Genomic DNA, 72,089 nt, shown 5'->3' with positions numbered 1-72,089 from the left:
CCCCTCGTCTCCGTCTTGACTCCAGTATCTCGTGGACTGTATAGGTGGTGTCCTGTTCATCCTCCAAAGGTGGTGTAGTAGGTTGTTGAGCGATTGGTGGATACATCGGGCTATAATGGACAGGTTTCAACAGGGAGACGTGGAACGTAGGGTTTATCCTGTAGTGTCGAGGGAGTAACAGACGGTAGGTGACAGGGTTAATACGTCTCTGAACTTTGAAAGGACCAATGTACCTGGGTTGGAGCTTCTTGCAGCTCCGTCGGAACCGCAGGTCTCGGGTAGACAGCCACACTCGTTGCCCGGGTTGATAAGTGGGAGTAGGTCTCCGGCGTCGGTCGGCGTAGGTCTTTTGCTGTTGTGAGGCTTGACTGAGATGTTGATGGGCCGTCTCCCAGACCTGCGCACTCCGACGGAACCACTCGTCCACCGCCGGTACCATCCCTGATGCGGTATCCCACGGGAACAGGGGGGGTTGATACCCTAGAACACACTGGAAGGGCGTTAAGCGTAGGGAGGTGTGAATGAGTGAGTTCTGAGCATACTCTACCCAAGGAAGGAATCGACTCCACTCTTGCAGCTGCCGCGAACATTGTTGCCGTAGATATTTCCCAATTTCCTGGTTGAGCCGTTCTGTCTGCCCATTGGCCTGGGGATGATATCCGGAGGTTAGGCTAACCGAGATGCCCAAGCGTTCGCAGAAGGCCTTCCATACCCGGGATACAAACTGGGGTCCCCGGTCGGAAACAATATCCTCCGGGACACCAAACTGCCGGAACACCTGGGTAAACATAGTCTCAGCCATCTGAGTGGCGTTAGGCAAACGGGTCATGGGTACTAACCGGCACATCTTGGAGAAACGATCGATGACCACGAGAATTACAGTATGGCCCTCTGATTCTGGTAGGTCGGTAACAAAGTCCATAGCAATGTGCGACCATGGTCGTTGAGGAGTTGGCAATGGCATCAGCTTACCCTCCGGTAGTGCACGAGGTACCTTGGACTGAGCACATACTGGACAGGATAAGACATAGTCTCTGACGTCATCTGTGAGGGAATCCCACCAGTATTTTCGGCTGATGAGTCGTGTAGTTCGAGTGATTCCGGGATGACCAGATCCCAGCGACGTGTGGCACCATTCCATCAGTTGAGGTCGAAGAGGAGCTGGCACAAACACCTTAGACCCCGGGGTTTCTGGAGGGGCTGGTTCCGCTTGTAAGCTCTCCTGAATCGTGTCATCAATAGCCCACCTCACCGGACCAGCACGGTAACTCATGGGGAGAATAGGTTCTGGCTCCACGGGTCTTTCCGTGCGCTCGAACCGTCGGGAAAGCGCGTCCGCCTTACCATTCTTGGACCCGGGGATATAAGAGACAGTGAATCGGAAACGGTTGAAGAATAAAGACCACCTTGCCTGTCGGGAGTTCAGTCGTTTGGCACTGTGAAGATACTCCAGGTTGCGGTGGTCCGTGAGCACTTGGAACGGATGCTCTGCTCCCTCCAACCAATGTCTCCACTCCTCCAGTGCTAACTTCACCGCCAGTAATTCCCGATTACCCACGTCATAGTTCTGCTCGGCAGAATTCAGTTTCCTTGAAAAGAAAGCACAGGGTCGTGATTTAGGCGGCTCACCTTGGCGTTGGGATAACACGGCTCCAACTCCAAGCTGTGATATCGCCAGATTTCCAGGAGATGACCGGATCATGGAGGACGAGCCAGGGGTGGCCGAGAACTAGTGGCTCCCGTGGAGCGGAGATGACGAAAAAAAAGATGTTCTCCTGGTGTATGGAGCCCACTTGTAACTTGATTACCTCTGTACGGTGCGTAATGAACCCAGTGCCCATGGGCTCACCGTCTAGCGCGTTGACTCGCAGGGGAGGTTGAATTGGGATAAGTTGAACTCCCAACTCCTCAGCAAGACCCATATCCAGAAAGCTGGCAGCCGCTCCGGAATCAATAAGTCCTTCCAACCTGCGCACTTTCTCTCCGACAGATAAGGTAACTGGCACATACATTTGTTTCGATGTAATGTTCAAAACTTGATTCTCACTCACCGGTTTGGCAGTTCCGAAGCGATATCCTGATGTACGGTTAGGTCGTACCGGACATTGACGAACGAAATGACCCGACTGACCACAATACAGGTATAGTCCGTCTTGCCGACGTTGTTGTCTCACCGAACCTTGTAGAGGTGACCGTCCCAGTTGCATAGGTTCCTCCTCAGATTCTCTCCTCCGCTCTGTCGATTGCATAGGACCAGTGATCGAGGACTCCCGGACTGTGGATGCCTTGTGTTGCACTATAAGATTATCAATAGAGATGGCTATTTTGATAAACTCATGTAGCGCAGTGATATCTCCTTGACAAGCCAACTCAGTCTGTACGTCTTTGCGCAGCCCTCTTCGGAAAACTGTGAGCAAAGCAGTCTCGCTCCATCCGCTACCGGCTGCTATAGTACGGAACTCTAAAGCGTAGTCAGCTACTGTGCGACGGCCCTGCTGAAGTTCGCATAGTTGGTCTCCCACACTACGCCCAGATACTGGGTGGTCGAACACCTCTTGAAACAGTCTCTTGAACTGAACTTCCGCATTCAACTCAGGGACCTCAGCTGCCCAAAGCGCAGTAGCCCAATCCAGTGCTCTTCCCGTTAGCAGAGAAGTCATGAAATCCACCCTGCTACGGTCATCGGAAAACATAGTACGATTATACGACATATACAGGGACGTCTGGAGTAGAAACCCCTGACATTTGCCAGGTTCCCCGTCGTACCTTGTAGGTAGAGAAATCGGAGGTGCATGACGAGGACTGACCGTGCTCGGGGTGGTGCCTTCAGCCGCACCAGCGTTGAGTAGCTGTAGGAGTTCATCCATCCGTTTCTCCTGTATCTCCCATCGCCTCTGTAATTCCGCTGGATCCATGGTAATGGCGAGGTATTCTGTAATGAATACTCGGACAGAGTGGTAAGATCCAATCGCAGAATAGCGATGCTTTATTAGAGTACAGACAAGGGAATAGCTTAATCGTGGTCGGGCGGGCTGTGGTCAAAACCGGGCCAGGCATAGACAGGCAGAGGTACCAATGGAGCGGGCTTAGTCGTAGTCGAGGGCACAGGCACAGGATCAGAGGACGGTAATCACTGGGGTAGACAAGCAGAGGATTAAGCAATTCGGGGAGTCAAACAACAAGGCACAGGTCGGATACACGGGTAATCAAAAACAACAAACTCTCTCTCTCTCTCGGAACAAAACGCTTAGCAAGTCACAATGGAACAATACCTCGCGCCGACTGAGCTTCTGAGCACACCTTAAATCCTACACTAATTACTGACAGGTGTGCTCAGAACTCAGGTGAACCAGATCGAGTCTGATGACTCCCCCTCTCTGTAGATCGGGGAAGTGTCAGACTCTGTCTAGACCCTGCCAACCCCCGATCCCTTACAGTATCCCCCTCCCCAGGGCCGGCTCCTGACGGCCTTCTACCTCTACCGGGTGGTCTTCCTCTGGGTCAGGGTCCTGGATGATCTGGGTGCTCAGCGTGGAAAGTGGCCTTGAGAGCGGGATCCAGTATGTCCTTAGCCGGAACCCAGGACCGTTCCTCAGGTCCATATCCCTCCCAGTCCACGAGATATTCGATGCCCCCTCATCTCCGTCTTGACTCCAGTATCTCGTGGACTGTATAGGTGGTGTCCTGTTCATCCTCCAAAGGTGGTGTAGTAGGTTGTTGAGCGATTGGTGGATACATCGGGCTATAATGGACAGGTTTCAACAGGGAGACGTGGAACGTAGGGTTTATCCTGTAGTGTCGAGGGAGTAACAGACGGTAGGTGACAGGGTTAATACGTCTCTGAACTTTGAAAGGACCAATGTACCTGGGTTGGAGCTTCTTGCAGCTCCGTCGGAACCGCAGGTCTCGGGTAGACAGCCACACTCGTTGCCCGGGTTGATAAGTGGGAGTAGGTCTCCGGCGTCGGTCGGCGTAGGTCTTTTGCTGTTGTGAGGCTTGACTGAGATGTTGATGGGCCGTTAAATCCTACACTAATTACTGACAGGTGTGCTCAGAACTCAGGTGAACCAGATCGAGTCTGATGACTCCCCCTCTCTGTAGATCGGGGAAGTGTCAGACTCTGTCTAGACCCTGCCAACCCCCGATCCCTTACACAGGGATGTTCTCTTGATCTAACTGTAAGTCGCTCTGGATAAGAGCGTCTGCTAAATGACTGAAATGTAAATGATATAAGTGTGTGAATTAGACCATTTTCCTGTCCTGCTAAGCATTCAAAATGTAAGTGTTCTTTTGGGTGTCAAGGAAAATGTATGGAGTAAAAAGTACATCATTTTCTTTAGAAATGTATTGAAGTCAAAGTCAAAGTCGTAAAAAAATAGAAAGAGTAAAGTAAAGTACAGATACCCCCAAAAAGTATTTTTACTTAAGTATTTTACACCACTGAAATCACCTGTGCAAGATGCACGAGCGAAATGAATTAAATCCTTGCCAACAGCATGCCCGTCTGCCAGTGTTGCAGTACTCGAGACCGGTCTCGGTGTAGAGTCTGGTCTCGAGTCGAGACCACATATTGAGTGTCTCAGTCTTGACTCGGATACATTTGTACTCGGTCTTGACTCGGTCTCGGACAGTGAGGACTCGTAATTTCTTCCCGAGACCAGCCGAGACCAGCGGAGTAAAACACTAATAATGATCAGTTTCCATTCAGTCAGCGCATAAAACCACTTCGCCAGGCCAAATATATACATTCCTTTCTTGAAACATTAATATCTTAACAGCCTTATCTATTATAGACATGTTTGCGCAGTGGTGAACTTATAGTCATTCAGTGTGTGACAGGTTCGTGATTCTGAAAGGACAGCAACCGTAATACCAGCGCACTCATGTAGGAGAGTGCACTTTTTGTAAAACACAAAGGGCCAGTGGTGTAGTGGAGGGTGTACGCAAGTATAAACCGACTACGCCTAAGATAATGAATGGAAAATATCTACTAAATACAATATGTGTTGTATGGGGTAAAGAATAATTAATTACAACACCGACAGGAAATAACGGTGTAGGGAGCACTACTGTTGTCATTGCGGGGTTGGGGGTTCCCGCCCCTCCTAGAATTACCATTGGATGAATTTCCATGGATTGGACAGCATCACCTATCAATCAATGTCGGGCAGGGAGCGTTTATCACAGAAGACCCGATTGTTGGCTGATCGATTAACAACCCCCTAAGGCCAATTCCCGCTCCCCTCGGAAATCTAATTACAGTAATCGTTATTATATATTTTTTTATCCATTAGTTTAAGCTAGAGATATCTGTGGTTTTGCATTGGATGTGTCTCAATCCCCCGCATCCGGATGTCACAGAGTAATAATAATAATAATAATATGCCATTTAGCAGACGCTTTTATCCAAAGCGACTTACAGTCATGCGTGCATACATTTTTGTGTATGGGTGGTCCCGGGGATCGAACCCACTACCTTGGCGTTACAAGCGCCGTGCTCTACCAGCTGAGCTACAGAGGACCACGTAATAGAGTAATAGAGTTATCTTCTCACAAAATCTTCTGTAGTGTCCGAACAGTTTGGTCTACCGGTACAAATTATGACTCCTTTATGGAAAGATGAGACTCCTATGAACAGATGGTGTTCTCCATTGTGCTCTATGACATTTTTTTTTTACATTTTAGTCGTTTAGCAGACGCTCTTATCCAGAGCGACTTACAGTTAGTGAGTGCATACATTTTCATACTGCCCCCCCCCCGTGGGAATCGAACCCACAACTCTGGCGTTGCAAGTGACATGCTCTACCAACTGAGCTACAGGAGTGCCTTGGGACTCTGAAGTCCGTACAGCCGATCTGACAACTTCTGTCTGTAGGGCCCGAACCGTTGGGGCTACACACTAATATGACCCATCGGTAGGGCCCGAACCGTTGGGGCTACATACTAATATGACCCATCGGTAGGGCCCGAACCGTTGGGGCTACACACTAATATGACCCATCGGTAGGGCCCGAACCGTTGGGGCTACACACTAATATGACCCATCGGTGGAAAGGTGAGACTCATGAACACCTACATGTTGGTGGTTTTGCTCTAAGACTTGTCTGAAGGTCCCCCGGTACCAGTTGAAAAAATGAATGGAAGTATATATGGAGACTGTTTAGTGCCAAAAACGAGGGGCTAAATACATGTAAAAGGGGGGGGGGGGGGGGGGGGGAATTCAAAATCAAATAGCAAAATGATCCTTGGTATGACCTTCTTTAAACAATTCCATATACAGTAGTTTAGTAGTACATGGATATTTGGATCGCCTAATAAACAGAATCCAGGCTTCATTCGTTTTCACCATCTCTTTAATAAGATCACATTCAGCCATCAGATATTTGGTGCACTGATTCACCTTATGTTAAACAAGTCAAAATCAGAATATAAGCACATACATGAAACTTTAAAGTCAGACAGATACCACTCTTTCGAGAGTTTATTATACAAATGTTATTGAAAAAACAAAAAAGTAAATAAAATGTAAAATTGCAGATAAAGACTTGTGTTTTCTAGGAAGCTCCATCCTGCAGAGCTAAAACCCCCAGCTAGAAACCAACAGCTTCAAAACGACAAGCTCAAAGAGCAAAACCTGCCTCCTCTGCACCCACACTGAAAGAATGATTCCCAATAGTCTTAAGAGGAGCAATCCGCGATTCGAAAAGCGGTCACCCTGCTACTTGTTTAGGTCAACAGCTGAGGAATGGGGTTGGAGGAATGCACCCACTCTCAAATTCCTAGACAGAGGTAGGGATGCAGATCATGTACGAGGCATTTATAAGTTATATACTTCAAGAATCAGTGGCTATATATAATTAATTTAGAAGCCCCAAAATAGAAGTATCAATCCTGGATTGCCCCTTTAAAAGACTTAAGTCTCTACAGACTATGTGGAATCACCCAGAGGAACATCAGAGGCACTGTAAACTATAGCTCATTCTGATTCACTTAACTTATTATGACCTCATCTTTCAAACTGATAAAATTAAATGAAGACTAAAATAATAAAACACCTGAAGCACAGGAGGTTGGTGGCAGGTTAAATGGGGAGGACGGCCTTGTGGTAATGACTGGAGTGGAATAGGTAGAATGGTATCAAATACATCAAACATGTTTTCCAGGTGTTTAATGCCATTCCATTTGCTCCGTTCTGGCCATTATTATGAGCCGTTCTCCCCTCATCCCATCCAACCGTTCTCCATTCCATCCAACCATCTATCTCACCCTCTTTCTGTAGCATAGCAGAAGTATTGTAACAGCATTATTATGAAAAAGAGGAGACTGTTCACATTAGCTAAAGACTTGTGTGTGTGAGTTCACCCACTTACAGCTTACTCTCCCCCCCCATAGACATGTCCCAAATTGCACCCTACTCCCCATGTAGTGCACTACTTTTGATCAGCGCCCATATGGCACTAGTCAAAAGAAGTTTACTATGTAGGAAAAGGGTGCCATTTGGGATGCTCCCACTGTTTAGGAGTGAGAGAGGGACTGAAAATTAACTTATTATTATGAATCATTGATCCTAATTGTAAGAGCGTCTGCTAAATGATGTAAATGTAATTATTACATGGTTAGTTAGCATTAGCAGCAGAGTGATGCTAATATAATGGTGGTGTTTCTCAGGGTTGGGGGCAATTCCATTTCAATCTCAGTCAATTCAGAAAGTAAACCTAATTCCAAATCCACATTTTCCTAATTCAAAAGCATTGAAGAGAATTGGAATGTCAGTGTACTTCTTGAATTGACTGGAATTGAAATGGAATCGACCCCAACCCTGGTGTTTGTATAGGACATCCCCTCTCTTCCTCTATTTGGTGTAACAGAACAGCAGGGCTGGATTCTATTCAGTGATGAGAAACATTCCAGAATACTGGGCATAGAAATGGAATGAAGAGCTGACTCTGCATTCCTTATTCTACCTGAAAGACTATCGTATCTGTTCCCCACATTCCCTATTCTGCATGAGAGATGGCCATGTCTGTTCTATCTGAATGTTCTGTGGTGTTGTGTCCTCCTGAACAGTGCCCCAGGTGACTCAGTGTGTGTGTGTGTGTGTGTGTGTGTGTTTGAGGCGGTGTGTATGTGTGTGGCAGTGTGTGTGTGGTGTTACAAGGGGACGTGGCTAAAGAGGTAGGAGACAGATTCCCCGTTGTGGGTCCTGCGGATGGCCTCAGCCAGGATCATAGAGATGTCAATTACCTACAGGAGAAACAGATGGTTAATAACACATCATCCATAATAAACTATGTTCATGAAACATCCGGATACATGTCAGACTATTTACCATTTATAAACAGAAACATTGTGCTTTTTCTCATTTATAGAGTGAACTATTTTAATTATTTTTACCATTTAAACTGTTTAGGTAATAAGATTATTTAAACTACTTGTCGTTGTCTTAGTTGTTAAACATCATCACAGTAGCAACAACAGAATTTCAGCTTAAACTACCGTCACATTATCGGACAGTATGACAGTCTAATTATGTTAAGGTGAATGACCCTGTTATAACCTCTGACCTGTAACTTAGGACAGTAATACAACCTTTAACCCCTGAACTGTATCTTAGGACAGTAATATAGCCTTTGACCCCTATATCTAAGGACAGTGCTGTGACCCCTGACCTGTATCTTAGGATATTTATATACCACCTGACCTGTATATAAGGACATTGCTGTGACCCCTGACCTGCATCTTAGGATAGTAATATACCACCTGACCTGTATCAAAGGACAGTGCTGTGACCCCTGACCTGTATCAAAGGACAGTGCTGTGACCCCTGACCTGTATCTTAGGACAGGTCTTCATCTTCTCCTCCTGAGGGATAGTGTTGGTGACGACCACAGCCTCAAAGCAGGCGTTGTTGATGCGGGAGATGGCCGGGCCAGAGAAGATACCGTGGGTCAGGATGGCATACACCTTGGTAGCACCAGCTGAGATCAGCCTGAAGGTGAAGGGACAGTATCTCCTTAAAAAACTGTTTGGGATTATAGCGCCGCCACATTTACCTGTTTGGATACACTGACTTTTGCTGCAAGGACTCTCATTTAGATGAAGGAGAAGTGAAATGTGAAATAGTGGTGGGTATTTCCACAGCTCTGTAATACGAAGGTCTTGACTTCAAATCAGAGATCCAGTTTAATGTATAGGATCATAATTAATATTTGTTTTTGTATGGTTAAGATTCAGCCCAGACACCCATTGCCTGGGCATAGATACATGTGTCAAGGTTAGTCAAGGTCATAAGGTGAGACTTTACTTACTTGTCGGCCGCGTGACATATAGTACCACAGGTGTCTGCCATGTCATCCACCAAGATGGCTACCCGGTCCGTGACGTCCCCGACCAGCACCATGCGATCCACCTCGTTGGCCCTCTTTCTCTCTTTGTGGATCAGAGCAAAGTCCACGTTGAGCCTGTCCGCTATGGAGGTCACTCTGTCACACAGAATACAATACACAGTGTTAAGAGCCAGCCAAGTCACAGAGGCACAACAGTCACCAAGTCAGTCCATTGTTATCGCTTAAAGATGTGTTCGTGTGAAGGAGCAGTTAGACACACAAACGTGTGAATCTAAAGTCCATTTCTCCACAGATAAGGCAGAGTTAAAGAAAGACATGGCTCTAGGGTAAAACCACCTAAGGTAAGAAAGAGAGAAAGTTGAAGTCCTTGAAGCAGTAGCGGTGCTTTGAAGCAGTTGTCTAGCATGCACAATGGTTCCCATACTTACCAAGCACTCTCTATTTATTTTCTCCTGTCTCCTCCCCCTCTCTCTGATGTCAAATTTCTTCTTTTGGCCAAAAGCCCTCGGACCAAAAGCTTTTTGACTACTCTGTCCTGTCTCACCTCTTGGCACCCCCTGCGTCTGGAGAGACGATAGTGCAGGTCTTCCACTCTGCAATGTTCTCCTTGATCCACTTCAGTACAGCAGGCTCAGCATACAGGTTATCCACTGGGATGTCAAAGAAACCCTGGAGATACCAGAGACACACAGACAGGTGTCAGAGGCTGCCATTTAGCAGTTTCACATCCCAGGAACCATCCCCAGTTATTGTGCCCTTGAACAAGTCACTTAACCCCTATAGAACTCCATGTGTGGTGTGTGTTTGCTGATTGTGTCTGTTGGATTGGAGGGCGCAAGAGAAGAATTTACATCTGATGGACTCAGTTTCTCTCTATAGCCTGGCTGGTTGAACCTCTACTGCCAGACCCCAGTGCCCTCCCTGCTCCTGACCTCTACTGCCAGACCCCAGTGCCCTCCCTGCTCCTGACCTCTACTGCCAGACCCCAGTGCCCTCCCTGCTCCTGACCTCTACTGCCAGACCCCAGTGCCCTCCCTGCTCCTGACCTCTACTGCCAGACCCCAGTGCTCCTGACCTCTACTGCCAGACCCCAGTGCCCTCCCTGCTCCTGACCTCTACTGCCAGACCCCAGTGTCCTCCCTGCTCCTGACCTCTACTGCCAGACCCCAGTGCTCCTGACCTCTACTGCCAGACCCCAGTGCCCTCCCTGCTCCTGACCTCTACTGCCAGACCCCAGTGCCCTCCCTGCTCCTGACCTCTACTGCCAGACCCCAGTGTCCTCCCTACTCCTGACCTCTACTGCCAGACCCCAGTGCCCTCCCTGCTCCTGACCTCTACTGCCAGACCCCAGTGCCCTCCCTGCTCCTGACCTCTACTGCCAGACCCCAGTGCCCTCCCTGCTCCTGACCTCTACTGCCAGACCCCAGTGCCCTCCCTGCTCCTGACCTCTACTGCCAGACCCCAGTGCCCTCTCTGCTCCTGACCTGGATCTGTGAGGCGTGGAGGTCCATAGTGATGATGTGATCAGCCCCAGACACAGACAGCATGTTAGCCACCAGCTTGGCTGAGATGGGCGCCCGACTCTGCAAACAAACACACACACACACACACACACATCTCATTTGCTGTGCTCACATCACATGATATGAGCTGAGTCTTCCATCTACAAGGTTGGCTGTACTACATTTACTTCCTAAGCCACAAGGGGCAACAGACAGGCTATTCTAAACTACAGGCAACAGACAGGCTATTCTAAACTACAGGCAACAGACAGGCTATTCTAAACTACAGGCAACAGACAGGCTATTCTAAACTACAGGCAACAGACAGGCTATTCTAAACTACAGGCAACAGACAGGCTATTCTAAACTACAGGCAACAGACAGGCTATTCTAAACTACAAGCACCAGACAGGCTATTCAAATTACTCTGCTCCTTCAAGCCCAAGATAAGTAATACTGTACAAAAAGTTAACAGTATATTTTGGGCAGATACATACATCCAATACATTATATTGGAAGGACAATAACATGCACTGATATAAATAATCAGAGGAATGGAGGCAGGCAGGTGACTGCAACAATACAAACGGAACCCACAATGACTGCTCACTCGGTTCAGAGTTCACACATGGGCTGAACATAAATCAGTGGAGATGGCAAAAATGAAACGGTGAGAAATGAACTCTAAACAAAACCCAGGCATGCTCCCAGTCCCATCCATCTAATGTGGCTTCCTGCTGGAGTCCGTCCATGCAGTCAGTGGCAGCAACATGGGTGGTCGGGTCACTGGTCAGTGATGTGGTTTAATGGCAGGGTTGGGGTCAATTCCATTTAAAAATTCTAGTCAATTGTAATTATTTTGCACTATGGCCTATTTATTGCCTTACCTCCATAACATGCTACATTTGCACACACTGTATATATATTTTCTGTTGTATTTTTGACTTTATGTTTTGTTTTACGCCATATGTAACTCTGTGTTGTTGTTTTTATCGCAGTTGTTTTTTTCTTGGCCAGGTCGCAGTTGTAAATAAGAACGTGTTCTCAACTGGCTTACCTGGTTAAATAAAGGTGAAATAAAAATACAAAATAAAAATTCAGGAAGTACTTTTCAATGAAGAAAATGTGGAAATGGAATTTGGTTTCCTTTCTGAATTGACTGGAATTTAAATGGAATTGACCCCAACCCTGGTGATGTGGTCGGCGGTGTGACAGTAAAGTAACTAGGCATCTGTCCCTCACCCCCACCTTGTCCTTCTTGTCCTGCCGTGCGTAGGGGAAGCAGGGGATGACCGCTGTGACCCGGGAGGCAGAGGCGATCTTACACGCATTGATCATAATCAGCAGCTCCATCAGATTATCATTGATCTCCCCACAGCCGCTCTGTACGATGTAGACATCCTCTCCACGCACACTCTCCCCGATCTCAACACTGTTAGGGCCCAGGGAAGGGGAGGAGTGAAGGGGAGGACAGGTTAAACAACGCTCTCTGCTAACACAGCATTACATTTTTACATTTTAGTCATTTAGCAGACGCTCTTATCCAGAGAGACTAATAGTTAGTGAGTGCATACATTTTCATACTGGCCCCCGTGGCCCCCGTGGTGATGGATAATCACGAGACAGAGAAAACACAGCCTACAGGTGTTTAGCGCTAAGGGCCTTAGAAGTGCAGTGACAAGAGAAGAGTTTGGAGTTGGCTAAGTTCAGTGACAATACAACCATGGTATGAGAAAAGTACTGAACAGCACAGAATGAGAAGTACACCGCTTGTTGCATCAGTGTTGCAAGTAACAATTGTTTCACTTGTGTTTTTAACAAAACGTGTCATTCAATCGTGGTTATAGCCTGTATGGGTTGTCAGCTCTCACAATATCCAGAAATGTATGGGGAAGTGTAGCTAGCCCTAAAGACAACAAACTGAGCGCCAAAATGAACGCCAGTGATGCGTGACAAACTACAAGTTCCAAGCACCATTGCGAGGCAGCATCAGAAACAGCACGCTAACGTAACGTTTCTCACTCATCTTTCTGTAACATAAGATTTAAACAGATTAGCTTTCTATAGATTAAAAGTTTACACTTACCATGTTTCTTGATTGCTGAATTTCTTGGTCACAACCTTCCCGAGTTCCATCCCAAGACGGTCGGCGATTTTGTGAGACAGTTCCCGATGCGAGCTACCGCTAAATATCTTAATGTTCGGCATTTTTGTTTGTTCCAGGGTGTCGTTCTACGGGAACTAGCTACAGTGCTAGTAGTAGCAAATACCTTTGGGTGATGTACGATCTATTAGCTCTAGTGAACTGTTGGGAATCGATAGCTATCATCCAGCTTGATGCGTTGCCTTCCTATCCCACCATCATTCCCTTCTTCACGCGTGCGCCTGTCCTTCTTCCTGGTGGCGCGCATCACCAACAAAACACCTTATTCTTCGATGAGGTTTAACGGCGGTTGGCATCCAATAAATGTTGCATTACCGCCACCTACTAGACTGGAGTATAACTCCCTTATCATTTGCTTTAAAAAATACAACAAATACCCTACCATCTAATACTAAACTCACAAAAAAACAAAAAAACATTATAATAATTATAACTACCATACTCCACTATTTAAATATATTTATTCCTACTTCAGGCCAACAGCCTGAAGGGATGGGACACCACCAATTAACACACCCTGTAACTCTTCTGATGTCAAGTCTCGCACACCCAAATACAGTGGGGAAAAAAAGTATTTAGTCAGCCACCAATTGTGCATGTTCTCCCACTTCAAAAGATGAGAGAGGCCTGTAATTTTCATCATAGGTACACGTCAACTATGACAGACAAAATGAGAGAAAAAAAATCCAGAAAATCACATTGTAGGATTTTTTATGAATTTATTTGCAAATTATGGTGGAAAATAAGTATTTGGTCAATAACAAAAGTTTCTCAATACTTTGTTATATACCCTTTGTTGGCAATGACACAGGTCAAACGTTTTCTGTAAGTCTTCACAAGGTTTTCACACACTGTTGCTGGTATTTTGGCCCATTCCTCCATGCAGATCTCCTCTAGAGCAGTGATGTTTTGGGGCTGTCGCTGGGCAACACAGACTTTCAACTCCCTCCAAAGATTTTCTATGGGGTTGAGATCTGGAGACTGGCTAGGCCACTCCAGGACCTTGAAATGCTTCTTACGAAGCCACTCCTTCGTTGCCCGGGCGGTGTGTTTGGGATCCTTGTCATGCTGAAAGACCCAGCCACGTTTCATCTTCAATGCCCTTGCTGATGGAAGGAGGTTTTCACTCAAAATCTCACGATACATGGCCCCATTCATTCTTTCCTTTACACGGATCAGTCGTCCTGGTCCCTTTGCAGAAAAACAGCCCCAAAGCATGATGTTTCCACCCCCATGCTTCACAGTAGGTATGGTGTTCTTTGGATGCAACTCAGCATTCTTTGTCCTCCAAACACGACGAGTTGAGTTTTTACCAAAAAGTTATATTTTGGTTTCATCTGACCATATGATATTCTCCCAATCCTCTTCTGGATCATCCAAATGTACTCTAGCAAACTTCAGACGGGCCTGGACATGTACTGGCTTAAGCAGGAGGACACGTCTGCACTGCAGGATTTGAGTCCCTGGCGGCGTAGTGTGTTACTGATGGCAGGCTTTGTTACTTTGGTCCCAGCTCTCTGCAGGTCATTCACTAGGTCCCCCCGTATGGTTCTGGGATTTTTGCTCACCGTTCTTGTGATCATTTTGACCCCACGGGGTGAGATCTTGCGTGGAGCCCCAGATCGAGGGAGATTATCAGTGGTCTTGTATGTCTTCCATTTCCTAATAATTGCTCCCACAGTTGATTTCTTCAAACCAAGCTGCTTACCTATTGCAGATTCAGTCTTCCCAGCCTGGTGCAGGTCTACAATTTTGTTTCTGGTGTCCTTTGATAGCTCTTTGGTCTTGGCCATAGTGGAGTTTGGAGTGTGACTGTTTGAGGTTGTGGACAGGTGTCTTTTATACTGATAACAAGTTCAAACAGGTGCCATTAATACAGGTAACGAGTGGAGGACAGAGGAGCCTCTTAAAGAAGAAGTTAAAGGTCTGTGAGAGCCAGAAATCTTGCTTGTTTGTAGGTGACCAAATACTTATTTTCCACCATAATTTGCAAATAAATTCATAAAAAATCCTACAATGTGATTTTCTGGATTTTTTTTCTCATTTTGTCTGTCATAGTTGACGTGTACCTATGATGAAAATTACAGGCCTCTCTCATCTTTTGAAGTGGGAGAACTTGCACAATTGGTGGCTGACTAAATACTTTTTTCCCCCACTGTACCTCTTTGCAGCTGCCAACACAACCTCTATTTTCTGCGATTTACGTTCCACCCCTGCAGTATAGTTGATAACCATTGCTATAAATCTCTACTACTCACACCATTCCTCTCAGAATCCCACCCCCTTGACCCATCTTCCTCTACTTTCTTCACTGCCTCAGCATATGGCAACTTCTGCACTACTCTAACCCTGGAAACCTCAACCTGCCTCTTTCGCACCGGACATTTCGGATCCCCAGCCCCATGGGCACCACTACAATTAACACATACCACTACTTTCCCCAATGCTACACATTCCTTTGTCTCATGCCCTTCTGAACACTTCTCACACCTAGGAACCTCCCTCCTACACACTGCTGCCACATGTCCATAAGCTTGACACCTGTAACAACGTAATGTATTCGGCACAAAAGCTTGTACCGGATAACTTATATATCCTAACATCACTTTGTCGGGCAAAGACTCAACATCAGAACTCAAAAGAACAGACAATGACTCTTCTGTTTCTCCACTCACACCACCCTGTCTGCGTCGCACCAAATGACAAGCATCACAAACACCGGGAATCTTCCCCTTCAGTTGGTCAGCTTTCACATTTACTGCTACTCCAGTAATCACGCCTTTCAATGGCGCCCTTTTCTTGAGAGCGAAACAATTCCCTCTGACCAGCAGAAACACAAACAGTTATCACTAGACCACTTCTGGTTACCATCACGATTTCACAGCACCCAACTCTGTTTTCACCCACCCTGAAACCACAAATGGATCAGCCAAAAGGCAAGGGTCCACTTTTTCCCAAAACTTCACTCCTACTGTCACAGACTCATCTTTATCCTGACCCTCGGTGGAAACCTCGGGCTCCGAGAACATCACCACACCTACCACCTCCAATACTTCACCCTCATTCACTTCCATTTCTCCTCCTGTCTTCAACTCACTCTGTTTACACTTTCTACCATTCTTCTTTAACAAACCATCTCCCTTTTTCCCGCCATTTTTAACTGACTCAAGCTCACCCTCTTCCTCCTTCTCTCTCTTTGACCTCCTCTGCCTCTCTTTTTCCCTCCATTCCTCCTCCGTATTCCAAGTATAACTCTCCTTATGACAGTACTGCACTTCTCCTGACATACATCTAGTTCTTGCCTTGTCTAGGGACGACATTTCTCCTCCAACTCCCCCTACTCTTCGAATTTCCCCCACGTCCAATATGATAAATTGTACTGATTTCTTCGTTATGTAGACCCTCAAATGTTCGTTTTCATGTGACGCGCATCAATGTGGCCCAATCAATCCATCTTCTCCACGACCCCAACAAAACACTGTCCGCTTCATGTGATTTTGTTGAATCAAAGATAATGGATATACTGACAAGATACATGTCTCTCCGCTCTAACAATGGGAGTCATTGTCCACAAAGCGGCACGGTGGGCTGTCTAGCTCCCGCCTATCCTTTCTTTGGATTGGTGGATACATCGCATTATTTTAATCCTATTTTGAATATTCGATGAGGGTTGTTGACGTCAACCGCGTGTACTCAGTGGAGAGAGACGCTACGCTACTAGCCTCATACCATGAATATGCATAGCCATCTCGAGATAACTCCGATATAAAGTGTTTTTTCTCAAAGTTGCCGGGATGTCACGTGTCCTACTTATATTAGTACACTCATAACAACTAAAGCATTACGAAACTTCTATTAGATCAAATAAACCTCACGTAGCAAATAAGCCATACATTTTGACCTCCATACAAAAACTCTTCGCTTGGTGGGCGAAACAACGAAAAAACGCCACATGCTGGAGGGAGACAGATTTCCTGCCGGGATTGGCATCTCTCTTCCTCTTCCTCTCTGGTTGAATGCATGAACCCTGTGAAAATGAATGCTGATTGGCTGACAGCCATGGTATATCAGACCAGGTACCACGGGTATGACAAAACATTTATTTTTACTGCGCTAATTAAGTTGGTAACCAGTTTATAATAGCAATAAGGCACCTCAGGGGTTTGTGATATATGGACAATATACCACGGCTAAGGGCTGTGTCCAGGCACTCCACATTGCATCGTGCTAGTACAGCCCTTAGCCGTGGTATATTGGCCATATACCACAAACCTCCTCGGGCCTTATTGCTTAAGTATACTATTCCGTGTTCAAAACACCTGGCTACACGGAACTGGGAACTTGAAAATCTCCTCGGGCCTCTATAGCTCCAACTTTCCAACCTGAAGATCACCGACGTCATGATTTGACCTCGTATTTTTCTGAGTTCCCAGTTATTTTGAACGCGGTACTAGTGATGGGCATTCCGAGTCTTTCTGTGAGCCGGATCATTTGGCTCCATTCACCTAAAAGAGCTGCTAATTTGGCTCCCAAATGGCTCTTTGTTCAGTAAGGCTTAGAAATCGGGTGAAATTTGCCCACCAAAGGATATAAATCACCAGTAACACACATTATAACATTGTACATGATACACTAAGCATGAATTTCCCATGTAATATGCTACCAATTGGATTACGGAATCTTAACATTATCATTCTAGTATATATTATAGCTTCTGGCGCTTTCATTATACTGGTGTCATGACATTGATGATTATAGCTCACTTCCTGTAAATATATAGGCCTACTTGCACATGAATGGGTACTTTGGGTAAATTAAATTGTGGCTTTGACTTGCAAACATTGTTGTGCAAATGTCTCTTTACCCACAATCAACACTAACAGTTATGCAATCCTCCTCTATGCCATTGACCTTCTGATTCTGTCTCTGTATTCTACAATTATTCTCAGTAAATAAACGAGGTAGAATTACAACGCTCCCTCACACCATATTATTCTCATTTTTTATATTTTTAATTAGCCTACACATTGCCAACTCCTTATTTTCATTTAGAGTATTGTACCTAGAATACAAGGGTTGGATTTGCGCTAAACAATTTCATGTCAATTTCATGACAATCAAATAAAACCGATTGGAAAGCTCACAACTGGACAAAAAGTTAAAGCAACACAGAAACACAGACAAATTAGAGACAGATCCCCTTCACACCTTTTTATTGCAGAATTGTGATCTGTGATGAATGAACATTGACACTAGTTAATCTTGAATAATGTTTTTAAGTTAAGAATCAAGACAAGTTAAACACTTCAATGAATCAACATTGAATTAATCAAAAATATACAGATAATCTAACTTGTTTGTAAATGTTAGACATCTTAGTAAGTAGGCTATTATTACTAAAACTCATTAGGTTTGATAAGTTGAATAGAGTGTGTTAGTGCTGGGCTGGAACATAAGCCTGCACACCCAGCATACCTCTAGGAGGATTGGCTTGCTACAGTTGTAATACGTTTGTAGCCTACATTATGTGTGACTTTTAACTGTATTGTTGTGTACAACAGAAGTACACATGCAACCCATGGATATGCCAGTAGTCTCTTGGGACATTCACTGGGACCTCTTCATCTGCAGACAGGCTTTTGCAGCTCTCCAAATCTGAGGACAGACATCACAAAGAGACAAGCTTCATTTTTATTACAATTAGACAGCCCTGGCTATTATCTCTCTGTCTATCTTCATAGTTTTCCTCTCTAGGGACTAGAACTGGAGAATCTTGTCATAATGTCATCCCACAACCTGCCCTATGACACCCACTCACCCTCTTACATTGCTGTTATCTACAAATGCATTTGGAGCATGAGTTTTCAATTTACAATGATAAATAGGCCTACATCAAGATAACAAGATAATATGAAGTTAACTAGCTGATGATATTTCACTTAGCTATAGTATGTCAAGTTGACTAGCTAGCTAGATAACAAGTAGCCTACACACAGTGGCCTGCTAGCTAGCTAGCTAGCTAATAATACATTGTTTAAAAAAAAACATTTAAAAAATGTATTTACTTACTGTATACAGTACCAGTCAAATGTTTGGACACACCTACTCATTCCAATTGATTGGCTCAAACGCATTAAGAAGGAAAGAAATTCCACAAATTAACTTTTAAGAAGGCACACCTGTTAATTGAAATGCATTCCAGGTGACTATCTCATGAAGCTGGTTGAGAAAATGCCAAGAGTGTGCAAAGCTGTCATCAAGGATGGCTATTTGAAGAATCTCAAATCTCAAATATATTTTGATTTGTTTAACACTTTTTTAGTTACTACATGATTCCATATGTGTTATTTCATAGTTTTGATGTCTTCACTATTATTCTACAATGTAAAAAATAGTAAAAATAAAGAAAAACGCTTGAATGAGTAGGTGTGTCTAGACTTTTGACTGGTAGTGTAGGTTCATGCCTACGCCCACGAAGTGGAGGCACCGCTTCTGTCAAGCGGAGGCACCGCTTCTGGTCGAAACGTACCATAAGAGTAATTGGACGAAGGTGTCTTCTGTAGGGGGAGTTTTGTTAAATTCCACAAATTACCTTTTAAGAAGGCACACCTGTTAATTGAAATGCATTCAAGGTGACTACCTCATGAAGCTGGTTGAGAGAATGCCAAGAGTGTGCAAAGCTGTCATCAAGGCAAAGGGTGGCTATTTGAAGAATCTCAAATTTCTAATATATTTTGATTTGTTTAACACTTTGTCGGTTACTACATGATTCCATATGTGTTATTTCATAGTTTTGATGTCTTCACTATTATTCTACAATGTAGAAAATAGTAAAAATAAAGAAAACCCATGAGTAGGTGTGTCCAAACTTTTGACTGGTAGTGTATATATAAATTATTTCCTGAGCTTTCTTATATCTTCAAAAACCTTATTCATTATGCTTTTTTAAAACTGTATTTTCTGGCTGTTTATGAATGTGTTATTCAATGCATTTCTAAAGGCCAAATTCAATATTTTATCAAATATTTGTTTTTATATATATTTTTGGAATACCTAAATGGGTCCTAAAATTCAAAATCAAATAGCTAAATGATCCATGGTATGTCAGCTTAGAACACCCCCAGCAGACTTTTAAGAAATTAAATTGGTCTGAACATCAACACTCATCGCTTGCAATACTGTTTTGGAACCTTATCTTTCATATCAGCGAGAAATAATTTTCAAAAAACAAAAGGTTCAATTGATACACCTTTATAGGGTTAGGGTTAGAGTTCCCTAACAGCCATATCTCCATGTTACAGCGAGTGTTTGCGGAAGACAGAGGGACCACCTGTGCTAATTAGCTATCTAGCATACTATGAACACCTGTGTTCAATGGAAGAAGGCCGCCAGAAAGGTGCTGTCACTGAAAAATACTGTTGGCTGCAACTGTGATGAAGACATTTAAAACAGTGTGCAGCAGTGGAGGCTGCTGAGCGGAGGACGGCTCATAATAATGACTGGAATGGAGTCAAATGGATGGAATGGAGTGAATGGAATTAATCAAACACATGAAAACCATGTTTTTGATTCCATTCCATTTACTTAATTCCAGCCATTATTATGAGCCGTTCTCCCCTCAGCAGGCTCCACTGATGTACAAGTATTTCGCATTTGTGAAATTATTTTGATGTGATATGAAAGTAAAGGGCTTTATGTTTCTATAACTGTGTCGCAATTGAGAATTGATTGACGTTTAGTGTATTTGGCTGTTTTGGCTGCCAGAGCCAGTCTACCTCTGAAAATAACAGACAGTATTAGGCCCTTGGACCTTGAGGAGTAACGGTAGGCTCCTTAAGAGTACATCTTGGGCTAGGTACAGCTAGTGCCACCTTTACTATATTGGCGATACTTACTTCATCCTCGATTCAGAAGAAACTTGTGTCATAAATGTCTGTGTGCAGTTGCAGGTGGTACTCCAAAAACCAGAGAAAATACAGAAAATGTTGTATCTACTTTTTGCACCAGGCGAGGAGGTTCCTCGCCATCTTAGCTGTCACACATCTCGCATTTCCCAACATATTTGCAGGTTACTACTCGTTCCTATGCGACGCGGGCCACGCGTAGAAGTCGATGACAGCACATCACAAAGTGCGACCAAACCAAAGATCTACACATATGCAAGAGGCATTTCTCACTCGATACAAAATGTGTATTTAATATTTTTCAGAATATTCTCAGGTTTTTACAATACCACCTGCAAACTGCACATAAACGTTTATATACTATTTTATTCAGAGAACGAAGAAAGTGTGGCCAAGTAAAGGTTAGTCGAAAATATGGCTAAACAGCAGCCTATGCAGAGCTTTAGCTCTGCTGCGGAGGTTCACGTCTACACTGCTAATATTATGCCATGTTATCTGCAGTAATGTGTTGGCAACGAGTGATGTTTGTGTTGACATAAAATAGCCAAGGTTTTGGAGTGATATGCTTAGTGACTGAGCAACATTTTCTCTGATTGCAGACCGAGAATAGAGGCCACAGTAATCTAGGCCAGAAGTTTGGAGAAGGACAACATGGATTTGGAGAAAGATAGGCTACTTCTGCCCAATGCTCGGTAAGGAGAAAGACATCTCAAGTAAGTCTATTTCATATTAATTTGGAAGTGAATGTCAGATGAGGCCCAAATAACTTGAGTGTAACAAACAAACATTTCAATCTACACCAGATGTAAATGTGACGTTTCTAAATTGAGGATTATAACTTCAATACACTTTATTGTTCTTAAAACATGAGACACGTTGTACAGACAGAAGAACACAGTGAAGACAAGATTATTGACAAATAAAAAAATAAGTGTAAGACAAACACAATGGAATAGGCTGTGGAATATAGGTCCATTATGTTATGGAACATGGGTCCATTATGTTATGGAACATGGGTCCATTATGTTATGGAACATAGGGTCCATTATGTTATGGAACATGGGTCCATTATGTTATGGAACATAGGGTCCATTATGTTATGGAACATGGGTCCATTATGTTATGGAACATGGGTCCATTATGTTATGGAACATAGGGTCCATTATGTTATGGAACATGGGTCCATTATGTTATGGAACATAGGGTCCATTATGTTATGGAACATAGGTCCATTATGTTATGGAACATAGGGTCCATTATGTTATGGAACATGGGTCCATTATGTTATGGAACATAGGGTCCATTATGTTATGGAACATAGGTCCATTATGTTATGGAAAATAGGTCCATTATGTTATGGAAAATAGGTCCATTATGTTATGGAACATAGAGACACATTCACAATTTGGCAACAATGCAACTCAACAATGACAACCACACAAAATATTTGTATATTATCATTACGTCAAAAACTAAATGTTTGAAAACAATTCCAGGTGGTCATGATGAGAGAATGTCGCTTGATACTGTAAATATTTTCTTTTTATAAAAATAAACATGTCCCATGCTTTATACTCATTATATACTCTTAAAATATACGTTTTTGCTATTAGTTTTCTAAAGAACATAACTACTATAAATGATACGGTACAGACATGTTTTCTCTTTTTTTACAAAACGGTGAAGAATTCGGAACCAATCTTCACATTGTCAGTTAGTGTGATAATTAAAAAGTGTTTTCCAGGCTCACAAATATTGCAACTGTTTTACAATATTTACATCTCGAGTGTAGAATAACACAACTCCGCATAAAGAATTTCCATTGCAAAATATTATTGGCATAAGTAGCCTCCTCAAATCTTTGTGGGTGTATATTCTTTCTTTGTCACTTCATAAAACTAGTAGTAACACAGTATCTGGTAACTTTACAGTTTCTGCTTCTTGTAGCTCCAAGAATAAAGGTATAATTGGGGAAACATGCAAGACAGTAGTGCAGTGAAAGAAGCCACATGGCCTGGTATGAATCGTATCCTGTCAGAGTATAACAGTTGTGGTCTGAATAGTTTCTGTTTCTGTTGAGGTTAGCTATAGGCTGCTTCGATCTCCGTGGTTTGACAACAGGATGAGACAGAAAGACGTTTTCAGACAGAAAACACAGGTGTTAGTTTTATTAAAATACATAGAAAACTACTTTGTGTGTATGTTAGTGATTTTTTTTTTTATATTTCCTGTATTGCACAATGGATAACAGCACATAGAGAGAGCAAAAAGTATAACCCCATTGAATTGTTTGTGACACATAATCCTGAAAAATGATTGTAGAGGAGAATATAGCAACTTTAATCTTTTATAAGATGAAATAGTTTATAAAACTGAAGGTATATGTGGAGTTTGTTTTCTAGCGCAGTGTTCAGTAGAATGAATGTAAACAAAACATGAACTTAGATCATGTGTGAGCAGGAGTAAATGCTGTAGGTTGTGCAAAAGTCTAAGGCTAAGCTTGCTAAAGTGGATCTCCCATTTACCTCACCTCGTTTACAAGAGGTGGGGTGCCGGTTTAGTGTGGATTGTGATCGTTGTGTGTGAGAGTGTGTGTACTGTGTGTGTGTCTCTAACCAAGACAGAAATATGAGGTTGACTACACTTAATACTGCAGAGCGGGGCAGCCTTCCTTTCCTTCATGAAGAACATCCATCCTACCCAGCTGATTGGTTAGCGTTTCTGCTACATCTGCCCCAACTAGGTGTTCCATACCTGTGGTTCTATTCTACAGATGAGTAAATAGGCCCCATGTCTGTTTTATATCAACCCAATTCAAATGTGTGGATTTTACAATCACGCAGAGGTACAATTTCCAACATTGTGAATGTGATGTACACTACCGGTCAAAAGTTTTAGAACACCTACTCATTCAATGGTTTTTCTATTAAAAAAAAAACTATTTTCTACATTGTAGAATAATAGTGAAGACATCAAAACTATGAAATAACACATATGGAATCATGTAGTAACCAAAAAAGTGTTAAACAAATCCAAATATATTTTATATTTGAGATTCTTCAAATAGCCACCCTTTGCCTTGATGACAGCTTTGCACACTCTTGGCATTCTCTCAACCAGCTTCATGAGGTATTCAACTGGAATGCATTTCAATTAACAGGTGTGTCTTCTTAAAAGTTAATCTGTGGAATTTTAGCCAATCAGTTGTGTTGTGACAAGGGGGGGGGGGGGGGGGGGGTTATACAGAAGATAGCTCTATTTGGTAAAAGACCAAGTCCAATTTATGTCAAGAACAGCTCAAATAAGCAAAGAGAAAAGATAGTCCATCATTACTTGAAGACATGCAGGTCAGTCAATCTGGAAAATTTCAAGAACTTGCAGTCGCAAAAACCATCAAGCGCTATGATGAAACTGGCGCTCATGAGGACCGCGACAGGAATGGAAGACCCAGAGTTAACTCTGCTCCAGAGGATAAGTTCATTAGAGTTACCAGCCTCAGAACTGCAGCCAAAATAAACGCTTCACAAAGTTCAAGTAACAGACACATCTCAACATCAACTGTTCAGAGGAGACTGTGTGAATCAGGCTTTCATGGTCGAATTGCTGCAAAGAAACCACTACTAAAGGACACCAATAAGAAGAAGAGACTTGCTTGGGCCAAGAAACACGAGCAATGGACATTCGACCGGTGGAAATTTGTCCAAATTGTAGATTCTTGGTTCCATCCGCCGTGTCTTTGTGAGACGCGGTGTGGGTGAACGGATTATCTCCGCATGTGTATTTCCCCTCGTAAAGCATGGAGGAGGGGGTGTTATGGTGTGGGGGTGCTTTTGACACTGTCTGTGATTTATTTTAAATTCAAGGCACACTTAACCAGCATGGCTACCACAGCATTCTGCAGCGATACGCCATCCCATCTGGTTTGGGCTTAGTGGGACTATCATTTGTTTTTCAACAGGACAATGACCCAACACACCTCCAGGCTGTGTAAGGGCTATTTTACCAAGAGGGAGAGTGATGGAGTGCTGCATCAGATAACCTGGCCTCCACAGTCCCCCGACCTCAACCAAATTGAGATGGTGTGGGATGAGTCGGACCGCAGAGTGAAGGAAAAGCAGCCAAAAAGTGCTCAGCATATGTGGGAACTCCTTCAAGACTGTTGGAAAAGCATTCCAGGTGAAGCTGGTTGAGAGAATGCCAAGAGTGTGCAAAGATGTCATCAAGGCTATTTGAAGAATCTCAAATCTCTTTTTTGGTTACTACATGATTCCATATGTGTTATTTCATAGTTTTGATGTCTTCACTATTATTCTACAGTGTAGAAAATAGGAAAAATTAAGAAAAAACCTTGAATGAGTAGGTGTTCTAAAACTTTTGACCGGTAGTGTATGTGATATTGTTTAGGTGCAGGTCATGACATTGTCCGGATGACCAACAGAACGCATTGTGTGACAACAGTTAGAAAATGTAACAAACAAACACTACTAACCCAGGCTTTGGACTACCTAATTCACAGATTTCGCTACTTTGACGTTTTCTCTGCGGTATTTTTGCCCAGAGCACATTAAAATGTCTGAAGATTTATTGTAGATGTATTACTCTTTATATTTGTTATACTTAATTTTATATATTATTTTCATTAGTTTTCTTCTCCACAAAATGGTATACTTTGCTAAAAGATACAACTCAAATATACATAGAAAAGAATGAGAAGGAATTTTGAAATGTGAGAGTTGACAAGGAGGAGTGGTTAGCCCTGTTTTCACCCAGCATTTCAGAGGTGTAGGTCCTTGCACCTTTTGTACAGCGGTGCCCAAGTGTCTGTCTCTTATTCTAGAACACTACAGGGCCATTCTAGGCTGCAACTACCACAGCCCCTGTAAACGCATAATCGAGCAGTTGCATTGCGATTTTTGCTGAGGATGGATCATTGCATGTCCTGTAAACAATAAATAACTAATGGGCATTGAGAGCCACCCACACTCCCAACTGTCATATATGATTATTCACTAACTTCCCCCTGCTTTGTCTCTACTGGGTGGGCAGGGTTTTGATTGGGCGAGAGAGGGAGCCCATGTTAGTGGTGGGTGTAGTAACTTGGGGACTCACGCTCTTGTTAGGCAGACTACTGGAGTGGCCCATCGCCTCCTCGGCTGCACGCAACAGCAAAGTGTAATTGATAGCAACCTCTTCAACCTTTCGCAGCAGCTGCAGCCTTTGGGGCTCTGAACGCACCCCTCTAACCAGCTTGATGAAGGTCTGAGTCAGTTCGCAGAGGACCAGGAAGCTGGCCGTAACAACGCTCAGCATGCGCATGGGGCTCTTCTCAACGCTCGCCACCCTCCTGCACGCCGCCCTGAACTCCTTGAAGCGCACCGCCAGCTCCTGCTTGTACTCGGCGATCCGGGACGGCTGGAGGCGTGATTCGTTAGCCACCTGGGGAATGTTAGCGCATTGTCGCAGGATGGCTAGCAGCTCATTAGCATCCAGCTGGGCATTGAGGAAACCGTCCGGCAGGCTGAACGTCTTCCCTTGCAGGAACTGAACCCTCGCCAGGCTCCCCTCCAGAGTCCCGCAGGCCCGAAGGTCAATTTCCTGTGTATGCGGCTCCTCTTCTTCTTCTTGCTCTACTTCTTCCTCCTCCCCACTGCAGCCCTCAGCGTGGAGGACCTGGAGCGTTTTGCTGATGACGGGAAAGGTCTGAGAACCCAGCTGCATCCCGGGCAGGACCTGGAGAGGGATGGAGTAGGAGAGCTCTTCTTTCTCGCTGCTCTCGTCCGCCGCCTCACACTTCCTGTAGCAGAAACAGAAGGAGCAGCAGTTCTCCCTGTCTTCAGTGTCCTCACTAGGCAGCCCCAGCAGCACCTCTGTCGGTGCCCCCTCTTTGCTCTCCCGCAGCAGCTCTTCTCCCTGGATAAAGAACACTCCTTTCATCCCCTTCGCCTCTGCAGCAGCCGTTTGAGTTTGAGTTTGAGTTTGATTGTGAACGGGCTCCACGGTTGTTGGAAGCCTCAGTCCTGTGGCCCTCACTCGCTCCATCTCCTTCTCCAGGCTCTTGGCTTTGGGTTTGACCTCGGTGTACAGCTGGGTGCCTTCAGCGTTGTCCACCTCCCCGATGCTATACCGCCTCTGGAGCTTCTTGTACTGCGGGGCGCCCATGCAGTCTGATGTGCGGGAGGTGCAGGTGGGCAAGCAGGAAGCCTGCTCCCCCCTGGGTTCCCGCGACTCCAGACTGGTCGAGCGGATTCGGGTGGTCTTGATCTCTAAGGTCTGAGGTCTCCTCGGACCTCCCTGGGGGTGAGGGGTTTTGGAGGTCGCTGGAGGGATCTTGGAGAGGGGTCTCTCTCTGCCTCTATGCTGCTGTGTCTCTGCAGTTGAGCCGCCCGGTGTATCGGGCAGTCGGATGCCTCTACACATCCTCTTGCAGTCGCAGCTGCGGCGTTGCTCTCGGGAGATGCCGGGGGCTTTTAGCACAGGACTTGTAAGGAGCTGGCAAGCACATGGGGTGCATGAGGGGACTGGCGAGGACCCCTGGGGTAGGTACTCGCCCCCGGACGACTTGGGCTTCAGAAGTTCTTCCAGGAACTCTAACTCGTACTGCCGGACCTTCTGGAGCTGGGCTCGGCGCTCGTCAGTCTCCCGCCGAATCCGAGCTGGGAACGTGGCCGACAGGAGGTTCTTGATACTCAGGAAGGGGACGCTATGCTGGGCCTTCCCTTTACCGCCACCCTGCTTCTTGCTGTCGACAGATGGGAGAGTGGAGACCTTGTCCACAGAGCAGGTAGGGTGTGTGGGGTCTCCCAGGAGAGGTAATGACTTCGGGGGGCATTTCTGTGGCTCAGCTTGAGCTTTACCCTGGGACCTCTCTGCCTTGGCCTCTGCTGCTTCCTTCCTCTCAGCTTTCACAGGCATGTGTGGGGACTGGGAGTACTTGGTTGAGACCTGGGGGCTGGGCTTGGCCAAGACGGGGTCTGCTCCTCCTCCTCCTGCTGCTCTTGCTGTGCTCTCTTTGCTGCTGGCCAGTTGGAGGCCTTTGGCATGAAGACGCTCATCATCTGTTGGGGAAGAGGAGTGGAATACCACCACCTTCTGGGTATGTGGATCATTCAGTCTTAGCTGTGGCCCGGGTTCTCTAACTGGGCACGTGCAGAACAGGTCATCAACTGGCAAGAGTTCTTTAGCGCTTGAAGGCTTGATGGTCTTGCTAGAGGCAGTCTCGGCATCTTGGCACATATTCATGGGGCAAATCTTGGCGGAGGCAGTTCTGTCCACAGGCAAGAGAATGGGTAAGGCTTTGTTGGTAGGGTCCGGGCTCAGAGGCGCAGACTTCTTCCCCTTGACCCCCACAGAGAGATTCGGGCTTAGTTTGCCCACAGCAGAACAGGGCGACCTTTGATCCTTGCCGACCTTGGGTGCCTGCCCTGGATCTGAGACTTTCAGCTCCTCAGGTGACTTCACAGGGCGGTCTGGGGTGCACGCTTTGGTGGGCTCTGGTTTTTCCTTCTTGCATTCACTCGGCTCACTCTGCGTCGGGTCTTGGGTAACATTACTCCCCTGCTCCACTGGGCTGAGACCTGGACTGGCAGTGTCCTGTCCAGGGCTAAGCTTTAGGGGAACAGTCTTACTGAGGATCACTGGCTTCGAGGGGCAGCCGCCGCGGATCTGACCCATGGAGAACGCACCACCTCCTATAGTCTGGGTGGTGCAGCCTGGTATGGCCAAGGGGAAGTCCCTGCGACTGAAGATACGTTCCTTGTTGATATGGTGGGCCAGCAGGTAGGCCTGGTTCTGGTGCTGCTTCATGGCCGACACCATCTCTGAGACGTCTGTCAGCTCCGAGTTGGTCTCGTGCCCTGAGTCCAGCGATGACTCAGGCGTAATGGCCGCCAACACGATCAAGCCTATGGGAAGAAGGAAACACAAGACACTATCAGGGTCACAAGGAAGTCATGCAACATCACAGACAGATGGAAAACAGTCATTGATTTCTGAAAGATGGCACATCAAATACACAGTTTCTAAGTACTGACTGTTGTCAAAATCTCTTGATGTTTATTTTAAAGCTCTGCTAACCGTCTATGAGTAAAACCTTGTTTTGCATCAAACTGAATTTAAATCAAGACTGAGTGAACTCTTGTGTTTCTCTCGCTATCAAAAGATACAACACAAGAGACTATGTTCAGTGTCAAGCAGTGTGCTGTAGAACAACACGTCAAAACATAGTATTTTTGTCTCTGTTTTGGGATGTTAAAGCTTTGAACTTGAATTATGCTATCAAGCCAGCCTCAATTCGTCGGGGCATGGACTCAACATGGTGTCTAAAGCATTCCACAGGGATGCTGGCCCATGTAGACTCCAATGCTTCCCACAGTTGTACACACGGGAAACTGTTGAGCGTGAAAACCCCAGCAGTGTTGCAGTTCTTGACGCACTCAAACCTCAAACCGGTGCGCCTGGCACCTACTACCATACCCCGTTCAAAGGCACTTAAATCTTTTGTCTTGCCCATTCACCCTCTGAATGACACACATACACAATCCATGTCCCAATTGTCTCAAGGCTTAAAAATAATTATTGAACCTGTCTCCTCCCCTTCATCTACACTGAAGTGCACAAAACATTCAGAACACCTGCTCTTTATATTACACAGACTGACCAGGTGAAAGATATGATCCCTTATTGATGTCACTTGTTAAATCCACTTTAATCATTTTAGATGAAGGGGAGGAGGTTAAAGAATGATTTCTGAGCCTTGAGACAATTGAGACATGGATGGTGTATGTGCGTCGTTCAGAGGGTGAATGTGTATGAAAAACGTATGCACTCACTAACTGTAAGTCGCTCTGGATAAGAGCGTCTGCTAAATGACAAAAAATTGTGTTGTTTTTTAAATGGGCAAAACAAAAGATTGAAGTGCCTTTGAACGGGGTATGGTAGTAGGTGCCAGGCGCACCGGTTTGAGTGTGTCAAGAACTGCAACGCTGCTGGGGTTTTCACGCTCAACAGTTTCCTGTGTGTACAAATGTGGGAAGCATTGGAGTCAACATGGGCCAGCACCCCTAAGGGAAAGCTTTCGACACCTCCATGCCCTGACGAACTGTGGAGGGCAAAACGGTGTGCAACTCAGTACTAATGTTTTGTACACTCAGCGTGTAAAAATATTTCAAAGTGCCCTTAGCAGTCACTGTGCTCTAAAATGAACCATTAGCACTAAAAAGAGCCCTTGGTGGTTAGATTAGACTCTCTATATGAGATGAAGTCCATAAAGCATGACTCGGCATGTTGACCTGTGGTCTGAGCTGGCTGTTGGTGGTGATGGGGGAAGTCCTCTGATGCAGCTAGGGCCTCCAGTGCCTGCAGAGTGGACACCAGAGCATCATCCAGCTCCTGGGCATGGTCCCGGACTGTCCTGGTTGCCACGTTGTCTATCAACGTCACCGGGACATCCTCTGGAGCCGGTACCACTTCCTTGGAAGAAGCCTTGGCAGAGCTCTTGCTGACTGCAGCCCCAGTTGCAGTGCTTGGACGCGGGACGGGGTTGGGGTTGGGTCGAGATTTCCGTCCTCTCTTGGCGTCGTCTTCGTCTGAGCTGTTGTCCCTGAACCCAGGTGGAGGGGCAGCAATGGCCGGCGGGGGCGGCTGCAGCTTTCTTCCTATGTCCTCCACCTCTTCTTCCTCCTCCTCTTCATTCCCCGGGGGAGGCAGGGCCATGAGGTCTACTGCACCTCCGTTGCGGGAGGCACAGGCACTGGAGCAGTGCTTCGACGAGGCGCCGCTGCATCCACCGTTCAAGCCCACAGCCACTCCCTCTGCCCTCAACCGGGCCTTGCAGGAGTCACAGAAGAACCGTGTAGTTCGGTGGGACTGCCCCATTGTTTGGACTCTGCTCCTGAAGGCCACTGAGCTCTCCTGGACGGGGCTCTCTGGCCTCCCGGTGATCGTCTCCGTGCTCTGCAGCGTCGGGTCAGACTTGGTACGGGGCCGCCCTGGTGCCTCTTGGGAAATGAAGTTCTCATTGATGTCGAGCTCGGGTTCTGCCTGCATTTGGAGCTCCTGCAGCTGTTGTTGCTCCCGGAGATGGACGTGGCATAGACCCAGGTGTTGGGACTCTGCGGGCAGTGGGGTGGCCGCTGTCTTCTGAGACTGGGACCCTGGGTCCCTCGTATGGGGTCTTTCCCTCTCGTCCCCTCGCCGGTCCCCACTGGACACCGCTGTGGCGCCGGAGCGCGGGTGGGCGTGGTGGGAACCTCTGTAATCTGAGGACAGAATTGTCAGAGCAGTTGAGAGGCTGAGAGGTGAGGAATCGCATGGGAGGATGGAGTGGGTCCTTATGGGAAAATAGAGGCGAAGACTGGTGGATTTTTTCGGTGATGGATGCTGGAGATAAGAGTTGGAGGTTTGAGGTAAGTCTGGTGGGATGTTATGGGATGTAGCGGCCTTCCTCTCATGCAGGCACACCACCACAGTAGATGGAAACAGAGCTGTGCATCTTTGAATATTACATGTATATTTGATTACAGAGAGAAAATCAAGGCAAAACCCCGAAATGTACCCTATGCGAGGAAAAGGGAGAGAATAGTCCGATGAAGATGAGATCTCAGGATGGAGATGGGAGGAGAGACAGCAGAGGTGATTGGTAGCTGTTGATATGGTTTAGGTCCAGATGCACAGATGCATTATGGAGAAGCAGGTCTCAGTCCAGTTAGATTGAGTAGAGTTGGTTGCAGTATAATGGTTTACATGCAATGCCTCACACTTGCAGACACACACAAAAACCTGTAAATGGAATCCTTGAGATGCAAACTGATATGCAGTCAATGGGGCTTTGGATGCTGAGTTTGAATGCTGAGTTTTATTGTTACAAAATGTAGCCAAAGCAAACAGTATGGAAAGGATTTTAACTGTAAATGAAAAACATTTTCAGTTTGATCTAAAGATAATAATAATGGAATCTCTGTAACACCTCCCGAAACACTAGACTTACAGATACATTTCTTAAACATCAACAGATATTGTAAATATGCAGTTTCATTGCAAGTCCTAACTAGCAGTATAAATCAAGGAGGTGACTACTAACATACCTGCCTTGATCATATAAGACTGACCAGGTGTCCTGTAGTAGATGGTCCGTTTGGGATCCACGAACAGCTTGTAGTAGCCGGAGATGAGACAGGCGAAGTTACTGGCATCAGGCCACTCCATCAACAGGACCAGAGGCTGCAGGGGTGGGAGTGGATAATTAAGATTTAGATTAAGATTCCTTTATTGTCCAATTGTACACAAGGTCCAACGGAAATGTGTCTTCTGCTTTATCCAATGATGTATATATTGGCTTTATCCCAGCCCCTCCGAAACACACACATATTCATACACAGGTTGGAGAGGTTGGAGCTGGGATGGAGAGGAGTTAGGAGACTTCAACAAAGCATTTGACTGTATATTTAATATAATGACCATACCGGTACTTCAACTTGGTTTATGTCACAGGTTTGATTTAATTGAATTTGAAAGGAATTCTTCTGGGCAGCGAAAATCTATGTTAGGTAGCATAGCCTACTAGTATGGTGCAATGATTTCTGGCAAAACAAACAAAGCTCATTCTTTTGAGTTACACCCTGAGCTTCATAATGTCCTTCTAAATCTATAGTTGTATATGTGTTCAGTCTGCCATACCTTGGCCTCATGTATGGCCACCTCTACGCGGGCAACGCCCTGGTTCTCCCGGTGCAGCTGTATCTTAGCAACACGACTGAACTCTGTCAGAACCGTGGTCAGGTTGTTTTTTAGGTCGATCACATGACTGATGCCGTGCCGGGGACCCACCAGCAGCGTAGTGGCCGACTGCGTCTCATCCTGTTGATCAATCAGTCAGTCAATCAATCACTCAAACAAACATTCTATCAACACAGAGAGAGTTCTTAATTCAAGGAACAACATTATAAAACTTAACTCAGAAACATGCAATTCTTCAAAAGTGACCATTGAAGTGTGTTGATTACATGTAGTATATATATATATATATATATATATATATATATATATATATATATATATATATATATATGTACGTAGTAACAGTTTAGGGTTGACTATACTTATTATATCAGTTTGGATTTCTGGCCTGGGATACTACAAGGCTACAGCAAAACATCAACATGAGCTGTACCTTGACATAAGAGAAATTCCTATGGAAATCAAATTCATCATAAAGGAGTCGGACTCATATACAGTATAATGTGGGAATGTTTATAAGAGAATGTTGCCATTACTAGTCCGACGGTGTGGAACAGCAAGCCTCCAAAGGGCGGAAGGTCGTTGAGCACCCGCATGTACTGCAGCTTTCCTGGAGAGGAGGGACCTGTCAGTAGACACAACACAACACTCAAGGGCCCAGTCTCAATAGTCTCCAGTGGCTTCCTCTACTCGTCTCCTCTCCTTGATCTGCACTAACATTACAGGTGAAATTAAAATCCTAGTTGGCATCCTCCATGTTGTGATTTCAGATCAGTGATGAAGGAAAGGAGACGGGGAGGAAAAGCCACTTTATATGGGTTGAGATTCACCCAAGGATGACCAGTGGATTATTGACTGCAATACTGTACATGTCCTCTTGGGGGCACTGTATAGCCATGTATAGGGGCACCAGCACACTGTTAAACACGTTGAAACGCCACAGCCAATCAGAAACAAAGATAAACTGCTTAATGAGAGTGCAAGATAAAAGGTACAATTAATCTGAATTACTCAGTGTTATAGCTATGCTGTATCTAGAGAATATTACTGAATGGAAGGTCATTGGTGACAGAGAGGAGAGATCACCTTGTTGCCGGAGGGAGGCAGATGCTGATAGGTCTTGAGCAGCTGTGACAGGGTCTTGCACACATTCTTCTCCTTGATGGTGGGCAGCAGAGTGAGGGGTAGGAAGGGTTCCAGACCCCACTCTTTCCTGGGGAGGGAGAGAGAGAAAGAGAGAGAGATAGAGAGAGAGAGAGAGAGAGAGAGAGAGAGAGAGGAGAGAGAGAGAGAGAGAGAGAGAGAGAGAGAGAGAGAGAGAGAGAGAGAGAGAGAGAGAGAGAGAGAGAGAGAGAGAGAGAGAGAGAGAGAGAGAGAGAGAGAGAGAGAGAGAGAGAGAGAGAGAGAGAGAGAGAGAGAGAGAGAGAGAGAGAGAGAGAGAGAGAGAGAGGAGAGAGAGAGAGAGAGAGAGAGAGAGAGGGAGAGGAGAGAGAGAGAGAGAGAGAGAGAGGAGAGAGAGAGAGAGAGAGAGAGAGAGAGAGGGAGAGAAGAGAGAGAGAGAGAGAGGGGAGAGAGAGAGAGAGAGAGAGAGAGAGAGAGAGAGAGAGAGAGAGAGAGAGGGAGAGAGAGAGAGAGAGAGAGAAGGAGAGAGAAGAGAGAGAGAGAGAGGGAGAGAGAGAGAGAGAGAGAGAGAGAGAGAGAGAGAGAGAGAGAGAGAGAGAGAGAGAGAGAGAGAGAGAGAGAGAGAGAGAGAGAGAGAGAGAGAGAGAGAGAGAGAGAGAGAGAGAGAGAGAGAGAGAGAGAGAGAGAGAGAGAGAGAGAAGACCATGTCTATATCTCAGGGCGAGGCCCACAGGGAAGACTCGAGGGCTACGTCCCAAATGGCACCCTATTCCCTTTATAGCCCTGTGGGCCCTGGTCAAAGGTAGTGCACTATATAGGGAATAGGGTGCCAGTTGGGATGCAGCCAAAGACTCATGGAGCTACTCCTCTTATTCTCCGTCAAACTGACAGGGTTGACAAGGCCACCCTCAGAGTCAGACTCAGACAGGAGGGAGGACACTGGGTCTACTCTGTCTGTGTGACTGAATGCAATGCAGTGACTTGACTTGCAATTCATGTCATTTCCTTGTATTCACTCACATATTATGTGGTTGTTTTTTTCTAGTTGAATGCACTGATTGTAAGTCACTCTGGATAAGAGTATCTGCTAAATTAGTAAAATATCTGTCTGTCAGAGTGAGTTAGTTATCTGGTAATGTCTGTCAGTCAGAGTGAGTTAGTTATCTGGTAATGTCTGTCAGTCAGAGTGAGTTAGTTATCTGGTAATGTCTGTCTGTCATAGTGAGTTAGTTATCTGGTAATGTCTGTGTCAGAGTGAGTTAGTTATCTGGTAATGTCTGTCAGTCAGAGTGAGTTAGTTATCTGGTAATGTCTGTCAGTCAGAGTGAGTTAGTTATCTGGTAATGTCTGTCAGTCAGAGTGAGTTAGTTATCTGGTAATGTCTGTCAGTCAGAGTGAGTTAGTTATCTGGTAATGTCTGTCAGTCAGAGTGAGTTAGTTATCTGGTAATGTCTGTCAGTCAGAGTGAGTTAGTTATCTGGTAATGTCTGTCAGAGGGAGTTAGTTATCTGGTAATGTCTGTCAGAGGGAGTTAGTTATCTGGTAATGTCTGTCAGTCAAAGTGAGTTAGTTATCTGGTAATGTCTGTCAGTCAGAGTGAGTTAGTTATCTGGTAATGTCTGTCAGTCAGAGTGAGTTAGTTATCTGGTAATGTCTGTGTCAGAGTGAGTTAGGAATTGTGTACATATCCTTACGACACGAGGCTGTGCATTTTCATGCTGAAACATGAGGTGATGGCCGTGGATAAATGGCACGACAATGGGCCTCAGGATCTTGTCTCTGTTCATTCAAAATGCAATTGTGTTTGTTGTCCGTAGCTTATGCCTGCCCATACCATAACCCCACCACCACCATGGGGCACTCTGTTCACAACGTTGACATAAGCAAACCGCTCGCCCACACGATGCCATTTGCCCGGTACAGTTGAAACTGGGATTAATCCGTGAAGAGCACACTTCTCCAGCGTGCCAGTGGCCATCGAAGGTGAGCATTTGCCCACTGAAGTCGGTTACAGCGCCAAACTGCAATCAGGTCAAGACCCTGGTGAGGATGACGAGCAAGCAGATGAGCTTTCCTGAGACGGTTTCTGACAGTTTGTGCAGAAATTCTTCAGTTGTGCAAACCCACAATTTCATGAGCTGTCCGGGTGGCTGGTCTCAGTCGATCCTGCAGGTGAAGAAGCTGGATGTGGAGGTCCTGGGCTGGCGTGGTGTCACAGGGTCTGCGGTTATGAGGCCGATTGGATGTACTAACAAATTCTCTAAAACGACGTTGGAGGCGGCTTATGGTAGAGAAATTAACATTCAATTCTCTGGCAACAGCTCTGGTAGACATTTCTGCAGTCAGCATGCCAATTGCAAACTTGAGACATTTGTGGCATTGTGTTGTGTGACAAAACTGTACATTTTAGAGTGGCCTTTTATTTTATACCTGTGTAATGAGCATGCTGTTTAATCAGCTCCTTTATATCTCACACCTGTCAGGTGGATGGATTATCTTGGCAAAGGAGAAATGCTCACTAACAGGGATGTAAAGAAGTTTGTGCACAATTTGAGAGAAATAAGCTTTTTGTGCTTATGGAACATTTCTGGGATCTTTTATTTCAGCTCATGAAACATGGGACCAACACTTTACATGTTTAATTTATATTTTTGTTCTCTATAGTTATCTGGGAATGTCTGTCTGTCAGAGTTATCTAGTTATCTGGTAAGTTGGGGATATGACTAAATGTGTGGCCAAAGGGAATTTTAATTCTAAAAGGAATTTCTTGGTGTCAGAGTGACTTGAGCTTGTGGTTTGAGTGGTTTCTGCTTTTAATATTAGATGGATTAATTATGGATCATTTTGATATACTTTTAGAAGCTCAGCTGGATACCACACTTCAACATATTAGAGCTAAGACATTTTTTATGAAATATAATGGAATACGGAGACACGCATTTCGGTCTGTGAAGTGTCTGAGTAATGAGTCATGCAGCTGAGCGATCCATTTTGTCGTAAGACACACACATACACATACACACACACACACACTTACTCCACATTCTTGAGGGAGATCTTCTGATTAGGTCTGGCCGACGACACTGTGATGTAGATATGAAGCGCCGCCAGCCGCAGTGTGACGTCAGACTTCCAGTCCATGCCGAAGCGCTCTTTGATGACATCATTGCGACTCTGTGGTGGGGTGGGGGTAATGTCATGTTTTTCAGGTTATACAGTTTTAGGCACAGCTATAACAGAGATGGATGTCCTTGTCAGGAACCTCTTCCAGCAATCTTATGCAAAGGGGTGAGACAGAGAGATATTGAAGTTGCACTGATTACTTCTTTGATTTGTGTTGGACGTGACGTGAAACTGGTTTTGCTACGTCTATATACCATCTTGGTATGGCAGAATCTCTAGCATGTGAGATTTACTATAACTCCATTCTAGAATGAGATGGAGAAGGACATAAATCTGGAACTACTCATGGGTGCCAGAGGTTCTAAGCCTTCAGTTGGCTCAGTGGGCTGAGGGGCTCCGCTGCAGAAAGAACCCCTTGACAATCCAAACAGAATCATGAGGTTTGTATCCATGGTATCCCCACCTAGAGGTACCTGAAGGCTGTAGCCCCACCTGTATGTAGAGGTACTCGAAGGCTGCAGGGTCCCTCCTGAGCAGGTCTGCTGGATCCTTGGAGCCCCACCTGTATGTAGAGGTACTCGAAGGCTGCAGGGTCCCTCCTGAGCAGGTCTGCTGGATCCTTGGGGAAGAAGCAGATGCGGAAGAGACACTTCATCCCCTGGAAATACGTCCTGTGCACCACCTGAGGAGAGAGAGGGAGACGTCATGAATAACATCTATATCATAACAGCTTCCTTCACAACATAGTAGACAAACACAGCTAGTCAATGGAAGGTGATTACCATGCTATCTAATCTATAGATTCTATTTCTATGAGTGTAAACAATTTGCCATGGTCTGAAGAGCTTTGTCCTTGGTAATGATTCAGTCTGGTTTAACCAGGCTATATTACACCTACACTGCTCTTAGAATGACTGTAACATGATAATCAGGAGGAATAGAGTAACTGTTGGCTCCCTTACATGTGAGAGCGGCTGGTTCTCCTGCAGCATGTGTAGTCTCTGGTCCTGGTCCAGCCCACTTGACTCCAGCACCAGGGCAAAGTGCTCTATGTAACGCAGGGACAGGCGGTCCTGCAGGGACGAGATCACGTCCTAGAGAGGGAGAAGGAAAGAGAGAGAGATTTATTTGGAGTTTATGGATAGCATTTATCTCTTGCAATATTTATTAAATATTTAATGTCCTCCTGTGTTATGATTTTTATCTGTGCGACGTAGATTTCTCTACATGTGGCTGTCCGCACAAATAGACCAAACTATCCTGTTATCTTCTCCAATGAGGGTTTCAGAGGTCATTCCCTATCTACACTAGTCCCTGTAATAGTGCACTAACTGTCAAAAGTAGTGCACTATGTAGGGAAAGGGAATAGCGTGTTATTTGGGACGCATCCCGTCTGTACTTAATTGCCAGAGCTCTATTTGCTCTCTCACGGTGTTGCATTGGATCAATATTCTGTACTACTAGCTAGGTTTCCATGGCGACGGAATTTCATGTGAATTTTCTGAAATCCACATAAAGAAAATATGCACATTTTCCCACCAGTGGTGTGTTTCCACCAAACGGACTTGTTGAGGATAAAATTAGTGCGTGATGACATAGCGCACTCCATGTACTTTTTTGCTTAAGTTTTCATGTACCGAATACAAATCTAAAGTTCAATGTGTTTCCGCCGCATTTTCAACTCTGCCGATGGTTTTGTCACAAAAAGTGTTGCGTTAAATAGCAGATGTACCTACTCTGGTTTTGGCCTGTGCGGTCTAGACAACAGCTGGCAGATATAGTTCTGGTAGTCTAGTCTACATTATTATGGATATGAGCAAGAATATTTTTATTTGTCAAACGGCAGTCAAGCATTGATCATCATGTCACCAGAACTTCAGTATTTATTAGAAAGGAGCATCAAGATCACCGTGAACTTTCACCACCCTGTGAAGTTCATCATAACTATTTCATCTGTAGCCTAATAAACTATGCTTTCCCGAGACATAGTGAGAGGACTACACACCATATCATCACGTGACTCCAAGTTTACTTCGATATGATGGTTATTATATCAATATTTGTGCATGAAGGCATTTTTATCACAATTTCTCGCATAATTCATTTTACGTATATAAAACCATCCCACCATGTCGAACGAACATATTATCTGTCTGCATTCATAAAATTGCACTGAAACTTCCTGTTTCCGTCACAGTTGTCGTGATTAAAAAAAAAAAAAGGTATGACTTTACTCACATAAAAACTGTGGAGGGAAATGTGGTTATTGGTAGTCTTCTTTTGTGCTGTGCTTCTCTCTCACTCTCAATCTCTCTCTGTCTCTCTCTCTGTCTCTCTCTCTCTCTCTCTCTCTCTCTCTCTCTCTCTCTCTCTCTCTCTCTCTCTCTCTCTCTCTCTCTCTCTCTCTCTCTCTCTCTCTCTCTCTCTCTCTCTCTCTCTCTCTCTCTCTCTCTCTCTCTCTCTCTCTCTCTCTCTCTCTCTCTCTCTCTCTCTCTCTCTCTCTCTCTCTCTCTCTCTCTCTCCACACTGCAGAGGAAATGTAACCTAGGCCCGTACTGTCTGCATTCCAAATGGTGCTGTATAGTGCATTACTGTAGAGGCCTATGGGCGCTGGTCAAAAGTAGTGCACTATATACTTTTGTTAATAGGGTGCCATTTGGAACTCCGGTGTATTCTTCTCTTTGCTCCTTGTGACTGAGGGTAAGATTTCATAACATACTGTATTTCAACTCAGACAAATACAGTACTTGGATAGTGTTAGTGTGTGCATGTGTGTGTGTGTGTGTGTGTGTGCAGCCAATGACCTATCATAATGGTGGATGGAGAAAACCCTAGTCATTTTTGTCCCTCCCTCCCTTTCTCTCTCATTCTCTCTCGCTCCCTCCATCCATCCCTCGCTCCCTGAATGAGCAGGAAAAGAGATTTCTGAAATGTAATATTGTGCCTTTAATGAGTCTGGTGGGAGATGTCAGAGTCGTCTCATAGCCTGATAGTAGATGGTAATGACTTCTATCTGTCTCTTGACTGACTGCTGGATGTCATTACAATATTACAGCATGTGCCCCATATGGTACCCTATTCCCTTTTCAGCACACTAATGTTGACCAGAACCCATAAGGCTTGGGTCAAAAGTAGTGCACTATATAGGGAATAGGGTGCCATTTGAGATGCATCCACAGCCATTATAAAATACTGGGAATTGAAGGAAGTGGGCTTCTCATAACTAGGCCTGTTCCTCCAACACTGTGGGGGGGTCTTACCATCAGTGGCGTCATTAAATATTTGTATGATGGTTATACCCGCTGGGCACAGACGTCAGTACAACGTCTAGTTTTGATTTACATTTGGTTGAGTTGTCAACTAACGTGAATAAAATAATAATCCAAGATGGCGAAGTAGTGCAGTCCTGTTTCTGTCGTGTGTCTGTAAATAGCCTGTAAATACCCTGTTTTTTTGTATTTTTCGTACATATTTCCCTATCAGACTTTTCATCCTTCTACAAAATATACTTTCCTGCAACCCGCCTCACTCAATGTGGAACGGATTCTATTATTGACTTACCGTTTATCTAGAATCTAGAATCTCCAGTTGAAACTAGCTAGCCAGCTAACTAGCTACTTGCTATTAGCCACAGCTAGCGGTGTTTCACCCAGATCATTGGATTTTTTCCGCGGGATTAATTTTAATCACTGGACATTGATCACCGGATATTCGGCCAGTCTGCACAGCGCGTTATCGACCCAGAACATATCAGTTTTTCCGCCGGAATCACTGATTCACTGGACCTTTAACTCCGGATTCATCGCTACCAGCTGGCTACAACAAAACGGACGCTGTGGTCTGGCTAATCATCCCGAGCTAGGCCCATCTCCCGGCTATCTACCTCTCTATCAACCGGACGGGACCACCTAGTGTTGACACGGAGCCCCGCCGATCCTACACGACTGGTCTGCCGACGAAATCGTCTGATGTGGTTACGACGTTAACCACGAAGATTCCATCCATCTGCTAGCCCTGGCCCGTTAGCACACGTTATCCGTGGCCTCTTACTCACTAAACTGAACTAGCTACTGAACTAGCTACTTGCTATTAGCCACAGCTAGCGGTGTTTCACCCAGAATATTGGATTTTTTTCAGCGGGATTAATTTTTAATCACTGGACATTGATCACCGGATATTCGGCGAGTCTGCACAGCGCGTTATCGACCCAGAACATATCAGTTTTTCCGCCGGAATCACTGAATCACTGGACCTTTAACTCCGGATTCATCGCTACCAGCTGGCTACAACAAAACGGACGTAGCACACGCTAGCCGTGGCCTCTTACTCACTAGCGCTTCACCACCGGACCTTATGATAACTCAGCTATACAGCTGATATCTGCTGGACTGTTCCTTTTTACGGTACTACATCCTGTTTATGTTTAGCCTCAGCCCAAACATGGTTAGTTTATTGTTGTTTCGGTTATTTCTAATTGTACTATATCACTGTAGACCCCCCAGCCTAGCTAAACCTGCCTTAGTTAGCTCCTTTGTCCCTCCCCCCATACACTCAGAGACCGACTCAATTGATGCCTCTAGAGATACTATCTCTTTCATTGTTACCCAACGCTTAGGTTTACCTCCACTTTACTCATATCCTTCCATATCCTTGTCTGTACATAATGCCCTGAATCTTTTCTATAACACCCGGAAATCTGCCCCCTTTATTCTATGTACCCAACGCACTAGAAGACCAGTTCTTAAAGCCTTTAGCCGTATCCTTATTCTAGTCCTCCTCTGTTCCTCTGGTGATGTAGAGGCTAACCCAGGCCCTGTAGCCCCCAGTATCACTCCTACTCCCCAGGAGCTATCATTTGATGACTTCTGTAATCGCAAAAGTCTTGGTTTCTTGCACATAAATATCAGAAGTCTACTTCCTAAGTTTGAGTTATTCACTGCGTTAGCACACTCTGCCAACCCTGATGTTCTAGCAGTGTCTGAATCCTGGCTCAGGAAGGCCACCAAAAATTCTGAAATTTCCATTCCCAACTATAACATTTTCCGTCTAGATAGAACTGCCAAAGGGGGTGGAGTTGCAATCTACTAAAAATCCACCTTTCCAGAAATAAGTCTCTCACTGTTGCCGCTTGCTACAGACCCCCCTCAGCCCCCAGCTGTGCCCTGGACACCATATGTGAATTGATTGCCCCCCATTTATCCTCTGAGTTTGTACTGCTTGGTGACCTAAATTGGGATATGCTTAATACCCCAGCCATCCTACAATCCAAGCTAGATGCCCTCAACCTCACGCAAATTATCAACGAACCTACCAGGTACAACCCTAAATCCTTAAACATGGGTACCCTCATAGATATCATCCTGACTAACATACCCTCTAAATACACCTCAGCTGTCTTCAACCAGGATCTCAGCGATCACTGCCTTATTGCCTGCGTCCGTAACGGGTCCGCGGTCAAACGACCACCCCTCATCACAGTCAAACGCTCCCTAAAACACTTTAGCGAGGAGGCCTTCCTTATTGACCTGGCCCAGGTATCCTGGATGGATATAGATCTCATTCCGTCAGTAGAGGATGCCTGGTTGTTCCTTAAAAGGAATTTCCTCTCAATCTTAAATAAACATGCCCCATTCAAAAAATACAGAACTAAGAACCGATATAGCCCCTGGTTCTCCTCAGACTTGACTGCCCTTGACCAGCACAAAAACATCCTGTGGCGTACAGCATTAGCATCAAATAGCCCCCGCGATATGCAACTTTTCAGGGAAGTTAGGAACCAATATACACAAGCAGTCAGGAAAGCAAAGGCTAACTTTTTCAAACAGAAATTTGCATCCTGTAGCACTAACTCCAAAAAGTTTTGGGACACTGTAAAGTCCATGGAGAATAAGAGCACTTCCTCCCAGCTGCCCACTGCACTGAGGCTAGGAAACACTATCACCACCGATAAATCTACAATAATCGAGAATTTCAACAAGCATTTTGCTACAGCTGGCCATGCTTTCCATCTGGCTACCACTAACCCGGCCACCAACTCTGCACCCTCTGCTGCAACTTGCCCATGCCCCCCCCCCCGCTTCTCCTTCACACAAATTCAGACAGCTGATGTTTTGAAAGCGCTGCAAAATCTAGACCCCTACAAATCAGCTGGGCTAGACAATCTGGACCCTTTCTTTCTAAAACTAGCCGCCGAAATTGTCGCAACCCCTATTACTAGTCTGTTCAACCTCTCTTTCATAACGTCTGAGATCCCCAGAGATTGGAAAGCTGCCGCGGTCATCCCCCTCTTCAAAGGGGGTGACACTCTAGATCCAAACTGCTACAGACCTATATCCATCCTGCCCTGCCTTTCGAAAGTATTCGAAAGCCAAGTTAACAAACAGATCATCGACCATTTCGAATACCACCGTACCTTCTCCGCTATGCAATCCGGTTTCCGAGCTGGTCACGGGTGCACTTCAGCCACGCTCAAGGTCCTAAACGATATTATAACCACGATTGATAATAGACAGTACTGTGCAGCCGTCTTCATCGACCTGGCCAAGGCTTTCGACTCTGTCAACCACCGCATTCTTATTGGCAGACTAAATAGCCTTGGTTTCTCAAATGACTGCCTCGCCTGGTTCACCAACTACTTCTCAGATAGAGTTCAGTGTGTCAAATCGGAGGGCCTGTTGTCTGGACCTATGGCAGTCTCTATGGGGGTGCCACAGGGTTCAATTCTTGGGCCGACACTTTTCTCTGTGTATATCAATGATGTCGCTCTTGCTGCTGGTGACTCTCAGATCCACCTCTACGCAGACGACACCATTTTGTATACATCTGGCCCTTCATTGGACACTGTGTTAACAAACCTCCAAACGAGCTTCAATGCCATACAACAATCCTTCAGTAGCCTTCAACTGCTCTTAAACACTAGTAAAACTAAATGCATGCTTTTCAATCGAACGCTGCTAGCACCCGCCCACCCGACTAGAATCACCACTCTCGACGGGTCTGACCTAGAGTATGTGGACAACTACAAATATCTAGGTGTCTGGTTAGACTGTAAACTCAACTTCCAGACTCACATAAAGAATCTCCAATCCAAAGTTAAATCTAGAATCGGCTTCCTATTTCGCAACAAAGCCTCCTTCACTCATGCTGCCAAACATGCCCTCGTAAAACTGACTATCCTACCGATCCTTGACTTCGGCGATGTCATTTACAAAATAGCCTCCAACACTCTACTCAGCAAATTGGATGTAGTCTATCACAGTGCCATCCGTTTTGTCTCCAAAGCCCCATACACTACCCACCACTGTGACCTGTACGCTCTTGTTGGCTGGTCCTCACTACATGTCCGTCGTCAAACCCACTGGCTCCAGGCCATCTATAAATCACTGCTAGGCAAATCCCCGCCTTATCTTAGCTCATTGGTCACCATAGCAGCACCCACCCGTAGTCTGCGCTCCAGCAGGTATATCTCACTGGTCATTCCCAAAGCCAACACCTCCTTTGGCCGCCATTCCTTCCAGTTCTCTGCTGCCAATGACTGGAACGAATTGCAAAAATCTCTGAAGCTGGAGACTCTTATCTCCCTCAATAACTTTAAGCATCAGTTGTCAGAGCACCTTACCGATCACTGCACCTGTACACAGCCCATCTGAAATTAGCCCACCCAACTACCTCATCCCTATATTGTTATTTATTTTGCTCTTTTGCACCCCAGTATCTCTATTTGCACATCATCTCTTGCACATCTAGCATTCCAGTGTTAATACTATTGTAATTATTCTGCACTATAGCCTATTTATTGCCTTACCTCCATAACTTGCTACATTTGCACACACTGTATATATATTTTCTGTTGTATTTCTGACTTTGTTTTTTTTACCCCATATGTAACTCTGTGTTGTTTTTATTGCACTACTTTGCTTTATCTTGGCCAGGTCGCAGTTGTAAATGAGAACCTGTTCTCAACTGGCTTACCTGGTTAAATAAAGATGAAAAAAAAATAAAAAAATAATAATAATAATAATAATTGGATTCCCATCACATCGATAATGTTTCGTCTGTAGGTGCTACAAAGCAACATTTGGTGTTATATGAAGCTTCACCTCTTGCTCTGTAATATGAGTAGTATTTTACAATGTATCGTTGAACATGATATACTCTACGGGCGTATCAAAGTTCCAGATATCTACTACTTTTAGAGTTATGGCCCATTTAATACAGATACATGGGCACAGTAGGCAATGTAACCAATCGCAGCCCTCCTTTTACTTGTATCATTGCACATCCTGCAAATCACCAGCAGAGAGTGACCTTTTAAAATCAGTTTTCACATTCACTCTGTTGGTAATGTTTACAAATTGGACCCTAACTATATACGTACCCTGACAGTGGTGCGGCTGTCAAACGTGAAGGACTTGATCTGACCATTCTCCAGGAACACCTTCAGCACATTTGGTATGAGTAGCAAAGAGTCGTCCTTTAGCATTGTCTGTGAGAGAGAGAGATGGAGAGACAGAGAGAGGGAGAGGGAGAGGGTGGAGGGAGAGGGAGAGGCGCAGAGATAGAGGGAGGGAGAGAAAGAGAGAGGGAGGGAGAGAGAGAGAGGGAGAGAGAGAGAGGGAGGGAGAGAAAGAGAGAGAGAGAGAGAGAGAGAGAGAGAGAGAGAGAGAGAGCAAATGTAAAACCTTAGTGCCTCTTATAGCAGTAAGAGAGAGGCAAGATGAGGTATCTGAGAAAGTACTTAAAAGGTTAATATCCTACATCAACATGGTACAGTACATTTAATCAACCCCAGAGTAGGGGATCAGGGCTATAACTGAATGAAGTCAGAGCTCCAGAACTGTGGAATGTGCAGAGAGAAGTACATTCCATCTAAAAGCAGTTGAGAAGGGACCAGGCTGGAGCTTTTTTTTTTGGGGGGGGGGATACTTTGTGCTGTGATCAAAGAACAGCTTATTACATTTCCTCAATGCATCAATTTAATATGTATGTGCCGGTGCAATTGGAAGATAGCTGGCTGAATAGACTATAAAGTGTGGTGGTTGCGTAGCCCAGGGAGAGCTGCAGGAGGCCTGATAACTCAAGGTTATTCTGCTTTTATCAGCCACTCATCAGAAAAGTTTCCTCTGCTGGAGCTGAGTTCCGTCCAGGTAGGGAGATGGGCCGTGACACGTCTTCACTCTCTCCAGAGGTGGTGTCATCAGGAGGGTGAATGAGGGATGTAGAGTGAGTTATATACACACATCACAAGCATCCACTGCTGTTCTGAAAATCACTTGGTGAACAGAGAGAAGAGAGAAGAGAGGAAGATGGACAATGTAGCCTAGTGGTTAGGAGCTGAAAGTACAAGGCACAAGGCTGAAAGTGCAAGGCACAAGGCTGAAAGTGCAAGGCACAAGGCTGAAAGTGCAAGGCACAAGGCTGAAAGTGCAAGGCACAAGGCTGAAAGTCCAAGGCCCAAGGCTGAAAGTACAAGGCACAAGGCTGAAAGTGCAAGGCACAAGGCTGAAAGTGCAAGGCACAAGGCTGAAAGTGCAAGGCACAAGGCCGAAAGTGCAAGGCCCAAGGCTGAAAGTCCAAGGCCCAAGGCTGAAAGTACAAGGCACAAGGCTGAAAGTGCAAGGCACAAGGCTGAAAGTGCAAGGCACAAGGCTGAAAGTGCAAGGCACAAGGCTGAAAGTCCAAGGCCCAAGGCCAGTAACTAATTGCTTCTGTATGTCGCTCTGGATAAGAGTGTCTGCTAAATGACTAAAATGTGATAATATTCAACAACTACTGTATCTGATGAGAGGTAATGAAATGAACATCATTTAGAATAGACTGACTACACTACACTACAGATGTATCCACATAAGATGGCAGCTAGGCTACACTATCTAGAGGTGCTATCTAGAACCTAAAAGGGTATTTCGGCTGTCCCCATAGGAGAACCCTTTTAAGAACCCCTTTTGGTTCCAGGTAGAACTCTTTTGGGTTCCATATGAAACCCTTTCCAAAAGGGTTCCACCTGGAACCAAAAAGGGTGTAGTTTAGAATTCCACCCAGTCTACCATGGCTTCTCTCTAAGACCTGAGGTGGATAATGATGACAGAAGTAAAGGTTGAATTTAGCATAACGGCCTGTGTTAGCCGAGCGTGGAGCAGAGCAGTGCAGGCAGGCCTGCCTCCCAAATGACACCCTATTGTCTATATAGTGCACTACTTTTGACCAGAGCCCTATTGGCTCCTGTTAAAATTAGTGCACTATATAGAGAATAGGGTGCCATTTGGGACGCGTGCCTAGTAGATGTAGTTGTGGCTGAACATATAGCCGCCTCATCTCTCTTTCCTTCTATGTCGATTAACTTCAAACGCTCAGGTTAGGTGGTCTGCACTGATAAGCAAGTCCAAACCAATCAATCCCCACTCCCAGCCTCTGATCACAGGAGACGGATAGACATGATTAAATGCTCTGCCGAAGGGGGATGGTCTGATCTTTGCCAATCGCTAACCCTCCTCCTCCCCTCACCTCCCTCCCTCTGCCTCCAGCTCTGATCAACATACTTTTTTTATTTTGTATATATAAAACATACAGTCTACTTGCAGTGAAGCCACTCAACAACTACATCACATTAGTAATCTAACAGACTCCCATCCAGAGAGACCCACAGAAGCAACCAGGGTCAACGCCCTGCTCAAGGGCACGTCGACAGATCTCCCACAAGGTCAAAAACGGGGACCCGAACCAGCGACCTATGAGCCACCAGCCCAAGCTCTTAACCGCCAGGCCACCAGCCCTCCAAGACCTCCCCCCACAGTTCTCCAAGAGCTGCCCCTCAACCATCCGAGACCCCCAGAGTTTTTTTAGTCATTTTAGCAGACACTCTTATCCAGAGCGACTTACAGTTAGTGAGTGCATACATTTTTCATACTGGCCCCCCCGTGGGAATCGAACCCACAACCCTGGCGTTGCAAACGCCATGCTCTACCAACTGAGCTACACGGGGCTCCAAGAGCTGCCCCTCAACCATCCGAGACCCCCCCCTCACAGTTCCCCCAGAGCTGCCCCTCAACCATCCGAGACCCCCCCCCCCACAGTTCCCCCAGAGCTGCCCCTCAAACATCCGAGACCCCCCCACAGTTCCCCCAGAGCTGCCCCTCAACCATCATAGACCGCCCCCCCACAGTCCCCCCCCCCCCCCCAAGAAAAATACAATAAAATGGCTTTAAAAAAATTAAAATTAAAATTTTAAAAATAAAAACAGCAAGGCCAACTGAATATGTTTGAGTGCATGTATGGCACTATTTACGTGTGTATGTGTGTGTGTCCGTGTATGTGCACGTGTGTGCATTTGAATGAGAGTGTGTGTATATGCATGTGTACAAACCCCTGCGCGGCATCAGCCTCAGGCAAACGGGCATTAGCTGTAACAACACAGCCCCTCAGTGTCATTCAAACTTACTTTTTGTTTTGTTTTATTTTGACTTAATTTTTTTTACGTTCATCTTTGATCGTCATTCTATCCCCCTGCCCAGCAACTCCATTCCCACTTGTCTCCAATTCCAATTCCACATCCCAACCCTCAGCTTCCCTAAGCCCATCCCACCTATCTCTGCTGGCCACCCTCTTCGGATTTCTACGCACCATGTATCTTTGATATATACCATATGATCAACAGAACTTACTTCAATGAGAAAGAGTGAGGGAGAGAGAAAGGGGGTGGTCAGAGATAGATTGAGATGGAGAGACTTGGGAAGAGAATAGGTTCACCCCTGTCTACACTTATTTATTAATTTAGCCTCCGTACACCCAGGGGAGAAGGACCATCTCTCTCTCCCTGTATCAGGCCTCCACCCAGGGGAGAAGGACCATCTCTCTCTCCCTGTAGCAGGCCTACACCCAGGGGAGAAGGACCATCTCTCTCTCCCTGTATCAGGCCTCCACCCAGGGGAGAAGGACCATCTCTCTCTCCCTGTATCAGGCCTCCACCCAGGGGAGAAGGACCATCTCTCTCTCCCTGTATCAGGTCTACACCCAGGGGAGAAGGACCATCTCTCTCTCCCTGTATCAGGCCTCCACCCAGGGGAGAAGGACCATCTCTCTCTCCCTGTATCAGGCCTCCACCCAGGGGAGAAGGACCATCTCTCTCTCCCTGTATCAGGCCTCCACCCAGGGGAGAAGGACCATCTCTCTCTCCCTGTATCAGGCCTCCACCCAGGGGAGAAGGACCATCTCTCTCTCCCTGTATCAGGTCTACACCCAGGGGAGAAGGACCATCTCTCTCTCCCTGTATCAGGCCTCCACCCAGGGGAGAAGGACCATCTCTCTCTCCCTGTATCAGGCCTCCACCCAGGGGAGAAGGACCATCTCTCTCTCCCTGTATCAGGCCTCCACCCAGGGGAGAGGGTCCTTCACAGCCAAGTAGGGACTTTACATCTCAGCTCTCAGCCAGCCTAACACTGTAACGCTTCTGCTGCAGCTGAATACAAAATGTGCCCAATGTTTAACAAACGTCTTAGAAACAGTTTAGAGGTGCAACCTGTGCTCTACCAGAGAGAGGGGACATCGATCTGGAGGAGAACAATTTATAATCAAAAAGCTGCACTGTGTTGGACCCAAGGCTGTTTTGTATGGTGCAAGTAGTCAGCTACCCAAAATACAAACACGGTGATGGAGAGGAAGAGGATGTTCAGCCATGTTTAATCAGCCGGGAGACAGGCCCAGGCCCAGGGTAAAGAGAGAATAAACAGAGGAGAACGTTTTAGAGAGACGTGGAGAAAGACTGAGTAGTGAGAGAAATTGTGTTACAGAAAAATTGCGAGAGTGAGAGAGAATGAAAGATTGAGAAAACAAGAAACGACAGAGAGGGAGACAGAAATGGAGAGAGAGAGATAGAAAGAGTATACTTACTGAGTCTGGGTCACTGAAGGACACTTGCTCTGAAAAGCGCACTTTGGGCGGGTTGGTTCTCAGATGGGCCTTCTTAGCTGCACTTATAAAGGCTGACTTAGGTGACTGGAAGAGAAGAGAGGAAACAGGTGACTGGAAGAGAGGAGAGGAAAGAGAGGAAGAAACAGGTGACTGGAAGAGAAGAGAGGAAACAGGTGACTGGAAGAGAAGAGAGGAAACAGGTGACTGGAAGAGAAGAGAGGAAACAGGTGACTGGAAGAGAAGAGAGAAAAGAGAGGAAGAAACAGGTGACTGGAAGAGAAGAAAGGAAACAGGTGACTGGAAGAGAAGAAAGGAAACAGGTGACTGGAAGAGAGGAGAGGAAAGAGGTGACTGGAAGAGAAGAGAGGAAACAAGTGACTGGAAGAGAAGAGAGGAAACAGGTGACTGGAAGAGAAGAGAGGAAACAGGTGACTGGAAGAGAGGAGAGGAAAGAGGTGACTGGAAGAGAAGAGAGGAAACAGGTGACTGGAAGAGAAGAGAGGAAACAGGTGACTGGAAGAGAAGAGAGGAAACAGGTGACTGGAAGAGAAGAGAGGAAACAGGTGACTGGAAGAGAGGAGAGGAAAGAGGTGACTGGAAGAGAAGAGAGGAAACAGGTGACTGGAAGAGAAGAGAGGAAACAGGTGACTGTAAGAGAAGAGAGGAAACAGGTGACTGGAAGAGAGGAGAGGAAACAGGTGACTGGAAGAGAGGAGAGGAAACAGGTGACTGGAAGAGAAGAGAGGAAAGAGAGGAAGAAACATCTCTGTCTATCTCCATAGCTTATAAGACATTTAGGTTTTATTCACTGCATTAACAATCAAATTAAACAAATGAGAAAAGTTTTATGATTTGAAACCATTTAGTTATGTTTAGCAAAAATGTGATTTAGTTAGATGGTTAAATAATTAGGACGTTTTACATTAAAGTTTCATTACATGCCTGGCTGAGCATGGGTCTGTAATTACAAAGGCAACAAAATAACTGATATGTGTTTGTGCATAAAACAGTGCTTTTGAAACAGACTGTTGAGACGAGAAATTGTAGCAGTAGCCATGTAGCCTATAGAGGTGATTGTGTTCAGTAGCACAGCACACTAAAAAATGAGTGTTCCTCAAGGGTTCTTTGGGAAGGGTGCTGGTTCTATGTGGAACCATACAGACGCAAAGAACCCTTTAACCCAATGGTTCTTTGCAGTTCAAAAAAGGGTTAGTTCCTCTTTTAGTGATAATTCAAATGTACGCAGTGGTGTAAAGTACTTAAGTACAAATACTTTAAAGTACTACTTATGTTTTTTGGGAGGGTATCTGTACTTTACTTCGCTATTTATATTTTGGACTACTTTTACTTTTACTTCACTACATTCCTAAAGAAAATAATGTACTTTTTACTCCATACATTTTCCCTGACACCCAAAAGTACTCGTTACATTTTGAATGCTTAGCAGGTCAGGAAAATTGTCCAATTCATACACTTATCAAGAGAACATCCCTGGTCATTCCTACTGTCTCTGATCTAGCAGACTCAATAAACACATGCTTTGTTTGTAAATGATGTCTGAGTGATGGAGTGTGCCCCTGGCTATCTGTAAATAAAATAAAATAAACTAGAAAATGTGGCTGTCTGGTTTGCTTAATATAAGGAATTTGAAATGATTTATACTTTTACTTTTGATACTTAAGTATATGTAAAACCAAATACTTCTAGACTTTTACTCAAGTAGTATTTTACTGGGTGGCTTTCACTTTTACTTGAGTCATTTTCTACTAAGGTATCTTTACTTTTACTCAAGTATGACAATTGGGTACTTTTCCACTACTGAATGTATGGGCAGCGGCTCATCTGGATATTTGGGGGCGTGGTTTGTTCACAGCTCTTTTTGTGCAACCATGAGTGAGAGAGTCATTCCAGTTTATCTAGTCTGTTGTGTTACATAATTACATTTTTTATTTTAATACTGTCGGTGACAGTGTCTAGTGAAAGACTTACGTATGGCCTTGTGTCAACTGAGAATGGTTGACTATGTCAGTAGTTCTCAGTTTTCTCTTCAGGGAACCCTAGCTGTTCGACTTGTCAATAAACCAATAAACACAACAATACAATTATGGAATTTTAACAATATGACTATTAAACCAGAATAAAAAACCCTATATGGTTCTTTCCATGACATAGACTGACCAGGTCAAAGCTATGAACTCTTATTGATGTCACTTGTTAAATACACTTCAATCTGTGTAGATGAAGGATTTTTAAGCCTTGAGACAATTGAGACATGGATTGTGTATGCGTGCCATTCAGAGGGTGAATGGGCAAGACAAAAGATTCAAGTGCCTTTGAATGGGGTATGGTAGTAGGTGCCAGGCGCACCAGTTTGAGTGTGTCAAGAACTGCAACGCTGCTGGGTTTTTCATGCCAACTTGACACAACTGTGGGAACCATTGGCATCAACATGGGCCAGCATCCCTGTAGAACACTTTCGACACCTTGTTGAGTCCATGCCCCGACGAATTGAGGGTGCTCTGAGGGCAAAAGGCGGTTGCAACTCAATATTAGGAAGGTGTTCCTAATGTTTTGTACACTCCGTTCTCCATAAAGGTTCTATAAGGAACCATAAAAAAGGTTTCTATATAGCCCCCAAAAGGGTTGTAACCATTTAATGGTTCTTTATAGAACCTTGGGAAAGGGTTCTTTATAGCACCATACAGGTTCCATTTAGAACCTTATGAGTATTGTTCTTTACAGACCAAAAAGGGTTCAGCTATGGTTACAAGCCATATAACCCTTATTTGGGACTATATACACTACCGGTCAAACGTTTTAGAACACCTACTCATTCAAAGGTTTTTCTTTATTTTTGACTATTTTCTACATTGAAATAACACATATGGAATCATGAGTAACCAAAAAAGTGTTAAATGCTAAGAGTGTGCAAAGCTGTCATCAAGGCAAAGGGTGGCTATTTGAAGAATCTCAAATATAAAATATATTTTGATGTAGAATATATTTTGATGTAGAAAATAGTAAAAATAAGGAGAGAAACGGTGAGCGAGAGCTGTGTATTGTTACCTGGTGAGGCTGCAGCACAGTGAGAACTATGGAGTCTTTGCAGCATCTATAGAGAGGACAGGCAGCAGAGAGGAGAGAGGAGTGTGGAGTGGGTTAGGTAACACTAGAGCTGTGGCATTGGAAGAAACGGTCCTGTTTTTACCTGCTAGACCTCCTCTCTGTTCTCTGTGATTCATCTGTCCCATTATGTTTCTATGGAATATATGAGGCTTAGAGACAGACTATTTCTCCGTTACTTTAGCCTTCAAACACACAGAACGATCACCGCTGTACTGCTGCTGCTGAATGTACTGCAGATACTGCTCTTATGTGTTGTGAGAGTTCACACATTGAATGAGCTTAGAAAAACATTCCCACCAAAGCTTCGTCCTGTCCCAGACTCACATAAGGTGTAGGCTATAGACGAACAACAATCTAGAGACACAGAGCATTGGATTCTCCTCCTCGACTCATTCCTTACCTCCCCCTCCCCCTCGCTCTACCTTCCTCGCCAAACCCACCACCCCTTGACCTCCCCATTCCCCTCCCCCCTCCCCCTGTGGTGATATAAAGGATGTTACCTTACAAGGTCTATGACTCTCTCCCGGGGAGCCTCGCTCACCACCTCCTCATTGATTGCCAGGATCTGGTCTCCAGGGAGAAGCTTGCCGATGGACGGGCCGTCTGGGTCAGCATATACACACACACACACACACACATACACACACACACACGCACACGCACACGCAGACGCAGAGGAACACTTAGTCTATGCGTAATGGACGGACACACAGACACAGACATCAAACTGACAATACTCATATATTATCTCTCTATCTATCTCTCGCTCTATCGCTCTCAGATACACACACACACACACAGACAGACTCACACACACACACACAGACTCACACACACACATACACACACACAGATCCCTACCTACCTGCAGAGACGGAGCGTATGATGACTGGTCTCTGGCTGCCTGCTATGAATCCGAAGCCTTGGCTGGGGTGGCGCTGAATGCAGACCTGTCGAGCTGAAGCTGGAGTCAGGCTACCACTGTCCATACCATCCTGGCTCTCTTCTAACATCGCAGGGCTGCACCGGGAACACACACACACACACACACACACACACACACACACACACACACACACACACACACACACACACACACACACACACACACACACACACACACACACACACACACAACACACACACACACACACACACACACACACACACACACACACACACACACACAGGCACAGGCACAGGCACAGGCACACACACACACACACACACACACACACACACACACACACACACAGGTACACACACAAACACACACAGGCACACACACACACACACACAGGCACACACACACCACACACATACACAGGTTTATTAGATACACAAATAAATTAAAAGTGTGTATGTGTGTTTATGTGTGTGTATGTGTCTGTGACTCATTATGTTCCCTATGTAGGGTGTATATGGGGTAGGAAATGTCCTATGTAGGGAGTATATGGGGTAGGAAATGTCCTATGTAGGTTTTAAGTCAAGTACTCCATGTAGAGATAAATAATGTGTTTGTGTGCCCTATGTAGGGAGGAAGTATAGTGTACCTGTCACATGTGTTTGTGTGTCCATCCTGGACCTTGGCCATCCCCTGAGAGGAGGGAGGAGCATGGGGCGGGGTCTCACAGCAAGGAGCTCTCTCTGATTCTCAATCATTCACCTGAGAGGAGAGGGAGGATGGACGGAGAGGGGGAGTAGGGAAACGGGGAGCACGGGGAGGGAAGGATGGAGGGAGGAGGGAGAGAAAGAAGGGAGAAGGAGGGAATAACATTAGAGATTGACTTAGGAGCAATCACATGACTGAAGCAAATTCCAACAGAGCCTATAAGATTTAATGTGCTCTACTTGCTGCAGAGTAAAATCCTAAATTGGTATAGGCTATTTGTTGTTATGAAACCACCATCCATTTTCTTTCAAGCAAGCAAAATGTGTAGTCTAGCCACAAAACAGCATGGCATCTACACAGGGGCAAAAAGTACTACTGTGAAGTTGAACGATGCAATTTCACAGAACACACACTCCGGCTGCATCCCAAATGGCACCCTATTCCCATAGGGCTCTAGTCAAAAGTAGGGATAGGGTGCCATTTGAGACACAGACTCAGTCTCAGTCACAGTCTTCAAAACACACAATAGATTGTGTTGTAGTTTCTTCCAAAGCTTCTGACTCCAGATAAAGAAACACGGGAGGTACAGAGGAAGAAGAGGTGAAAGAGGATTTGGGAATGTAGACATAGAGAGGGAGTGTATATGCACGGCAGGAAGCAAAGCACTTAGAATATGTGTAAGGCAGAACAACTGACTGAACCTAGCTTCTAATGGCTCTAGTGATGAAGAGGCAGCTAAAGTCAACAACAACAACAACAACACACAGACCTAGTCTGGGCTCATGTCAAACAACACCTTCTCATTTCCAGATGCCTGCGTGGGAGTTAGAGGTTGAAGGAGGGAGAGAAAGAGAGTGATATACTGTTGTTTTATCTCATTTTAGTGAGCTGCATATTCTGACAGTGTCTGCCTAAAGATGAGACACTGATTGGAATTTGAATGGGACATGTTGCATCTGGAGGACTTGCATCAGACACAGAGAGAGAAAGAGATGAAAGAGAGGGAGAGAGAGATGGAAAGTGAGAGAGGGAGACAGAGATAAGGAAAAGGTAAATGTTATTCAGATACTGATGATCCATTATGCACACAGTGTCTGATCTGTGGAGAGGCACAGATTAATACAGGGATGACAAGCCATCAATAACATGAGCACAGATGAGTCAGTGGAGTCAATGGTTGATATTTATGTTCTGTCACATTTGTTTTTCCTGATAATGACAGAAGGGCATTGGAAGAAAATGTCACCTCTCCAATCACAATGCAGCGTTAATGATCCCTGACTAATCTATGACAGGCGATCAATTGACGATTGATATCCGTTTCAAAGATCTCTCAACAAGGGATAGACTCATTATAGCAGTATGCTACGAATTAACTAAAGGGATTAAAATGACACCCTTTTCCCTTCATAGTGTACTACTTTTATAGGGAACGTGGTGGCATTTGGGAGGAAGACATAGCACAATATCAACCCAGCTAGCACATTTGGTTTCTTGTAAATTCTGGGAACGTATGTTTTTGGTTTCACATTGGTTGTTGGAATGAAGCATACGTTTCCTGACCGTTAAAACAGAAAGTAGGTTGCAGGGAGGTTCTGAGAACGTTTTACTCTGGTTCCTTTAAAGTTTTCCTGGGAGGTTTTATTAACACTCTGAGAATGGAAGATATAGGTTATTTTGAGGTTTTTGAATATCTTCCTTAAAACTTTCACTGAATGTTTCAAAAACACTGCTAGCTTATTTTACGCGTAACTTTTTTTAAACTCCAGGCATAGATAGGACATAGATAGTGTGACCAATTAGTAGGCGCGGCCAACACACTTAAAAAAGCTAGAGGATAGAGTTTTGTTGATGCTTATAACGGAATCTCTATGTTTTTAAATACGTTTTAGAACGTTCTCTGAACATTGGTGTTCTTATGGGTTTTATGGAACGTTTTCTAAATGTTCTCGGAAACAATTTGAGAACATGATTTAAATAGAACCCTAAGGAAACCTGTAGGAAACGTTATGCTGAAGTACTGAAATTCCCACAGAAGAACGTTGTTTCTTAACTTTCTTGGAACAATTTGAGAACATTACTTTAAATAGAACCATGAGCAAACCTGTAGAATGTTCCTGGAACATTACCAAAATTAGAACAAGACAACAGTAAACATGTCATCCCCCACGAATGATGCACCCCCCCAACCCCACCCGGGCCAATTGAGATATCATGTGTGACTAACACATTTCAGTTAATGACTATAAGTCCCGCCTTGGGCCAATCAGTGGAATTTTGTAAATGCCAGATCTCTATGGCAAGACGCATCATTCACCCAAGCCTAACACAGGAACAAGATCCCACAAACATAGTAGGCAAACAGGCTACTTAAGTATGATCCCCAATTAGAGGCAACGAGCGACAGCTGCCTCTGATTGGGAATCACACCCGGCCAAACATAGAAATACGAACCTAGATCCTACACATAGAAAACATCACATAGATTCCCACACCCTGACTAAACCAACAAGAGTTCCATACGTCAGGGCGTGACAGGCAACAAAATAGGAAAAATGCCAAGGGGGGTGAATACTTTCGCAAAACACTGTAAAGTAGCAGCAGCAGTAGGACAGTTATTAATATTCAGTCTGGTGCTTTTAGCGTTTGAGCAAGTGAGAGAGAGAGGGACTTTTACAGAAGGTATTGGTCTGAATGACACGACTGCCCTGTCATGGAGAGAAAGAGAACTGCAGGTTTTCAGTGAACATATCTTTAAATCACAAGGCTCATTTTAATTTCTTGATGCGCAGGAAAATGTTTTGCAACTAAAGTACGATCAAATTAAGATCCGACATCTGTATAGTTGTACCATCGTCCTTAACACATACAGAATGACTGACCATTTAGTTGTAAGGAGGTGCAATGTACACTATATAAACGACTTGATTAATAATGTTATCCAGTACAGGACAGATTATATGTGTTATAATTGTGTTATCTCTGATTTAGGAGTTTATTCACTATCAAGTAGTGTCTTGGTAGCATTGGAAACAGAGATAACTCCAGCAGAAGTATGGAGTTAAAGCTATGCTATGCTATGCTAGGCTATGCTAGGCTATGCTAGGCTATGCCTGCGTCCCAAATGGCACCCTATTCCCTATTTAGTTCACTACGTTTGACCAGGACCCATAGGGCTCTGGTCAAAAGGCTGCCAACGTTTGCCTGCCAATATTTAGCATCAAATTGAGTAAATCCTTAATTCTGTAAAATCCTGTTAGCTTTATGAAAGAAGACGCAGTAATCTCCTGTGAGATGAGACTTCCCAGACAAACAGACAGATACCCCCCGTCAGACGTCCGACTCCACACACACATTATGTTATTCTATCCTCGTAGGGACCTAAAATTAATTTCCATTCAAAATCCTATTTTCCTTAACCCCTAACCCTAACCCTAAACATAACCCTAACCTTTACCATAACCCTAATTTTAACCCTAACCTTAACACCTAACCCTAAACCTAACTACTAACTACTAACCCTAAACCTAACCACTAGTCACTTTTCCCTAAGCCTAATTGTAACCCTATCCCTAAACCTAACCTCTAAGCTTAAAATAGCCTTTGTCCTCATGGAGATGTGGGAAATGTCCCCACGAGGGAGAATTGTGGGGACTTTTGGGGATTTTAGGTCCCTATAAGGATAGAAGAACCAACCCCACCAGCTCACACACACACACACACACACACACACACACACACACACACACACACACACACACACACACACACACACACACACACACACACACACACACACACACACACACACACACACACACACAGAGAGTATGCAGTGTATTGTAGCCACCTCCTGTCCTTCATTTATTTTCAGTTGTAAGAGGCAATAAACTCTGCACTAAACATTTATACTGTTTATCTGCCTGGAGAAGGCCAGAGAGCTTTGTGAACTGCTGTGATAGATATACTTAGAGAGAATCAGGTGATCCTATCTACTGGGGCCTGACTTATCTAATACTTGTTGCCTATTCCAAAGGGCTGGTTGAGGCAGTCCCAATAGAAAGCCTGCAGGATTCAAGCACCATTCATATAATTCAGTTTGGAACGGAACTGATGATAAATGTGATATTGTGTGTTTCTAATCCACCCAGGGTTAAATCTGTTCAATATTGAGGCAAACCTTTCACTATAAATGGAATTGGCTTTGCTCAGACAGTGGGCTTTCCAACTCTGTATTCATGAAATCTCTTGGTTTCCTTCTCTATTTCCATGTCTCTCTCTTTCTCTTTTTCACCCCTCTCTTTGCCCTGCATTTCCATCACTTTACCAGTCTCTCTCTCTCTCTCTCTCTCTCTCTCTCTCTCTCTCTCTCTCTCTCTCTCTCTCTCTCTCTCTCTCTCTCTCTCTCTCTCTCTCTCTCTCTCTCTCTCTCTCTCTCTCTCTCTCTCTCTCAATTCAATTCAATTCAATATACTTTATTGACATGGCAAGTAAAATTACTTACATTGTCAAAGTATACATATAACAAAAATGGTGGGACCAACAGCAATAATAATAGTAGAAGTGGAAATGGGATTACCATTAACAGCAACTACAACAACAATATTAATGAGAATAACAATACGTTAAAGCAATAGTAGTCGACCAATCTCAACATGACTGAGAAGACACATTACATGCTATGAAAGCCAAAACAAAACAGGAAATATTATTGACATTACATTACACTTTTCACTGGCTGTCCCTCAGGTTGTGGCAGGAGGACACATATTTGGCTGCCAAAATTGCACATTTTGGCTTTTCACCCAATAAATATTTGATTTTTTCTTCCTCTTTTATAGTTTCAAATTCTTTGTACTGAATGATAATTTTGGGAAAGAAAGATTCTCTTAGGTCTGAGTATTTGTCACAGTGTAATAGGAAATGCAGCTCTGTCTCTACCTCTCCCGGGGGCAGAGTGAGCACATCCTGTCCTCTCTGGGCAGCCAGGTTTGCCTGTGACGACCGGTCTCTATAGCCAGACTGTGCTCACTGAGTCTGTACCTAGTCAGTGTTTTTCTCAGTTTTCTATCAGTCACAGTGGTCAGATAGTCTGCCACCATGTACTGTCTGTTTAGAGCCAAATAGCATTGATGTTTACTTAGATTTTTTGTGGTGTCTTTCCAATAGGTGATATATTTTTCTTTTTGCTTTGTGATGATTTGGTTGGGCCAGATTTTCTGAGTGCTGTTCTGAGGCTCTATGAGGTTGGTTTTGGTTAGTGAACTGAGCCTCAGAACCAGCTGGCTGAGGGGACTCTTCTCTTGTTTCATCTCTTGACATAGTAGAGCTGTGTGATGGAATGTTTTGGGGTCACTTGTTTTTAGATGGTTGTAAAATTTGTTTGTCCCATTTGGTAAATTCAGTATTAGAGAGCGGACCCCATACTTCGCTGCCATATAGAGCAATTGGTTCTATAACTGATTGGAAAATTTTGAGCCAGATTCTAATTGGAATTTCGATTTTAATATTCCTTTTAATGGCATAGAATGCTCTTCTTGCTTTGTCTCTCAGCTCATTCACAGCCATGTGAAAGCTACCTGTGTTGCTGATATTTAGTCCTAGATATGTGTAATTTTTGGTGTGTTCTAATAGAACTGTGTCCAAATAGAATTTATATTTGTTATCCTGATTTCCGGACCTTTTTTGGAATGTCATTATATTCGTTTTTTTTAGATTAACGGTCAGGGCCCAGGTCTGGCAGAACCTGTGCAGATGATCTAGATGCTGCTGTAACCCCTCCTTAGTGGGAGACAGTAGCACCAGGTCATCTGCGTACAGCAGACACTTGATTTCAGTGTTGTGTAGGGTGAGACCAGATGCTGCCGATTCTTCTAATGTTTTTGCCAATTCGTTAATGTAGATGTTAAATAGTGTTGGACTTATTGGGCAGCCCTGTTTCACTCCACGTCCCTGAGAAAAGAAGTCTGTTTGCTTGTTGCCGATTTTAATCGCACATTTGTTTTTAGTGTACATTGATTTAATAACATCATATGTTTTCCCTCCAATACCACTTTCTATTAGTTTGTAAAAAAGACCTTCGTGCCAAATTGAATCAAATGCTTTCTTGAAGTCTACAAAACACGAGTAGATTTTGCCTTTGGTTTGATTTACTTGTTTGTCAATTAGAGTCTGGAGGGTGTAAATGTGGTCTGTTGTACGATAATTTTTTACAAATCCAATCTGGCTTCTGCTTAGGACATTGTGTTCATCAAGGAAATTATGTAGTCTGCTGTTTATGATACTGCAGAGAATTTTCCCCAAGTTGCTGTTAACGCAAATTCCTCTGTAATTATTTGGGTCAAATTTGTCTCCATTTTTATAAATTGGTGTGATCAATCCTTGGTTCCAAATATCGGGGAAAATACCTGCAGTTAGGATAATGTTGAAGAGTTTGAGTATAGCCAATTTGAATTTGTGGTCTGTATATTTGATCATTTCATTTAAAATACCATCAGCACCACAGGCCTTTTTGGGTTGGAGAGTGCAAAGTTTTTCCAATAATTCTTGTTCTGTAATTGGGGTATCCACAGGATTCTGATAGTCTTTGACTGCTGTTTCAAGGATTGTTAATTTGTCTTGTATATCTTGTTGTTCTGGGCTCTTTGTTATATTGCTGTAGAGGTTTGCAAAGTGATTTCTCCACATATCCCCATTTTGGATAGCCAATTCCTCATGATGTGGTTTGTTTAATTTATTCAAATTCTCCCAGAAGTGATTTGATTCTATGGATTCCTCAATCACATCTAGCTGATATCTAATGTGCTGTACCTTTTTTGTTCTTAGGGTGTGTTTGTATTGCTTCAGTGTTTCCCCATATTGAAGACGTATATTTTTGTTGTCTGGGTCTCTGTGTTTATGATTAGATATATTTCTCAATGACTTTCTTAGATTTTTGCAATCATTATCAAACCATTTTTCATGATCTATTATTTTTGGTTTGCTCTTATGTTTCTTAAGATTAGCCAAGGAGGCTAATTTGTCAAATATAAAGTTTATGTTCCAAACGGCCAAATTTATACCTTCATTGGTGTAGGAGAATGTTAATGCTTTGTCCAGGAGAGATTGTATTTTTTGGCTATTAATTGCTTTTTGGTAGATTTCTGTACTGTTTGCACTCCATCTATAGGTCTGTTTAGTACCATGTAATTTATTGGGCCGTGATGCTTCATGGTTGGGTTCTGCTCTTTTCAGATACACTGTGATTTTACTGTGGTCAGAGAGAGGTGTTAGTGGGCTGACTGTGAAGGCTCTGAGAGACTCTGGGTTAAGGTCTGTGATGAAGTAGTCTACAGTACTGCTGCCAAGGGATGAGCTGTAGGTGTACCTACCAAAAGAGTCCCCTCTTAACCTACCATTGACTATGTACAGACCCAGTGTTCGACAGAGCTTCAGGAGCTGTACTCCATTTTTGTTTTTCACTTTGTCATAGTTGTTTCTAGGGGGGTATGTGGGGAGGGAAAGGTTGTTGCTTCCCGGTAGGTGTTTGTCCCCATGACTGTTAATAGTGTCTAGTTCTTCTGCTGTTCTAGCATTCAGGTCTCCACAGACCAGCACATTGCCTTGGGCCTGAAAGTGACTAATCTCCCCCTCTAGAATGGAGAAACTCTCTTCATTGAAGTAGGGTGACTCTGAGGGGGGAATGTATGTGGCACAGAGGAAGACGTTGTTATCTGTTAAGATAGCCTCCTTGTTGATTTTTAGCCAGATAAAGAATTCTCCTGTTTTGATCAATTCAATTGAATTAGTTATTTCAGATTTATACCATATTAGCATTCCCCCTGAGTCTCTGCCCTGTGTGATTCCTTTTAATTTGGTGGATGGTATGATTATCTCCCTATAACCTAGTGGACAGCCAGTGGAAACATCACCTCTGCACCATGTTTCCTGTAGTACTACAATATCAACATCATCAATTTCTTTAAGGAAGTCTGGTTTCTGCTCTTTAGCCCAAAAGCAGAGGACTTCAAGCCTTGTAAATTCCAACATGCAACGTAAAAAGACTTCATAACTGTTTTTTCTTTACATTCAAAATGAGATAAACACTCACAATCCAACAAGAACTATTAAAATAGGATTTTTCAATTAAGGTAAACTCTTATTTTGCAAATGTGATTTGTTTATCATTTAAGATAGTATTTGTGTCATGCCACTTGGGTGGATGTAGTGTGAGGATGGTGGAGTTCTTGTGCTCATCCTACCATGACACTCGGCCTATCACATGTGAGCATAGTAGATTCAGCATTTGTTTGATGTCACTCATTTTATTGGTGGGAGCTGGACCAGTTGCTCCTCTCACAGCTTGTGCATAGCTCTGTCTGCCGGGCTGTGGCTCCTCCAGGTGTGGGTCTGTGGTGGGGGGGAGGGGGGTGTTAGGCCTCGTCTGGGTGGGGCTGAAGCTGGGCTGGGGTGGTCTGTGCTGCGCTGGATGTGGTGGGCATTGAGGTTGGTGGTGCTGTGGCCGTGGCTGGGCGGTCCAGGGTACTGGTCCGGGGTGTTGTCTCGGTGATCTCGGGGGGGTGGAGATTGCTCCGCTGTTCCTGGGTGGAGAGGTCGGGATGCGGTTTAAAGCGACGTCCTTGAGAGTCTTAGCAAGGATGGGGACTGTCTCCCTGTACAGGTGAACATGGTCATAGAGACAGTCCAGATCGAGGGTGGGATGGTGGGCCAGGTGTACATTGGGTCGCAGGGCACAGTCCCGGGAGAGGCTGGCGTTTATTCTTTGGATTGTGGCAGGGTGGAAGTCCTTCCTCTGTAGAAGGGTTGACACCACGATCCTTGAGTTGGGGAAGATTGCGGAGGCCTTCTCAATCACTCCCCGTAGTGAAGTCGCCATCCTCTCCTGCTGAGCACGCAGGTCGTTGCTTCCGGTGTGTATGATTATGTGGCTTGGCGACCCAAGCTGGGCCTTATCAAGCAGCGCCATGGCACTCTGCGTTGTTGGGCACCACACCTTTCTCGTTTTGTGTCTAGGGAAAAGTTTCTTCTCCTGAACAAACTTCCCATTTGAGTCCATCAACAGGACAATCTCAGCCAGTGTTTCTTCTGGACTGGAGGGGGTAGAGTTGGGGCTGGTGGGTGTTGGAGCTGGGGTGTGGCTGGTCTGTGCCGGTGCCGCTGTCAGTGGGAGGCTGTTCTGGGGGCTGGGGGGGAGGCATGCAGCCGGCAGGGCTGGGGAGGCCTGGCTGGCTCTCTCTCTCTCTCTCTCTCTCTCTCTCTCTCTCTCTCTCTCTCTCTCTCTCTCTCTCTCTCTCTCTCTCTCTCTCTCTCTCTCTCTCTCTCTCTCTCTCTCACTTTCTCTCTCTCCCACCATTCCTTGAGTTGTGATTGACAGCACTTTAACGATCTAGACTCAGAATCCATCTCAGGGAGGTGTACTTGACATCCTCAGAGAGACGGGGAGAAAAGGAGAGAGTGCGAGACAGAGAGATGAAGAGAGAGATATAGGCAGACAGAAAGACAGAGATGGACAGATACAGAGAGCTGTATTTGTCCATACTGTCTAATGGGGTAAAGACACAGAGAGCTGTATTTGTCCATACTGTCTAATGGGGTAAAAACACAGAGAGCTGTATTTGTCCATACTATCTAATGGAGTAAAGATACAGAGAGCTGTAATTGTCCATACTGTCTAATGGGGTAAAGATACAGAGAGCTGTATTTGTCCATACTGTCTAATGGGATAAAGACACAGAGAGATGTATTTGTCCATACTGTCTAATGGTGTAAAGACACAGAGAGCTGTATTTGTCCATACTGTCTAATGGGGTAAAGATACAGAGAGCTGTATTTGTCCATACTGTCTAATGGGGTAAAGACACAGAGAGTTGTATTTGTCCATACTGTCTAATGGGGTAAAGATACAGAGAGCTGTATTTGTCCATACTGTCTAATGGGGTAAAGATACAGAGAGCTGTATTTGTCCATACTGTGTAATGGGGTAAAGATACAGAGAGCTTTATTTGTCCATACTGTCTAATGGGGTAAAGATACAGAGAGCTGTATTTGTCCATACTGTCTAATGGGGTAAAGACACAGAGAGCTGTATTTGTCCATACTGTCTAATGGGGTAAAGATACAGAGAGCTGTATTTGTCCATACTGTCTAATGGGGTAAAGATACAGAGAGCTGTATTTGTCCATACTGTCTAATGGGGTAAAGACACAGAGAGCTGTATTTGTCCATACTGTCTAATGGGGTAAAGATACAGAGAGCTGTATTTGTCCATACTGTCTAATGGGGTAAAGATACAGAGAGCTGTATTTGTCCATACTGTCTAATGGGGTAAAGATACAGAGAGCTGTATTTGTCCATACCTTCTAATGGGGTAAAGACACAGAGAGCTGTATTTGTCCATACTGTCTAATGAGGTAAAGATACAGAGAGCTGTATTTGTCAATACTGTCTAATGGGGTAAAGATACAGAGAGCTGTATTAGTCCATACTGTCTAATGAGGTAAAGATACAGAGAGCTGTATTTGTACATACTGTCTAATGGGGTGAAGACACAGAGAGCTGTATTTGTCCATACTGTCTAATGGGGTAAAGATACAGAGAGCTGTATTTGTCCATACTGTCTAATGGGGTAAAGATACAGAGAGCTGTATTTGTCCATACCTTCTAATGGGGTAAAGACACAGAGAGCTGTATTTGTCCATACTGTCTAATGAGGTAAAGATACAGAGAGCTGTATTTGTCAATACTGTCTAATGGGGTAAAGATACAGAGAGCTGTATTAGTCCATACTGTCTAATGAGGTAAAGATACAGAGAGCTGTATTTGTACATACTGTCTAATGGGGTGAAGACACAGAGAGCTGTATTTGTCCATACTGTCTAATGGGGTAAAGACACAGAGAGCTGTATTTGTCCATACTGTCTAATGGGGTAAAGATACAGAGAGCTGTATTTGTCCATACTGTCTAATGGGGTAAAGACACAGAGAGCTGTATTTGTCCATACTGTCTAATGGGGTAAATGCACGGAGAGCTGTATTTGTCCATACTGTCTAATGGGGTAAATATACAGAGAGCTGTATTTGTACATACTGTCTAATGGGGTAAAGATACAGAGAGCTGTATTTGTCCATACTGTCTAATGGGGTAAAGATACAGAGAGCTGTATTTGTCCATACTGTCTAATGGGGTAAAGACACAGAGAGCTGTATTTGTCCATACTGTCTATTGGGGTAAAGATACAGAGAGCTGTATTTGTCCATACTGTCTAATGGGGTAAAGATACAGAGAGCTGTATTTGTCCATACCTTCTAATGGGGTAAAGACACAGAGAGCTGTATTTGTCCATACTGTCTAATGAGGTAAAGATACAGAGAGCTGTATTTGTCCATACTGTCTAATGGGCTAAAGATACAGAGAGCTGTATTTGTCCATACTGTCTAATGGGGTAAAGATACAGAGAGCTGTATTTGTCCATACTGTCTAATGGGGTAAAGATACAGAGAGCTGTATTTGTCCATACTGTCTAATGGGGTAAAGATACAGAGAGCTGTATTTGTCCATACCTTCTAATGGGGTAAAGACACAGAGAGCTGTATTTGTCCATACTGTCTAATGAGGTAAAGATACAGAGAGCTGTATTTGTCAATACTGTCTAATGGGGTAAAGATACAGAGAGCTGTATTAGTCCATTCTGTCTAATGAGGTAAAGATACAGAGAGCTGTATTTGTACATACTGTCTAATGGGGTGAAGACACAGAGAGCTGTATTTGTCCATACTGTCTAATGGGGTAAAGACACAGAGAGCTGTATTTGTCCATACTGTCTAATGGGGTAAAGACACAGAGAGCTGTATTTGTCCATACTGTCTAATGAGGTAAAGATACAGAGAGCTCTATTTGTCCATACTGTCTAATGGGGTAAAGACACAGAGAGCTGTATTTGTCCATACCTTCTAATGGGGTAAAGATACAGAGAGCTGTATTTGTCCATACCGTCTAATGGGGTAAAGATACAGAGAGCTGTATTTGTCCATACTGTCTAATGGGGTAAAGATACAAAGAGCTGTATTTGTCAACACTGTCTAATGGGGTAAAGACACAGAGAGTTGTATTTGTCCATACTGTCTAATGGGGTAAAGACACAGAGAGCTGTATTTGTCCATACTGTCTAATGGGGTAAAGATACAGAGAGCTGTATTTGTCCATACTATCTAATGGGGTAAAGACACAGAGAGCTGTATTTGTTCAAACTGTCTAATGGGGTAAAGATACAGAGAGCTGTATTTGTCCATACTGTCTAATGGGGTAAAGATACAGAGAGCTGTATTTGTCCATATCTTCTAATGGGGTAAAGACACAGAGAGCTGTATTTGTCCATACTGTCTAATGAGGTAAAGATACAAAGAGCTGTATTTGTCCATACTGTCTAATGGGCTAAAGATACAGAGAGCTGTATTTGTCCATACTGTCTAATGAGGTAAAGATACAGAGTGCTGTATTTGTCCATACTGTCTAATGGGGTAAAGACACAGAGAGCTGTATTTGTCCATACTGTCTAATGGGGTAAAGATACAGAGAGCTGTATTTGTCCATACTGTCTAATGGGGTAAAGATACAGAGAGCTGTATTTGTCCATACTGTCTAATGGGGTAAAGATACAGAGAGCTGTATTTGTCCATACCTTCTAATGGGGTAAAGACACAGAGAGCTGTATTTGTCCATACTGTCTAATGAGGTAAAGATACAGAGAGCTGTATTTGTCAATACTGTCTAATGGGGTAAAGATACAGAGAGCTGTATTAGTCCATACTGTCTAATGAGGTAAAGATACAGAGAGCTGTATTTGTACATACTGTCTACTGGGGTGAAGACACAGAGAGCTGTATTTGTCCATACTGTCTAATGGGGTAAAGATACAGAGAGCTGTATTTGTCCATACTGTCTAATGAGGTAAAGATACAGAGAGCTCTATTGGTCCATACTGTCTAATGGGGTAAAGACACAGAGAGCTGTATTTGTCCATACCTTCTAATGGGGTAAAGATACAGAGAGCTGTATTTGTCCATACCGTCTAATGGGGTAAAGATACAGAGAGCTGTATTTGTCCATACTGTCTAATGGGGTAAAGATACAAAGAGCTGTATTTGTCAACACTGTCTAATGGGGTAAAGACACAGAGAGTTGTATTTGTCCATACTGTCTAATGGGGTAAAGACACAGAGAGCTGTATTTGTCCATACTGTCTAATGGGGTAAAGATACAGAGAGCTGTATTTGTCCATACTATCTAATGGGGTAAAGACACAGAGAGCTGTATTTGTCCAAACTGTCTAATGGGGTAAAGATACAGAGAGCTGTATTTGTCCATACTGTCTAATGGGGTAAAGATACAGAGAGCTGTATTTGTCCATACTGTCTAATGGGGTAAAGATACAGAGAGCTGTATTTGTCCATACCTTCTAATGGGGTAAAGACACAGAGAGCTGTATTTGTCCATACTGTCTAATGAGGTAAAGATACAGAGAGCTGTATTTGTCCATACTGTCTAATGGGGTAAAGATACAGAGAGCTGTATTTGTCCATACTGTCTAATGAGGTAAAAATACAGAAAGCTGTATTTGTCCATACTGTCTTATTGGGTAAAGACACAGAGAGCTGTATTTGTCCATACTGTCTAATGAGGTAAAGATACAGAGAGCTGTATTTGTCCATACTGTCTAATGGGGTAAAGATACAGAGAGCTGTATTTGTCCATAACTTCTAATGGGTAAAGATACAGAGAGCTGTATTTGTCCATACCTTCTAATGGGGTAAAGACACAGAGAGCTGTATTTGTCCATACTGTCTAATGGGGTAAAGACACAGAGAGCTGTATTTGTCCCTACTTTCTAATGAGGTAAAGATACAGAGAGCTGTATTTGTCCATACTGTCTAATGGGGTAAAGATACAGAGAGCTGTATTTGTCCATACCTTCTAATGGGGTAAAGACACAGAGAGCGGTATTTGTCCATACTGTCTAATTGGGTAAAGATACAGAGAGCTGTATTTGTCCATACTGTCTAATGGGGTAAAGACACAGAGAGCTGTATTTGTCCATACCTTCTAATGGGTAAAGATACAGAGAGCTGTATTTATCCATACTGTCTAATGGGGTAAAGATACAGAGAGCTGTATTTGTCCATACCTTCTAATGGGGTAAAGACACAGAGAGCTGTATTTGTCCATACTGTCTAATGAGGTAAAGATACAGAGAGCTCTATTTGTCCATACCGTCTAATGGGGTAGAGACACAGAGAGCTGTATTTGTCCATACTGTCTAATGGGGTAAAGATACAGAGAGCTGTATTTGTCCATAACTTCTAATGGGTAAAGATACAGAGAGCTGTATTTGTCCATACCTTCTAATGGGGTAAAGACACAGAGAGCTGTATTTGTCCATACTGTCTAATGGGGTAAAGACACAGAGAGCTGTATTTGTCCCTACTTTCTAATGAGGTAAAGATACAGAGAGCTGTATTTGTCCATACTGTCTAATGGGGTAAAGATACAGAGAGCTGTACTTGTCCATACCTTCTAATGGGGTAAAGACACAGAGAGCGGTATTTGTCCATACTGTCTAATTGGGTAAAGATACAGAGAGCTGTATTTGTCCATACTGTCTAATGGGGTAAAGACACAGAGAGCTGTATTTGTCCATACCTTCTAATGGGTAAAGATACAGAGAGCTGTATTTATCCATACTGTCTAATGAGGTAAAGATACAAAGAGCTGTATTTGTCCATACTGTCTAATGGGCTAAAGATACAGAGAGCTGTATTTGTCCATACTGTCTAATGAGGTAAAGATACAGAGTGCTGTATTTGTCCATACTGTCTAATGGGGTAAAGACACAGAGAGCTGTATTTGTCCATACTGTCTAATGGGGTAAAGATACAGAGAGCTGTATTTGTCCATACTGTCTAATGGGGTAAAGATACAGAGAGCTGTATTTGTCCATACTGTCTAATGGGGTAAAGATACAGAGAGCTGTATTTGTCCATACCTTCTAATGGGGTAAAGACACAGAGAGCTGTATTTGTCCATACTGTCTAATGAGGTAAAGATACAGAGAGCTGTATTTGTCAATACTGTCTAATGGGGTAAAGATACAGAGAGCTGTATTAGTCCATACTGTCTAATGAGGTAAAGATACAGAGAGCTGTATTTGTACATACTGTCTAATGGGGTGAAGACACAGAGAGCTGTATTTGTCCATACTGTCTAATGGGGTAAAGATACAGAGAGCTGTATTTGTCCATACTGTCTAATGAGGTAAAGATACAGAGAGCTCTATTGGTCCATACTGTCTAATGGGGTAAAGACACAGAGAGCTGTATTTGTCCATACCTTCTAATGGGGTAAAGATACAGAGAGCTGTATTTGTCCATACCGTCTAATGGGGTAAAGATACAGAGAGCTGTATTTGTCCATACTGTCTAATGGGGTAAAGATACAAAGAGCTGTATTTGTCAACACTGTCTAATGGGGTAAAGACACAGAGAGTTGTATTTGTCCATACTGTCTAATGGGGTAAAGACACAGAGAGCTGTATTTGTCCATACTGTCTAATGGGGTAAAGATACAGAGAGCTGTATTTGTCCATACTATCTAATGGGGTAAAGACACAGAGAGCTGTATTTGTCCAAACTGTCTAATGGGGTAAAGATACAGAGAGCTGTATTTGTCCATACTGTCTAATGGGGTAAAGATACAGAGAGCTGTATTTGTCCATACTGTCTAATGGGGTAAAGATACAGAGAGCTGTATTTGTCCATACCTTCTAATGGGGTAAAGACACAGAGAGCTGTATTTGTCCATACTGTCTAATGAGGTAAAGATACAGAGAGCTGTATTTGTCCATACTGTCTAATGGGGTAAAGATACAGAGAGCTGTATTTGTCCATACTGTCTAATGAGGTAAAAATACAGAAAGCTGTATTTGTCCATACTGTCTTATGGGGTAAAGACACAGAGAGCTGTATTTGTCCATACTGTCTAATGAGGTAAAGATACAGAGAGCTGTATTTGTCAATACTGTCTAATGGGGTAAAGACACAGAGAGCTGTATTTGTCCATACTGTCTAATGAGGTAAAGATACAGAGAGCTGTATTTGTCCATACTGTCTAATGGGGTAAAGATACAGAGAGCTGTATTTGTCCATAACTTCTAATGGGTAAAGATACAGAGAGCTGTATTTGTCCATACCTTCTAATGGGGTAAAGACACAGAGAGCTGTATTTGTCCATACTGTCTAATGGGGTAAAGACACAGAGAGCTGTATTTGTCCCTACATTCTAATGAGGTAAAGATACAGAGAGCTGTATTTGTCCAAACTGTCTAATGGGGTAAAGATACAGAGAGCTGTATTTGTCCATACCTTCTAATGGGGTAAAGACACAGAGAGCGGTATTTGTCCATACTGTCTAATTGGGTAAAGATACAGAGAGCTGTATTTGTCCATACTGTCTAATGGGGTAAAGACACAGAGAGCTGTATTTGTCCATACCTTCTAATGGGTAAAGATACAGAGAGCTGTATTTATCCATACTGTCTAATGGGGTAAAGATACAGAGAGCTGTATTTGTCCATACCTTCTAATGGGGTAAAGACACAGAGAGCTGTATTTGTCCATACTGTCTAATGAGGTAAAGATACATAGAGCTCTATTTGTCCATACCGTCTAATGGGGTAAAGACACAGAGAGCTGTATTTGTCCATACTGTCTAATGGGGTAAAGATACAGAGAGCTGTATTTGTCCATAACTTCTAATGGGTAAAGATACAGAGAGCTGTATTTGTCCATACCTTCTAATGGGGTAAAGACACAGAGAGCTGTATTTGTCCATACTGTCTAATGGGGTAAAGACACAGAGAGCTGTATTTGTCCCTACTTTCTAATGAGGTAAAGATACAGAGAGCTGTATTTGTCCATACTGTCTAATGTGGTAAAGATACAGAGAGCTGTATTTGTCCATACCTTCTAATGGGGTAAAGACACAGAGAGCGGTATTTGTCCATACTGTCTAATTGGGTAAAGATACAGAGAGCTGTATTTGTCCATACTGTCTAATGGGGTAAAGACACAGAGAGCTGTATTTGTCCATACCTTCTAATGGGTAAAGATACAGAGAGCTGTATTTATCCATACTGTCTAATGGGGTAAAGATACAGAGAGCTGTATTTGTCCATACCTTCTAATGGGGTAAAGACACAGAGAGCTGTATTTGTCCATACTGTCTAATGAGGTAAAGATACAGAGAGCTTTATTTTTCCATACCGTCTAATGGGGTAAAGACACAGAGAGCTGTATTTGTCCCTACTGTCTAATGAGGTAAAGATACAGAGAGCTGTATTTGTCCATACTGTCTAATGGGGTAAAGATACAGAGAGCTGTATTTGTCCATACCTTCTAATGGGGTAAAGATTCAGAGAGCTGTATTTGTCCATACCGTCTAATGGGGTAAAGATACAGAGAGCTGTATTTGTCCATACTGTCTAATGGGGTAAAGCCACA

General features: G+C 44.2%; 2 protein-coding genes across 3 annotated transcripts; both read right to left on the bottom strand.

Moving 5' to 3' along the window:
* Nucleotides 1-6,335: 6,335 nt before the first annotated feature.
* Nucleotides 6,336-13,236, bottom strand: LOC311118729 (ribose-phosphate pyrophosphokinase 1-like). Of its 2 annotated transcripts, none has more exons than XM_084193512.1 (7): nt 12,936-13,236; nt 12,098-12,281; nt 10,832-10,930; nt 9,892-10,016; nt 9,309-9,482; nt 8,830-8,989; nt 6,336-8,244 (listed from the first exon to the last, which is right to left on the bottom strand). In XM_084193512.1, exons 1-7 carry the CDS (start codon nt 13,055-13,057, stop codon nt 8,152-8,154), a joined length of 957 nt encoding a protein of 318 aa, XP_084049638.1. In that variant the 5' UTR covers nt 13,058-13,236; the 3' UTR covers nt 6,336-8,151. The 2 variants fall into 2 exon arrangements, with proteins under 2 accessions (XP_084049638.1, XP_084049637.1); XM_084193511.1 differs by having other exon boundaries at nt 12,092-12,281; nt 12,936-13,232.
* A 12,712-nt stretch (nt 13,237-25,948) lies between these two features.
* On the bottom strand, nt 25,949-54,521 carry LOC311118730 (FERM and PDZ domain-containing protein 3-like; the record flags this gene model as incomplete). Its single annotated transcript, XM_084193513.1, is given in 16 exon segments — nt 25,949-28,818; nt 30,205-31,173; nt 31,999-32,134; nt 32,591-32,770; nt 33,187-33,260; nt 33,263-33,275; nt 33,737-33,863; nt 36,810-36,946; nt 37,458-37,577; nt 37,858-37,989; nt 45,273-45,380; nt 49,781-49,885; nt 52,868-52,913; nt 53,428-53,530; nt 53,793-53,947; nt 54,481-54,521. Coding segments are annotated over 16 exon segments (5,316 nt in total).
* Between the last annotated feature and the right edge of the window lie 17,568 nt (nt 54,522-72,089).

This window comes from Coregonus lavaretus, assembly GCF_964263955.1.
Source record: "Coregonus lavaretus genome assembly, contig: HAP1_SCAFFOLD_846, whole genome shotgun sequence".
NCBI lineage: Eukaryota > Metazoa > Chordata > Actinopteri > Salmoniformes > Salmonidae > Coregonus > Coregonus lavaretus.
This window is presented reverse-complemented; position numbering and strand designations above follow the sequence as displayed.

Excerpts from the sequence above, each read along its gene's own strand:
- LOC311118729 (XM_084193511.1), bottom strand. The coding sequence starts at position 13,057 with ATGCCGAACATTAAGATATTTAGCGGTAGCTCGCATCGGGAACTGTCT. Across the intron at positions 10,017-10,831 it reads TCCACGCCTCACAGATCCAG|GGTTTCTTTGACATCCCAGT; the intron begins GTCAGGAGCAGA and ends TGGTATCTCCAG. Across the intron at positions 8,990-9,308 it reads ATATGTCACGCGGCCGACAA|GCTGATCTCAGCTGGTGCTA; the intron begins GTAAGTAAAGTC and ends CTTCACCTTCAG.